Genomic DNA, 72,089 nt, shown 5'->3' with positions numbered 1-72,089 from the left:
CTTCCGTGAACTATAGCTCGGGTTCCTACACCCGGTGCAAGTCACCCTTTCATGAACTATAGCTCGGGTTCCTACACCCAGTGCAAGTCACCCTTCCATAAGCTATAGCTCGGGTTCCTACACCCGGTGCAAGTCATCCTCCGTGAACTATAGCTCGGGTTCCTACACCCGGTGCAAGTCACCTTCCGTGCACTATAGCTCGGGTTCCTACACCCGGTACAAGTCATCCTCCGTGAACTATAGCTCGGGTTCCTACACCCGGTGCAAGCCACCTTCCGTGCACTATAGCTCGGGTTCCTACACCCGGTGCAAGTCACCTTTCCGTGAACTATAGCTCACAAATCATACATGCAAATCGGTTTTCACAAATCATTTCGGTCTCTTTTGTTACATTGGGCCTGGTCCAAAATCAGCGTCTTTTATCTTTGCAGGCTTGTTGCTACAAATAACGTAGGAGAATTCCTACTTTTACTTTGAAGCGACGAAGCCTACAAAGAGGGGCAGCTGTAGACACCCCATTTTTACCCAGACCCAATATATTTATTATCATTATTATTTTATTAGTATTTTTATTATTTTATTTATTCTTATTATTATTATTATTTTTCATTAGTATTATTATTATTACTTTTATTTTTATTTTTACTTCTATTTATATTATTATTATTTTCATTATTATTACTTTATTACTATTTTTATTAATTTTCTATTATTCCAAATTATTTTCTTATATTACTTTGTTACTATTGTTATTATTATTTTTATTTTCATATATTATTATTATTACTTTTATTATTATTTTTATTATTTTATTTACATGGGTCTAGGGTTTTTGGGGGATGCCTTTATAAAGGCTTGAACACGCACAGGGAGAGAGGGGGCAGCGCAACCGAGCAAAAAGAAAAGAATTTTCTTCTTCTTCTTCTTCTTCTTCTTCTTCTTCCCGGAGACCATACTCTCTCATTCTCCACTCCGACCACACTTCCAGCTTCACCAACCCTCTCATACTAACAGCCTCACCACACCACAGCACCCCATCAACTCCGGTCGGCCACCACAGCCGAGAACCCCCTCGGCAAATCTCTCATCTGCTGCAACCATTATAGCACCCGAACTCCATACAAGTCCAAAGCCTCCACCTTTCCTCCGAAGACCATCACATCCACCACGATTCCAGCAACCCAGCCGAACGCCGGCCACCACTCCTGCTGAATCCCCTGCACCGACCATCCTCCACAGCCGCACCAACAGGAGAGGAGTTACCGCCACCACTCCCTGCTCACTGCCACCATTCAACCCAGCAGACTCGAGCACCAGTTTCAGCACCTGTTCCACCCTCCTCTGCAACGTCCCTCCGGCCACCATCCGAGTCCAGCGACCACGGCCGGCTGCAGCAAACGCCCAGCAACCCACCGTCGTTTCGCACGGACCCATCTCGGCTGCTGAAGCTTTCGGCCGTCACACCAGCAAGCAAAGTATTCAGGTTGTATCTATCATATATATATACATATATATACATATATATTTATATATATATATATATATATATACATATTTATATTGGTTTGGTTCAGTTTTTAATAATTAAAGCTAGAGTCTTTATTTTATTTTATTTGTATTTGTGTATATAGTAGGCATGTAAACCCATACACTCGGCACGCACACACACTGTTTTTTTTTTTTTCATTTTTTTTTTTTTATATTTATTTATTTTTTTAGGTTATTTCATTATTGTGGAGTCTCATCTTCCAATACTTGTTTTATATATATCTATGATTATATTTTGTGGCCGAGGTACTAATTAATTTATTTCTTTTATGGTTGCAGGTAGACCTTTGTTACATTAGATGTATATGTTGAATATTTTTATTTGTATAATTATTGTTGTAGGTTTCATATTGTTTAATATTGTATGGTTTTTATCAATGTTGAACTTATATTCACATTTGCATTTTTGTGGTATTGTTTAAGTCATTATTTGCTTCCCATTGTTGGCATGTTATAACGATCTCATGTCTATATTTACATGTATTATGTTTAGGGCATTGGGTTGGCTTACATGGTTAGGACTTAATTACTTCCATATGTATATCTTGTGAAATAGTTTTTAGGAAACCCATGCTATCGTATATTGTTTTCGATATAAGGTATGTTAAGTTTTAGGGTTGCCATAACCTCATTCTTTTGTTTCCATGTGTGTATATTATATGATTTATGTGAGGATCTAATTATTTCCATATTGGTATAGTTATATTTATAGGATATTAGGCAAGTGTATCCTCATGATTATCACTTCTTATTATTACTATTATAGTGTGTGTTAGGTATTATATATCATTATTATTATCATGTGTTGAATTTTTATGGTACTATTATTATATTATTGATATATTGATGAGTGTATTATTACTAGTATTATTTATTATTTATTACTATTATTATTATTTATCAATTATTATTATTATTATTATTATTATTATTATTATTATTATTATTATTATTGTGTTTATTGTTACTATTATTTTTATTATCATTGTATATTATCATCAGTTTTTTTTATATATTATTTTTCTGTATTCACCATTATTATTATTATTATTATTATTATTATTTTGTATTAATGTATTGTCATTTTGTTATTGTGATATTTTTGTTATTAATTATTTTCGATTTTCAATCCCTATGATTTTATTGCGAGGGTATGAGCTTTCGGGCATCACATACCCTAAGCTCTGAGGGAATATCTATATATATATATATATTATCTTTATTTATTTATTATTTTATTTATTTATTTATTTTTTACATGTACTTATAAATTCATAAAAAAGGGAGTAATTTAAAGAATTATTAGATTAACTTAGGGATAATTTTAAATTAATTAGGTACCGTTCGTAAGAACGGGCGCGTAGGGGGTGCTCTTACCTTCCCCTCGCGTAACCGAACTCCCGAACCTAACTCTGGTAATGTAGACCGATTCTACCCCTAACGGGGTAGTAATCATGTGTTCTAACCGCACTAAAGGTTAGTGGCGACTCCTACACCATATTTTTCTATGAAAATATTAAAATTGATTTCTAATTTCGCCGCCCGGGGCACACGCGCTCCCGGGACGTCGCGACACCCTTGTCGACGAAGACCTGCTGTGCCCCCTTTTATTTCCTTTTCTCCCTCTTTTATTATTATTTAATTACCATTATTCTTTGGCTCATTACACATGTTTTTGACGCAAAGCCGCAGTTATGAATATATTCAGCGTAAGGCCGTAATTATTTATGTTATTATAGAATTCAGAAATGCTATCAATCTATTTACGTTAAACAACATATTATCATGTATTATATGTTATGAGAATTCAGATGATAGTTCAGATTAGTTTTTGGAGCACAGTACCATAGCTATACAGTTTAGTTTAGTTTAGATTTGTGCTAACCACCCCTGCTAGTAGAGGGGGTGGGAGATGGATAGTCAATGTGACTTTCAGTGTATAGTTGTAGACGTCCACTTGACAGTTTAGACTAGGGTGTGGCGGACCCATTGTACTTACAGAAATTTTTGACTCTGCAGTGGTCAGCCAGCCATTGTCGGGTCTCACTTTTGGGCTGCACAACCCGTCATGGGGGGTAATACATGACATTAGCTATGTAAGAACTCGAACCATGGTGTATGGGTTAATTATGTAAAAGAGGGATAAAATGGTAAATTGAGCAGGGTTCGTTGACGAGACCAAGGTTCATCGACGAAGGTTGAAGGCTCCTCGTCGACGAAATTTAGAGACTCGTCGACGAGGGAATGTCAAGAGGTCCAAAGGAATTGAAATATCCGGCTTGGCGACGAGGCCACCAACTCGTCGACGAAGCTAATGAAGGACTCGTCGACGAGGGCGCCAATTCGTCAACGAATCCACTCGGGACAAAGGTGCTATAAAAGATATTTTTGGTTGCTTTGGGGCTAAGTTCCCCTAAACTTTTTCCCTCTCTCTCTAGAACTCGAAGCTCTCTCTCCTCTATTCCTTCACCATTTGTCGTTTGATTCGTAAATCCAACGTAACTAGGGGTGAGCAAACGGTTGGTTCGGCCAAATTCGGTTAATTAACCAAATTAACTGAAATTTTTGGTTAATGATTTCTGATAACCGAACCGACCGAACAAAGGAAGCTCACCGAACCGAACCCGACCGAATTACCTTTTCGGGTAATTCGGTTAACCGAATTTAACCGAAATAATTTGAAATTAATTATTAAAAACAGAATATAATTATAACTTTTTTACTAATTCGAGCTTAATTAAGCATCTCATCTATTAATTTTATTAATAAAAAAGATATTTTGGTATTAAACTATAAGAGTAGAATCACTAGAATCATTAATTATCAATTCGGTTAATTCGGTTAACCGAATTGATAATTCATATTAACCAAACTGATAACCGATTAACCGAAAATTGGTAAAATCGTAACCGAACCGAACCGACCCTATTTCTTGACTGAACCGAACCGAACCGACCGAAATTGGTCGGTTAATTCTGTTAATTTGGGTTTCCCCGAATTATGCTCACCCCTAAACGTTACTGCTAGGATCAGAGAAGGATTTTCTATGTTTCTAGCGGATCAGAATCTTGTTTCGTGCGATTTCGGGTTCGGGCTAAAATCGAGGTAAGACTCGGTTTTCATTTCTATGTGTAGTGGAACGAATTGTAAGCATGTATTGTACTGTGGTTTGTAGGTTTTGGAGTCTCGGTTCGTAGTTGGGATTCGGGTTAAGGTCAGGGGATTCTGTTTATATCAGTTTATTTTCGAAATCAGGATCGGTAAGCTTGTAAGCTACGATCGTATGTATGTTATGGCTACTTATTTGGGGAAATCTATCAGGTAAAAATACGGGATTTTTGGGTTACAGTTTTCAGGAAAATTGGGGCTTTCGGGTATCATCTCTACTTGGTTTGGAAAACTGTTAGTTACGTTGGAACTGTATTATTGAGGTGATCGTAATCCATATATTGCATAAACTGTATACTTGAATTTGTAAACGATATGATTTTCCGTAAACCAAATAAGTGTGGTATGTATGGTTGTATGTATTTGTTCCAGGTATTTGTAAAACAGCTATGTGGCGGCTAATTACCATACGCTGAAACGTATAGGAAAGTGAGTTCCAAAATGATTTCAGGGATTTGTAAAATAGCCATGTATCGGTTAACTACCGTGGGCGAGAGTGGTCAGCTCTATATTCAGGGTGTGAAATATCACTAGTATGTTCCGGCTGGTCACCGAAGGGTGTTCTACACCGTATGCAGCAATGTAATCACTATTGGGCTTGGGTTGTCGCATCGTAGTTGCGTATGTAGCAATGTAATCGTTGTGAGACTAGGTTGTAACGACCTGCTTAATTTTCATGTTTTTTTTTTTTTTTACTATGACATTTAACATGCTCTGATACCATACTGGGATAAACCCAACCATAAACCTAAGCAGCAAGAAATAGAAATCAAATAAGTATAACCATATGTAAATATATACAATACCAGAGTACTACATGTTTCCCAAAATACCCTCAACTATGCTGGTATATACAAAATTCTTCACAAACATACCCACTATCTACTAACAGGGCAGTACAGAAGCCCCTCTATCAGCGAGCCTGGTCTGCTTGCCTACCTGGATCACCTGAAAAATGATTCAATACTGGGATGAGCCAATGCTCAGTAAGACGAAATATGCTATTACTAGTGTGTGGCAAATGAGCTACAGTATTAAGAAAATTTATTTTCATATAATCATGTATAATTGGATACGTAAGTACAGTATAAGTAATAAAATACACCACCCTTTCCATGTTGCTTAACATAACAGTATTGTAGGTTACTATTCAAAATACTTCTAGTGTACATAAGTATGTTCCCTATTTCTATAAATATGTACATACGTAATAGTAACTAAAAACTTTCCCTCTGAATAACCGTGTGTCATGATTTAACCCCTCATGATAAGGTTGTGCGGCCCGTAGGCGGGATCTACACTAGCTGGCCAACCAGGGTAAATCACTATACTCCATCGGTCTGATCTGCCCACCTCAACCCATATCTGATGGGGAGACTATCCATGTTAAGGGCCTAGGTGATCGACCTACTACCACATATTATCTAAATAGGTGGTTGCACTCATAACATAATATAACATAATATTTGTAGCAACGGTGTCGTGCTTTGTAACTGCATAGTCCAATAGGGTCTGATATTATATAGTATATCTCTATATACCACTATCTGATTTACCATGATTTTGAAATAACTGTAATAACCATGATGCTGCATAAACTGTAACTGTAATTCATACGTCATAATACTGAGAACTGTATAATCATAACACTGATAACTGCATAATCATAGTACTATAATTTGTATAATCATCGTACTGAGATTCGTATAATCATAATACTAGAATTCGTATAATCATGGTACTGAAATTCATAAAATCGTGATAATGAAATCCATAAAACATATCTCCGTACTATATTCATATTCTCAAGTCACACCATACTTTAATACATAATTTTCATAATTTAATAAACTATATAATATTTCAAAATTTCCTAGCATAGCATATTTCCCTTACCTAACTACTCGAAAGCCCCTATGGTATACTGGCCTAACCCCCGCAGGGCCTCCTACATAACACCCCAAAAACAACATTTTCTAGAACAGAATATCAGTATTTCTTCGCCTACATCATTTCCTATAACTATCATAAGGCCAAAAATGGACTAAAAGGCCTTACCCTGAATTTGGGATGAAATCCAACTTTGTTTCACCAATGATCCGCTCCAGTAGACTTGCACAGAACTTCTCTAGGAGCATCGTGGTGGCTTCAGATCATCGATCCAGCAACGAGCGGGGTCGAAATCAAAGAGAGAATGGAGAGGGACCGTAGGAGAGAGAGTGAGCACTGAAAATGGGTTAAAAATCCAAGTTTGCACTATTTATAGGGCCAGATTCATCAATGAGACATGTCACCTCGTTGATGAGTCCTTACCCTTCGTCAATGAAATTCAGAGCAGCCCAAAACCTTTGCTCGTTATTTTCTCGTCGACAAAATGGGACTTCGTTGACGAGGTCCTTCAATAAATTGCGTATGTAGCAATGTAATCACTGTGGGTCTAAGTCGTCGCAACGTATTTGTGTGTGTAGCAATGTAATCGTTGTAAGACTAGGTGACCTTATGTAGTTGGGTATGGAGCAATGTAATCACTGTGGGCCTCGGTCGTAGCAGTGTTGTTGTGTATGTAGCAATGTAATCGCTGTGAGACGAGGTGACCTTGTGTATTTGCGAACTAGTGTGACGACACTGACCGTATGGTTTGGGTATCATATGTATTGGAATGATTTTATGAAAATACTGGAACTATATGTATCTGTATGAAACAGTATGTAAATGTTTTGAATTGTATCGTATTTTATAGTGTTATGAAGTATGTAAAATAACACTGGTATGCCACACACTGATATAACCTGCTTTCTTCCTTACTGAGAGTTGTCTCACCCCGAATGTATGTACAATATTTTTTTAGGTCCTTCAGGTAGTCATAATTAGCATCCTAGCATCTGGAAGCGGGGGTGTCGTAGCTACTGCTAGTACCTATTAGGTACGAGTTTTGGTATTCAGACTGTCGAGATGGTTTTTGTAGACACCTGGGGTATGTTTTGTATTATGGGAATGTATATCCTAGCTGGTATAAACTATGGTATGATACTGGTTATGTGTAAAAGACTGTATTTCGCTGCATATTTCGGATGAGTATGGATGTTTTGTGTGTATGTATGTGGGTATCCGTTCACCCCATGGGGTCGGACCCTCTATTTGTATTGTATCATGTATGTTTTAAATTGATACAGAAACAGGATTAGGTTACTTTATTCACACCTGGGACCCACTCACGTGTTCGGGGCATGACAAGCTAGCTATTCATATTGGGTAAATTTTAGAATTACCAGTTATATCAGATGATTTTATGAACAATGAAGTACAATATGATTTAGTAAACTATGAAATTGTATGTTTACTTAGTTATGTTATATCAATGTTTTCAAGCATGCATTATGTACTGTATATTTATTATAGCACCTAAATATTCATGTTGCCACACAGTTGTATTTAGTTTATTTTCCTTACTGAGAGGTGTCTCACCCCAGCTTAAACCATTTCAGGGAACCCAGAAAGACAGGCGGACCGAGCCCACCGTTGAGGCAGTATTACTACCCCGCTAGGAGGGTGAGTTTTTGAACTAGGGTCAGTGGGTTTTTGATGTAAGACCCTAGATATAACTTTTTATGTTTTGGGAATTGTATATTTAAATAGTATATGGTGGAATGTAGGTATAATGTGTTAAATGGTTTGGAGAATGAAATTTATATTTACTGCTGCTTAGGTTTCCATTGTATATGACAAGTGTATCCCCGTTACCCATGAGTTTCTTGTAGACTTTATTGAATTTTTAGTGGTGGTATCAGGGTTTTTAACATGATTAATTATGTAGTAAGTTAAGCAAGTTGTTACATTTTGATATTAGAGCCCAGGACGCTACGTTATGTAGACTCTAGAATGCAGCAGTAATAATACCAAAGCATAGGATAAGGGAATTTGAGGTTTGGTTTTATGGTCTAGATGCAGGGCTTTCATGATGGTTTGTGTGACTTTCCTGGGGTGACGATTTCAGGAAAGCCATGGTAAACTATTTGTCGGGTTGGGTATCTAGGTCGCACGATTGAACCTTGAATTAAGATTAGGGATGATGAATTAGTTAAGGATATGGTATACTAACTAGATGATATGTTACAATAATAGGGTCCTAAGCTAAGTTTATTGTCTTTTCAGGATGGACCCCGGAGGTAGTAGTGCCCATGCTAGTGGGAATGAGAGAGTTGGACCCTCAGGCGCTGCGGGTGGTGATTCAAATGCAGTACTGCGCAGCGTGGCATAACAAGTCATGACTGTAATTGCTAGGAACTCCAGGGAACAAGGTGACCCGTCTGCAGGCCATGGTAGTTCGATCGAGAAGTTCATTAAGATAAATCCTTCGGCTTTCTCAGGAGGAACTGATCCTAAAGTCGTTGAAAACTGGGTGTAGGAGATTAAAAAATTATTTGCAGTGCTACAGTGTACTAAGGAGTAGAGGATGCTGTTCGCTACATACAAACTGACTGGAGAAGCCGAGAGATGGTGGACGACAGTAAAACTCCTAGAACAGCAGGGGACAGTGCCTATAGAGATGACATGGGAACTATTTAAGGAGATATTTTTCTATAGATATTTTCTAGGCTCGTCCAAGGAAGTTAAGATAGTGGAGTTCCTAAATCTGAAGTAGGGACAGTAGACAGTGTAGCCATACGAGGCAAAGTTTATTGAATTGTCTCGTTTCGCTCCATACATTATTCCAGATGAAACGAAAAAGGTACGAAAATTTGAAAGAGGTCTAAGGAGAGAATTGTATAAGCAGGTGTCGATACTAAAATTGCAAGATTTTGCCGAGCCGGTAGACAGGGAAACTATGGCAGAAGTTAGAGAGCGATTGGAGGCTGAGGAGTAGAGTCATAGGAAGAGATCAATGCCTTCTGGGTCCTAACAGGGGTCCAATAGGGGTCCGTGGAAGAGACGTGGCTACTATAGGGATTGGAGGTAGGAGATAGGAAATCGTGGGTTCCAAGGTATGTAGCCTTTTCCCGCTTGCTCGACTTGTGGAAAGAGACACCCGGGGGTGTAACGACCTCAAAATTCTTATCATTTTTCATCATTTTTTTAAATATATATATACAATAAACATTCCTACACAGCGGAAATACAAATCATAAAACCATTTATACATAAACTGTACAATACCAGATTCCAGAATATACAGACCATACAAAATGCCCCTCCAGTATCATCTACTCAAAAAGATATACAACTCTGACAAAAACCCTATAACCAGGGTGATCTGAGCTACACTCTACTCGCGAGCCTGATCTGCTCGCCTCACTGGCTCACCTGAAAAATGTTAGAGTAATGGGGTGAGTCGATGCTCAGTAAGTGGAAATATGCTATTGCTAGTTTGTGGCAACCAAGTTAAGAATACTCAAAAATAGCAACTGATCTGAAATGCAATAAATAATTTGTAAAACATATATTTCTTTCTTATTTTAAAATGTACTGCATCGTCTATATTTTCTACTTTTCATACTAATAATATCATACTATACTCATCATATACTGTAAAACTGTATACATATAGATATAACTGTACTTATTCCTTAGGACTCTGTACGTCATGATTTGACCCCTCATGACAGGGTTGTGCGGCCCGTAAGCGGGACTTTATCTAGTCGGCCCTCCAGATAAGTCATCATACTCTACACTACCTTAGCCCGGTCAAACTACATCCTCTCCTAAGCTCGGGACTGGCTACTACCCGTCAAATCGACCCCCTCAAACCAGTGTACTGGGGAGCTGCATACTCTCCGAGCATGGCTGACGGTACCTACATACTATCTGAGATATGTGGCTGCACTCTATCTGTATCTAGCGACGGTATCGTGCTCTATAATCTGTATCTGTCTGTGTATCTTTCCTCAGGGATCTGATACTATATACATATATACATATATACTCTTTTACTGTTTTCATCATGTTTCCAAAATTACCATAACTTTATCTTTCTGTGTACTGTGTCTGTAGCATCTTGATGCTACCTCTGTATATCTATTTATGTATTCAATATATGTACTCTGTCTATATGTTCTGTATGTTATGGTAATAGGAAAACGTGGCATGCTATAACACTGTATATATATATATATATTTATATACTGTTCTGAGTATCTGTATACATGTATATGGATATATGTATATATCTGTTTCATGAAACCATTCATATAAAAGCCGTATAAGCATGTACATTTCTCTATGAATATAAATCTATATCTATATATTCTATGTAAACCCATATACTGGAAAAACTATGTAAATTGTATGTACTGTCAATAACTGTGTATTCAGTATAGTATGATACATCACAAAATTATATAAATTCTTTGTCTCATCAAAATCTACTAAGGCCACACAAGAATTTAACCCATATTTTGTATAAACTGTATAATAAACTGATATGAATATATGTTTATAAATTCTCTAATAACTTTATAAAAATTCCTAGCATAGCATATTTCCTTTACCTCAACTTTGAAAAGCCCTTATAAAAATCTAGCTCTATACCCACAGGATTCCTAATCCAACATCCTGAAAACGCAATACCCTAGAACAAAACATTAGTATTTCTTAGTCTACATCATTTCCTATAACTGTCAGAAAGTCAAAAACTCAATAAAAGACCTTACCCTCAATTTGGGATGAAATCCAACTTCGTTTTCTCGACGATTCACTTCGGCAAACTTGTAGAGAATTCCACCAGGAGCGTCGTGGTAGCTTCGAATCGTCGATCCGGCGACTGGTGGGGCCGAAAATGAAGAGAGAAGGGAGAGGGAGACGTAGAGAGAGAGAGAGAGAGAGAAAGAGAGAGAGAGAGAGAGAGAGAGAGAGAGAGAGAGAGAGGAGAGAGAGAGAGCTCGGTGAAAAATGATAAAAATCCCAGATTTTCACTATTTATAGGGCCAGGTTCGTCGACGAGACACATCATTTCATCGACGAGCCCTTCACAAAATTCGTCAACGAGACCCTATGTTCGTCGATGAAATTCAGAGCAGCCCGAACTGTCTCTCGGTATTTTCTCATCGACGAAGCCCTGTGTTCATCGACGAAATTCTGAAGACCTTCGTCGATGAGACCCTGTGTTCGTCAACGAAGCTAGGCAATTTTCTGAAATTATTATTATTTAATATTATCTCCAAAGTGTAATGTCGTCGACGAACGCGGAGCGTTCATCGACGAAGTCTACGGCCTCCTTCTGTTTTGTGTCTATTTTCTCTCCCTCTTATTATTAAAATGTTATTATTTTTTGGGTCACTACAGGGGGAGTGTTGTGCCGGGCGAGGTATCTGTTACCGATGTGGGGAGCCGGGACATATGATGAGAGATTGTCAGGCTCAAATTGGTGCTGCTCTCACTCCTAGACCTGTTCGGGGAGGCTATTAGGCGCCATGTGGAGGCCAACAGAGGAATATGGCTCAAGTTAGAGTTTTTGCTTTGACGTCGGGTGATGCTGAGACAACCAGCGACGTGGTGATAGGTATTGTTAGCATGCTTTCCTTTAAAGTTATTATATTATTTGATTCAGAGGCTACACACTTGTTTGTGTCTATAAGATGTATTAAATTGTGTGGGGCAGAAACACATTTATTAGACACTGAACTATTAGTGACTACACCGACCAGATCAGTAGTGAGGTGTAGTAGGGTACTTCGAGGTTGTCCAATTGATATCTAGGGGGGAATTTTGTCTTCTAATTTGATAGTACTAGACATGCACGGGTTTGATGTTATATTTGGCATGGATTAGCTAGCGGCTAATTTTTCCAGTATAGATTGCCATTTAAGAGAAGTTGTAGTGACCCAGAGAAATTAAAATATTTAAGTAATAATAAAGAGGGAGGAAAAAGGAAAATAAAAGGATGCACAACAGGTCTTATGATTTTGGGTGATTCTGAATTTCGTCGACGAGAAGAGAGTTCAGTTCGTCAATGAGTTGTCTTCATGACCTCGTCGACGAGGTGACGTGGCTCGTCGATGAAGGCCACTATATAAATAATGTTAAACACGATTTTTTAGCTTAATTTGGCCGCAGAAACTTTCTCTCTCTCCTCCTTCGGTTCCCCTCACTTCTCTTTAAGATTTTGGGCCGATTTTACCAGTTCGATGATCTGAAGCCACTACGACACTCTTGGGGAAGTTCTCTGCATATCTGCTGGAGTGGATTGTTGGTGGTGCTAGTTCGAAATCCATTCCAAATTCAGGGTAAAGCTTTCTACTCAGTATTTGGCTTTTTGACAGTTGTAGAAAGCGTAGTACGCGTAGAAATACTGAACTTTAGTTCTATGAAATGTCATTTTTAGGGTGTTGAACGGGGAACCCTGCGGATGCAGGACTGTTTTCTTAAGTGGCTCTTCAAGAATCAGGTAAAGGGATAAACTAAGCTAGTTATTTTATGAAAATGTATGTATATTATTACAGCATCTGATTTCAGAAAAATAAATATATTTATATATGCTTTATGTTTGGGAAATACTGTTGTAAAAGATGATATATTTTAATATGTATGAAACCTATTTCATGTGGCATGAGTAGAAATTATAATGAAATACTGTTTTCTGGGAATATGATAAAGATATGGATATGTTTGCCGGCGTACGGGCCGAGCTATGGATATGTTTGCCAGCGTACGGGCTGAGCTATGGATATGTTTGCCGGCGTACGGGCTGAGCTATGAATATGTTTGTCAGCGTACAAGCCGAGTTATGGATATGATTTGTCGGCATATGGACCGAGCTATGGTGAAATGTGAAATACCGGCATACGAGTCGATGATTTTCATGATATACATATATATGCAAAATGACATGATGATATTGATTTGACAATTAGTAGTATGAAATATCCATGTATCACAGTTTCATTATATGTTATTAGAAGCTAGTTGGTTTGGTTTAGGATAGCACTAGCACGATACCGATGCTATGTGTTCATGATTCATCATGATATTTGTGTGAACGCTGCTATACGGAGTAGTGTGAGGTTGGATGGTCGATGTGGTTTTAAGAAGTGTGAGCGCCCTTGGTGTACAGACCAGGTTTGGCAGACCCATCGGACTTATAGACTGTACTTTTGATTTAGCAGTGGTTGGCAAACCATTGTCAGGTCCCGCCTTCAGGCCACATAACCCAGTCATGTGGGGGTAATACATGACAACAGCCAGCTAACCTACCGGGGTTGTTTTTGTATTATATTATATGAGATGAATTATGTTTATGAAAATCTTGTATGTTTTGCCATGATATGATAATATATGTTCTCAGATATGATACAAACAATTGTATTGATATGTATATGTATGATTCTACATAGAACACGGAAATACTCATGTTGCCACACACTAGTATTAGTTTGTATCTCTTACTGAGAGGTGTCTCACCCTGAATTACATGAAATTTTCAGGAGCCCCTGATAGGAGAGCGGATAAAGCTCTACTGAGATAGTACTGTTGATCTGCCCTTTTTGAAGGGAAAGTTTTGGTGGGGACAGTTGGATTTTGTGGGAAATGTCCCTAGGACTTTCTTTTTGGGATGTGTATATAGATGTAATGGATGTAGTAACTCTAGTATTGTGATGGATGGTTTTGTGTTTATGATATTATGATTCTATGTTCCTGCTGCTTAGGCTTCCGTTATGCGTTTCTGTCTTATCCCTGGTACCCATGGGTTCAGGTTGATTATGATCTGTTGAATTGGTTATTGTGGTTTATATTATATTATGAAAAAAAATATTTATGGAAATTAAGCAGGTCGTTACAGAAGTGATATTCAGACCTCCAAGAAGATTAGAATTCAGGTTTATAGGGTTGCGAGTGCGATCCCCATCTCAATTGGTTTCAGCTATTCAGGCAAGGAGACTGCTCCAAAGTGGTTGTCAGGGATTCATGACCTTTTTGAAGGAAATGTCAGGGAATGAATTGAAGCTCACTAGTATGCCCGTAGTAAAAGAGTTTATAAATGTTTTTCCAGATGAGCCACCAGACTTGCCACCTGATCATGAGGTAGATTTTCCCATTAATCTATTTCTAAGTATAACACCGATCTCTAAAGCACCTTATCGAATGGTGCTAGCAGAGTTGACATAACTAAAAGATCAGTTGCAAGATTTGCTTGATAAGGGATTTATACGACCTAGTTTATCTCCGTGGGAGCTCTAGTATTATTTGTGAAAAAGAAAATGGGTCCATGAGGATGTGTATAGACTATAGGAAAATTAATAAGGTGACAATCAAGAACAAGTATCCTCTACCCCGTATAGATGATTTATTTGATCAGCTCCAGGGTACACTGGTGTATTCTAAGATTGACCTCAGATCAGGTTATCATCAAGTAAAGGTAAGGGCAGAAGACGTATCAATTACGACTTTCAGGAATTGATATGGGCATTATGAATTCCTCATTATGCCATTTGGTTTGATGAATGCTCCTGCAATATTCATGGATTTGATGAATAGAATCTTCCACCAATATTTAAACCAGTTTGTTGTGGTTTTTATTGATGATGTACTAGTCTATTCGAGGAGCTATGAGGAGCGTGAGAAGCATTTGAGGTAGGTTTTACAGACGCTCAGGGAAAAAAAAGTTATATGCTAAGTTCAGCAAATGTGAGTTCTAGCTCGAGAAGGTTATGTTTTTGGGGCACGTCATCTCAAGGGATGGAATTTCTGTGGATCCTAGTAAAATTGATGCGGTAGTGAATTGGGCTAGACCGAGGAATGTCCAGGAGATCAAGAGTTTCTTGGGGCTGACTGGTTATTACCGTCATTTTGTTGAGGGATTCTCAGCGTTATCAGGACCTCTGACGTGACTAACTAGGAAGAACGTCAGATTTGGATGGGACGACAATTGTGAGCATAACTTTTAGGAATTGAAGCAAAGGTTTGTTACGATAGCAGTACTGATCATCCCGTTGGGGGGTGAGGGCTACGTTATCTACAGTGATGCGTCCGTGAAAGGACTTGGTTGTGTATTGATACAGCACGGCGGGGTGGTAGCATATGCTTCTAAGCAGTTGAAAGAGTATGAATAATAATCTTTACTCTATAGTCAGTAGTGGTCTTAAACTTGAACTATAATTACTCAAGGGAAATAAAGTATTATTGTTAACACATAATAATCCAGATGTTGACATGAACTTTAACAACTTGCATTCGGTCTTGTTCTAATCTCAGTTTCATGCGCATATTTGAGAATAGACCCAATTTTCATAAAGAGTGGCTCCACTCTTATGCTCACATAAGTGAAGTCTACTAAGAATGCTCCTGTAGCTCTAACACCTTACTCATAAGAGATATAGATTATCATTAAGAGTTTTAGAAACTCAACCTTCTCTGTTGCAGAATAAATGCACTTATACCTAGCCTTGGAGTGGTGCCTAGGATCCCTAAATAAAAAATTTATTACTTGCTCAAAATTGAAACCGGGACCTCGTGGTGGTGTCTGATCATCGATTCGACTTAGTTTCAGAGTAGAAATTGAAGAGAGAGAGTGGGGGCGTGAGGAGAGAGAGGGAGAGAGAGTGTGAATGGGGGGGGGGTGGTGTGTTCTTTGTGAGTGAAATTGGAATTGAAACTTCAAGAAGATTCAATTCTTTTGTGTGTGTGTATATATATATATATAAAATATAGTATTAGATTATTATATCATTATATTATATTATTTAATTAATTAAATTATTTAATTTAATATAATTTTAATTTTTTTTACACTTTCATGCATATAATTTTTTGGGACGTTACAACTTTTTTATTCCATATTTTGAATTCCTTTGTCCATACTTTTAGTTTCTCCTTAATCTTAAAGTTAGGGACCCCTTGATTGTTTGGTTCCAAGTTTTGTACACAATTTTCTCTAGTTCATATTTGATTAGCCAACTTTGTTCAAATTTGAAAGGTCTATTTAGAGTCTAATCCTGTTTCTTAGAATTCAAAATAATGGGGTAATGGTCAGAAGCAATGGCAACGAGGATAATCACTTTTATGTCTGAAAAGAAGTTTAACCAACTTCTATTAGTAAAGGCTCTATCTAATCTCTTAAGGATCAAGTTATTACCCTATCTTCTATTGTTTCATGTGAATTTCGGATATCCCAAAACAAATCATATCTAAAGAATTAACACAATTTTGTAAAGAAAACATACCTAAAGTGTTTTGAGTTTCGAGTTGACCGAACGTCTAACCTTGGTCTAACTAAGTGGTGACTGCATCTGAACTTTACCATGAGTAGCGAGACTTGGGGGAGGCGGACACTGTTCCAAGGTTTCGTGCTGCATTGGGGGATTGAAAGAGTTCGTCGGTGGTTGGAGTACCTCGTTTAAAAAAAAAAAAAAAAAAGTGGTAGCTGAAGGCTTATTTTTCAGCTTTTTATTTATAAAATTTTTTTAAAAGATATTCTTATAATCATTTCCATTTTCGATTTTTTTTTTCGGAAAAACAACACGAGTCATGCGACAAGCCGACTACATCTACTTGACACGGTAAAAGTTTAAATATAATAATTTTTTTAAGCTAAAACAAATGAAGAGTTTGGGAGAGCGCGCACCCGCGGCCAGTATGGTTTGAATCTGCGAACAGAACCGAAGATTTCAGCGATTGTTCGTGGCAGCCGATGCGGCCATGGTGGAGCAGTTCTTCTTCTCCGGCACAGGCGACATCAATCTCCACCAATCAGATCGCATCATGCTTCTCTCCGGGCCTCGTTCCTGGTGCCCCAATTCTTCCTCTATTTCTTCTTAGTTAATCACCTGCGCTGGCTATTTAAATTACGATAAAATTTGGTGGCTATGGTCATTCATCGATCGTTCGATCAAGTTATTCAAACTATTTTAATGCGTTTGATTTGAACTTTGCAGCGGGAAGACTTCCTTACTGTTCCAGTTCGCTTTTAACTCCTCATTAGGGCTCACCTCTTCCAATCGCAGTCGTCCCGTGGTGTTCGTATGCAACCGCCGTAGGTTAGAGGCCAAACCTCCTTTCCTCTCCCAGGCAAGTTGATGTTCATCACTAATTGAATTTCACCTACCTATTAGTATCACTATATATATTGACTTTCTCCTTACTTTATCCTTCTAATGCCGTAATGCGTGCTATTTCGGTTTTTTAGGGCATTGATCCATCTTCTGATATCTTCCAGCGTATACAGATGAAGTAATTATTAAACTCTTATCTTCTACCTGTCAAAGTATATTGTATTATTGATTTTTTTCCCTTTTTATTGTTTTGTAATTCTTTATTTTCCTGCTATATAAGTTAAACTTGGTAGGTATGTGGATAATGATGAAGATCTGAAGAAGTTCTTTGCTGCATTCCACCTGCACGACCCATTTCCTGCTGCAGTTATTGTTGATGATTTTGGAGATTTCTTTCACCAAAGGTTTGTACTTGGCTTTTGAGAGCTTTTATCCCCAAGAGTAATGCTATATGTTAGGAATTTAGTAAAGATATAACAATAAAATTAAACACAAATAAAATACAAACACTATTCACAATTAGGCTGAGACATGAATATTTTGCTCTCTTTCTTTAAGGAGATATTCAAGCCCTTTGCAGTTTTCTCGACTTAACCCATGACTTAGTGCAGCACAACATCACTTGATTTCTTTCTCCTAGGATATAATAACCCGATTTGAATTGTACAACTCTCTCAAATTCTGCACATATGGAAGTCTAAAACTCTGCAAAAAAAACACCTTTCTTAGACTGTCAAACTCTCTAGATTAGGATGATATGAAGATATTAGTGTATATGTGTAGAGCTAATGCTATAAGTGTCTATTTTATAGGCCTACTAGACCTTTCATTGTCCATGCACTTCATAATAATATATCTAAAATAAATAGAGACACTTATATTCAAGGTTCACTCACATAATTAAAATTTTGAATTTATGAGACACATCAACCAACAACTTAATTAAATAGATACATGTCTAACTTCAAGGTACAAGTCCTTTCCAAGATGATATGTAAATTTTTACAGTATTAAACTATTAAAATATGCTAACAATTCCCCTCTCAATTTAATATTATGCATGTATCATGCATGCAGAAAGGTTAATAATCAAAGGGATAATTATGCATAATGAAGGTGTGCTCTGCATTGATCCTTCACTTAATGAATAATAATCTTTACTCTAGAGTCAGTAGTGGTCTCAAACTTGAACTATAATTACTCAAGGGAAATAAAGTATTATTGTTAACACATAATAATCCAGATGCTGACATGAACTTTAACAATTTGCATTCGGTCTTGTTCTAATCTCAGTTTCATGCGCATATTTGAGAATAGACCCAATTTTCACAGAGAGTGGCTCCACTCTTATGCTTGCATAGGTGAAATCTACCAAGAAATGTTCTTGTAACTCTAACACCTTACTCATAAGAGATATAGATTATCATTAAGAGTTTTAGAAACTCAACCTCCTCTGTTGCAGAATAAATGCACTTATACCCTGGAGATGAGTATAAAATAATAGTTCATTTCTTACGACCGCCATATGATTCGTTTTTCCCAATTGAATACAATTATAGGATCTTTGGTCCTTGGGTTAGGTATCCTCATTCATGGCTTATGATTTTATGGGCTTTAACCCCATACTTGTCGATGTATTCGAGATCCTTTCTCTTGCTAAGGTCTTAGTTAATGGATTTGCAAGATTCTCAATAGTTTTAAATAATTCACATTAATGATGCCACTACTTAAATATGATTTCCAGTACTAAGATTCCTTCTTATAAGTCTAGATTTAACATTGTAATAACGGTTATTCACTTTAACAATCATAGCAGTGCTATCACAATTAATTAGGATAGGTAATATTGGCTTTTTCCAAAATGTAATTTCATAGAACATATCTCTTAACCAACTTGCTTCCTCACTAGCTCATGTTGAAGCAATAAGCTCCTCTTCAATAGTTGAATTAGCAATTATTGTTTGTTTTTTAGATTTCCAAAAAATAGCACACCATCTAAAGTGAAAATATAACCAATGATAGGGAGGGAATCACTTGACAAAGTATTCCAATCAGCATCGCAAAAATTTTTAAGTATTGCAGGATACTTATTAAAAAACAAGTCATAATCTTTGGTACCAACTAAATGTTTCATTATACATTCAAGTGTATTCCAATGTTCTCTACTTGGCTTGCTAGAAAATCTACTAAGTACTCCTACCACATTTGCAATATCATATCTAATTAAATCAGTTACATACTCGAGGCTATCGATGATGCTACTATTTTCCTTTTGATTAATCACTTCATTTTCACTCTCAATTTGAAAATAAATTATTACTTGGAACAAAACGAGTATAGACTTGCTTACATTTATCATAGCCATGTTTATTTAGAATTTTCTCAATGTAATGTGAATGATCAAGAAATATACTATCACATGATCTTGTAATTCCCAATGCCTAAACTCACTTAAATCTTCCATCTCAAAATGCTTTTTAAGCTTATTTTTTGTTTTATTTATGGTATGCAAATTTGAACAAAAATTAGCAAGTTATCCACATAGTGGCTAAGTCTTCCATTATTTTCATATTTTTCTTCTTAGGCTTTAATTGAGGCTTTTTAGGAAAATGACCATTGGACAAAGTATTATGCTTAGAAGAAATTGAACTTACCTCATTTAAGTCCATCTTTTGGTGCTTGATTAGTTCACCACCATTCATGTTGTTAGTACTGTCTTTGTTCGAATGTTTCTTAGTGAGTACATGGGCAACCTTAAGGAGACTAAGGTAGAAGAACACCTTGCCTTTACATCTCTTGAAGTGGGTTCCTTTAAACTGAAAGGGCTTGTTGAGATATTTAACATTTTCATTGGGCTTTTCAACTATAGGCTCCATATTTTGAATTCTCCTTAAAAGTGTTAGGAATTTTGTACAAATATAACAATAAACTTAAAAACAAATCAAATACAAACACGATTCACAACTAGGTTGATGCATGAATATCTCGCTCTCTTTAAGGAGATTCAAGGTCACTACAGTCTTAATCCACAAACCGGTGTAACATAACTCTGCTTGACTTGCCTCTCCTAGGATACAACTGTCTGATTTGAATCTTATGACTCTCTCCAATTTTACACAAATGGAAGAGTCTAAAGCACCATACAAAAACTTTTTTAGGTTGTCAAACTCTCTAAATTAGGGTGATAGGATGGTATAATGATGTGAAGATATTGGTGTATAGAGATTGTGCGTAGAGTCAATGCTATAAGGGTTTATTATAGGTACAATGGACCTTTAATTGTCCATGCACTTCATAAATAGGATGTATGTAAAATAAATAGATATACACCTAAATTCAAGGTACACTCGCATGATTAAAATTTTGAATATTTGAAACACATCAACCAACAACTCAATTAAATAGATATGTGTCTAACTTCAAGGTACATACCCTTTCCAAGATGATATATAAATTTTGATAGTATTAAAATATTAAAATAAGCTAACACTATACATACCCAGGATGTGTTTAGTTGTAGAAAACACGAATTTAGATAAAATGACAAAGCTGACTGCTCGTGCTTTCACAGTCATCTTCAACTAGTTTAAATTAAAATAAGAAAAAAATTGATTTATGCAATTACATATATATATATATATATATATACACATTACAAGCAGTTATGTGTTGGACAGTTCATCGGGGAAAAATTGAATAAATGCACATGTAGATGTTAGTTACCAAACACTCAAATAGCTAAAATAATTCTACATTTAGATTTAGAGACAAAACTGGTTCACTGGTTCAGATTTGAATTAGTGTTCAGAACTTAACATTTAAGTTTACCACACCTTGTTCATGTTGAAGATTGCTAAATACGTAAGTGTGGGATACTTTTTTGCTATGTTATTCTCAAGAAGAGCATAGTTAGGCTCTTGCTTTTAGAGAGCGAATTGATGAGGATCACAGATAATGACATGACAATCATTAATGGTTCCACTAAAGTAGAGACTCTATCATGAAGTTTCCATATTCTATCCTAGAACTAAAATTGATGAATAATACTCCTTCACTATTCATGACTTCAAATGTGAGACAGTGAGTATACTGGGTTGATCACAAAGACGACAAACTTAGCCATCCCTTGTGGACTCGGAGCGTCTACTAGTTAATCAAGAGGCCTTGGCTAAGCAAATGGTTGGAGTCTTATTGGAAAACTTAAGTGGAGGCACTTAATGAAGCCCAGCCAAATAGAAACACAAGCACACCATCAAGGTAAGAAGAAGTAAATAGGTCAAGGAAGCAACAATGCAGGAGGAGCTAAAGCAGGGTAATTCAATAGGATTTAGAGAATTAACAATCCAAGAAGTTCAAGAGACAAAAATAGTTAGTGCAATAATTGTTGTAAAGGGCTTTACATAAGATTCCTGGTTGAGGAAAAGATCTACTGAAGGCGACCTAGTTGCATACTTGCATCCAGCTTTCATCAAGTTACATCATTGGAGATGAATGGGATTTAAAAGCATCATTTGTCACAGTTGAGCCTGTTATTGAAGAAGCTCAGCCAAATGAAGGTGAGGTAAGGCATTAAAGGAGATGGATGAAGTTGCAAACTTGCAACATGCTCTATCTTTACGGAGGTAGATGAGTCTGCTCTTGCCATAACAAATGTGGAAGCAATTAACTACAAGCCATTGTGTTCCATCTGTCTGCACTGGATGTAGTTTTAAGCATGTGCCCTAAGGATGAAATTTTTTTTGTTTGCATCATAGTTGACACTTGATGCCTGACGGCATCGGGACACCATGTGGTCTTCAGTCAAGAAGATGCAAAGGTGTGCTGAGGCTCGGAGGAGAAGAAGCTACTAGAGCTTATACACTTGAATGTGTTTGCCCGAGTGAAGCAAGTACCTATCAATGAATGTGTTATATTAATGACTTCTCGAAGTTTGTATGGGTTTATTTTCTCAAACAAAAAGCTGAAATTTTTGACAAGTTTAATAATTCTCGAAGAAGGTTGAGGAAAAAGGATTAGTAAGTGCTTGTGTGCTGAAAATGGAGGATAGTATACATGTGATAAATTCTTGTCATACTTGAGAGCATGTAAGATCTGAACTTGTCTTGACACATCACAACAGAATGGCATAGCCAAGAGAAAGAATCAACATTTGGTGGAGATATGCCAAAGCATGTTACGTGCAAAGAGTGTATCTTGTCCAGTTCTTTGTTGAGTGTGCAAAGACACCCGACCTTGTGATAAATGGGTTACAACAATTGAAACTGGGAATATGGAACCCGCAGTGAACCAATTTTAAGAGTATTTATTCACACAGGATGAAATTCATTGCATCTTTGTGGGACGTGATAATTAAAGGAAAGGATTGAGATGTTGTGCTCCAACAAGGAGACCTTGCTATGCCTCAAGAAATGTAGTTCTCGATGAAGCTTAGTGTAGAAATCTTGAGTATATTGGAGAGATTTAGGGGGTATTTATGTAGAAGATTATATATTATTGAGTGAGATTCTTTTAGGAGATTGTTTCCATATTTAGAATAGAGATTGTATTATAGGTAGTGTGTATTGGCTTGTACAAATTCATTCAAGAAATACTAAATGCCTATATTGATTTCATGGTATCAAAGTTAGGGTTTCTATAATCCTAATTAACGATGGCGGAAGGAGCTGTCAACAGCAGAGCTCCATTGTCTGATTCCTTGACGTCCGCTCTCTATCTTAACCAAAAACCGCAATCGGTGGAGGCGGTGGCGACGAGCTCGACGTAGATGACATCTTCTGAACTAGCGACGCCGGCACGGATTAGGCGCACTGCTAACGTCATCATGGGATCCCGCAGGCGGAGAAATTTGGCATCCTGGCTGCATTGCCTAACAATGATCGGGATGGGTTTCTCAGAGGCCGCCCGATCTTGTGTCTCGAAGCTTCAATTTCCTCATCGTCGTTCTCATCATCGTTCTCATCATCGTTGCTGTCGTCATCGTCATCATCATCAAGGATGATTCCTTCCACGCCCAAACCCTCTCCAAGCACAAACGAGAGAGTGAGCCTTGAGTTGTCGCAGTTGATGCCTTCTCGAAAGTTCCATTAGTCGGCTCCGATGAAGGTGCCAGTGCTGTCAAACGGAAAGCCTTTGATTGAGTAGTTGAAGCTCCATAAGCCAAAAAACCCTGGAACATCCATGACAAAACTCGGCCATTCAAACGTCAATGAGCTAGGTTTGCCTCGAGTTGTAGCCATCATTTGGCGGCAGATGTAGCCGTCACCCTCAAGTCATAATTGCAACCCCTAGAAGACCACCACTACTGCTACAACCACATTGGTCATTTGGGATGCTCAACAAGCAGGGATGCTGATCGCCTTCTTTACTCTATCGGGAGGCCGAATCTGGTGTCAAACATTGATCCTGACCTCTTTCGTGACGACGATGCCCTCTAGCTCCGAATTGCTGTGTTGGCGTAACAAGACTTACAAATCTTATTTTGATGATAACAAATCAAGGGAACTTAATATATTTTGGTTAAGTGATGATGTTTCAGGAATCAAGCATATGAGTTCAAGATCAAGTGCTCACAAGCTTTGTTGAAAGTTTATACTCGAAAGACAAGTGGTCAAATGAAAGCTTAAAGTATATTTAAAGCGTGGGCTCAAAGATAGAAAAATTTGATGAAACTTAAAGTATATTGAAGCTTGAAGACAAGATGGACTCAAAGAAAGACAAGCATGAAGACTTAGTGCTTAGAATGTTTAAGTCTTAAGAAGTCTCATGTAAGTACTTCATTTATTGTCGATATGGATGTATTGAAGCTCTTAGGTTTCATTATTGACTTAGAGACCAAATTTTGAAAATCTCGGAAAATATTTTCAAAAGTCTCAAAGCAATATGGCAAGTATAAAAGTTAACAAAAGTTTTTGGAAGCAAAATTGTAAAAGCATATCTTGTTGCATGATCAAGCAACTGACCTGTTCTGGTCAGGTGATTGTACTTTTTATGTTGAAATAAATTGGGAACACAAAATAGGCCCAGTCGACTGACCCCATGAGTCCAGGCAACTAACCCCATTCTGACTTTGAAATTTCGCTAGTTTTTAAAAGAGAGGCGACTGAACCCGATAGTCTAGTTGATTGTACTTCGTAACGGTCAAATTTAAACAGCGAAGAAAAGTTTCCAAATTTGATTACTTGGAGTCCAAACTTTATGAAAACTTGGGAAATACTCAAAGCAACTTGGGGAACACGAAATAGAAGCTTTTTCCATCTATAAATACATGGGAAACCTAAAGATTTTACACACCAACAATTACAATCAGCGATCAAGCTCTATTGTTCATACTTTTCAAAAGTCTTATTGCAAACACTTTGCTGAAGTTTTTGCTGATCAAATCACACGGTTCTTTGCTTACTTATTGAGAAATTCAAATCTAAAAGAGAACCCAATGATAAATTTCTGAGCTTCAATTCTTTCTATATTGATATTTAATTGAAGTATATTTGCTGTGCATTCTATTGTACTAATCAGCTCTTTTGAGAGTGTTATTGTGCATCAAATCTTTTTTTGTTGATTTTTGACGGTTCAAGTTGTTGAATCGTTGGACTAGCGAGAGGGGATTCTTGCTAGGGAGATTTGTTGACGGTTTAGGGGATTGGATCGTTGTACTAACGAGAGGGGATTCTTGTTAGAGAGGTTGTGACTTTGGCCTAATAAAAAAGTTGGAAAGGAAAATCCTCACAACAGTTTACTTGGGGCAAGGATGTAGGTCTTGGACCGAATCTTGTAAAAATACGGTGTCACTCTCCTTACTTTACTCTCTTTAATTTTTGCATTTATAAATTGCGTGGATGCTTAGTTAAATGCTGGAAATTAAATAAACATTGGGAATTGTGGAAACCTTGATTAAAGAAAGTACGTTGATTGCGGAAATCTTGATTAAAGGAAGTACGTTGATAAATATCAAAGACATACTTAAACTCAAGTAACTTGTTTGATATCAAAATCTGAATTTTGGAAGCTTGTTGAAATTTCTATTTTATTGTGAAATCAAGTTTATCTTATTGATTGGATTAAGTGTTGGTCATTGCATACCAATTATACTTGTGTGATTGAGTTGGTTAAAGTTCAAGGGTTTCTTAATCATTGTGTTTGTGTGTGACAGTTGAAAAGAAACATAGCTGGGATTCAAAATTAACTAAAGGGACTTATAAAAAGAATCTGCAAAGAAACTTTTAAATCCCAATTCACCCCCCTCTTGGGAATACACCTTACTTTTCATGTTGGATCGCCATTTGGGGGAAAAGCACTTCTAGGGCCCGAGGTAATTTTTCCATACGACGGACTAATCGAGGTATTGGCTTCTTCCACACGTATTCCTTCTAGTTCGTTAGCCCATCGAGAAAATTTTTTTACAGCCTTAAATACCATCTCTCAATCCAAATCACCATGGATAATTGATTCTGGTGCTTCTGATGATTTGACTGATTCTTATCATCTTTTCTCATCCTATTCACCTTGTGCTGAAAATTTGAAAGTTAAAATTGTAGATGGATCACTATCATCTGTTGCAGGCAAAGGGAATATTCGAATCTCTGACTCTATAACTCTAGAATCTATCCTACACGTCCCTAGACTGTCTAGCAATTTGTTATCCATTAGCCAATTGACAAAAGATTCCAATTGCTCTGCTAAATTTGTTTCCTCTCACTGTATTTTTCAAGACCTGTCATTGGGGAAGACGATTAGCAGTGTTACGGAGTGCGAGGGACTCTACTACTTTGAGGAGGCGAATATGAGTAAACAATGTCAAAATGTTATTTGTGATTTTGCATCTGTTTCTAGGGATAGTGAAATTTTGTTGCGACATTCTAGGATGAGTCATCCAAATTTTCAATACTTAAGATGTCTATTTCCTTCCATTTGTTCAAATATGATGTCTTCTGATTTTCATTGTGAGATTTGCGAACTTGCAAAATACCAACGTAATTCCTTTCCAAAATCCACATACAAACCATCCATACCTTTTACTATGATCCACAGTGATTTATGGGGGCCCTCATGCTCCCTTAATCGCACTCATATGAAATAGTTTGTTACTTTTATTGATGATCACACTCGTATTTGTTGGGTTTACCTGTTGAGAGATAAAACTGAAGTCCGTTATATTTTTATCAACTTTCACTCCATGATTCAAATCCAATTCCAAACTCACATTCAAATCTTGCGTATTGATAATGACATAGAATATTTCAATAATATCTTGGGAAATTATCTTCAAGAAAATGGAATCATTCATCGAAGTTCTTGTGTGGATACCACTCAACAAAATAGTGTTGCTGAATGCAAAAATAGGCATATTCTTGAAGTAGCTCGGGCATTAATGTTCACTACAAATATGAAAAAATATTTTTGGGGCAATGCCATTTTAATAGCTACATATCTCATTAATCGAATGCTTAGTCGGGTTCTTTCTTTTGCCACTCCTCTCCAAAAATTCTAAGAATGTTTTCCCAACTCTTGGCTCAACTCCAATCTCTCCCTAAAAATTTTTGGGTGTACTGCATTTGTACATGTTCATGCTCATAATAGAGATAAATTGGAACCTTGTGCCATTAAGTGCGTTTTTATTGGTTACTCTCCTACTCAGAAAGACTACAAATGTTATGATCCTGTCACAAAAAAATTGTTTGTTAGCCTTGATGTCACGTTCTTTGAAACCACTCCTTACTTCCAAAAGCCCTCCCTTCAAGGGGAGAATTGGAGTAAAGATCAGTTCTTTGATTTCTCTATTGATGAATCTGTGCCATATACTGAGTCTGCCATTGCATCATTTCTTGATACTGAGTTTACCATTGCATCATTTCCTGACCTGTCATGTACAAAAGACCACTTAAACTCAGGGGGAGATGTAGAAAAACAAAATAACATGGAAATACTTGTTTGCTCAAGAAAGCCAAAAAACAAAGAACGAAGAGAATCTTATACCTGAGGCACCAAGAGAGTTGGAACCGGTGATAGCTCCAAGCAACCATGAGTCCATGCCCAATCCCGATTAAGTAATAGATGGCCATGAGATTCCTTTTGATAAGCCTGCACTTGATGACATCAATTTACCCATTGCAGTTAGAAAACAAACTAGGTCATGTACTCTATATCCCTAGTCAAAATACATGTCTTATAAAAGCCTGTCTACAGAGTATCGTGCTTTTACTTCTAACCTTGACAGGATAAAAATTCCAAAAAATATCCAGGAAGCCTTGGAGATTCCTAAATGGAGGGAAGCTGTCATGGAGGAAATGTGGGCCCTGGAAAAGAATGGAACTTGGGACGTTATGAATTTGCCGAGAGGGAAGAAGCCAGTAGGCAGCGAATGAGTGTTCACAATGAAATATAGAGCTAATGAGGCAGTTGAACGGTATAAAGCCTGACTTGTTACAAAAGGGTTTACACAGACCTATGACATTGACTACACGAAGATGTTTGCACCAGTGGCAAAATTGAATACAGTTCGGGTCCTCCTGTCCTTGGCAGCCAACTTGGATTGGCCACTACAGCAACTCGACATTAAGAATGCATTTCTAAATGGCGTGTTAGAAGAAGAAGTCTACATGACGATACCACTAGGTTTCAGTAAAAGGTGAAGAAAATATGGTATGTAAACTCAAGAAGTCCCTGAATGGACTCAAGTAATCTCCTAGAGCATGGTTCGACATATTTGCAAAGGTGATAAAAAACGAAGGATATCGACAGGGGCAATAAGATCACACTATGTTTTTTCAACAGTCTAAAAGTGGTAAAAAAACAATTTTGATTGTATATGTTGATGATATAATCCTAGCTGAAGATGATGTAGTGGAGATGGAAAGATTGAAGAAAGTCCTAGCTGCTGAGTTTGAAGTTAAAGACCTAGGGCAAATGCGGTACTTCTTAGGAATGGAAGTTGCTAGATCAAAAAAGGGTATCAGTGTCTCTCAGCGAAAGTATATCCTTGATCTCCTAACCGAAACTGGCATGCTTGGATGCAAACCTAGTGAAACCCCCATTGAAGTAGTAAAGAGAGTTGAAGATTGCGGAATATCAGTTGAAAAGGAGAGGTATCAGAGATTGGTTGGTAAACTCATCTATCTATCACATACCAGACCCGACATTGCATTTGCAGTTAGGGTGGCAAGCCAACACATGCATTCACCAAAAAAGACTCACCTAGATGTTGTGTTCAAGATCCTTAGGTATCTCAAGGGCTCTTCGTGCAAAGGACTCTTTTTCAAGAAGTGTGAAAGTAAGGAAGTAGAAGATTTCACAGATGCAAATTGGGCAGGATCGGCGGAAGATAGAAGGTCTACCACCGGGTATTGCACCTTTGTATGGGGAAATTTGGTGACTTGAAGGAGTAAAAAATAGAATGTAGTGGCTCGAAGTAGTGCTGAGGGTGAATTTAGGGTAGCTGCACAAGGGATATGTGAAGGACTGTGGTTACGAAAACTCTTAGAAGAATTACAGATCCCAGTGAAATTCCCTATCAAATTCTACTGTGACAACAAAGAAGCCATCAATATCTCTTTCAATTCAGTTCAACATGACAGGACTAAGTATGTAGAAGTGGACCGACACTTTATCAAAGAATAGGTTGAAGAAGGAATTATTTGTATGATGTATGTACCTACCAAGGAACAAACAGCAAACATCTTGACCAAAGGAATAGCCTAAGAGAGTTTCGATGATTTCATCTGCAAGTTGGACATGATCAATATCTATGATCCAACTTGAGGGGGAGTGTAGGAATCCCGAGTATATTGGAGAGATTTAGGGGGTATTTATGTAGAGGATTGTATATTATTGAGTGAGATTCTTTCCATATTTAGAATAGAGATTGTATTATAAGTAGTGTGTATTGGCTTGTACAAATTCATTCAAGAAATACATAATACCTATTCTGATTTCACTTAGCCCACAAGAAGTGTTGTCACTTGACATTCCCACAGAATCTCATTCCGAGGAATAGGAAGGAAGCCTCATGTACTATTTATATTTGATTTACGTTATGAGATCCTTAGGACTGTACACGGTTGCCCATGTTAATGTTTGGTTCAACATGAGAATCCTAGTAGACACTTTAAAAATATATTTTTTAGCATGAAAACTCTATTGAGAATACGTACCAAATTAAATGTATGTCCACAGTATGGTTTCAAATTTTCACTTATATGGTTTCAAAATTTCAATTATAATGGTATATTACAGCCCAAGCAGAGACAAGAAGTCCAAAAAATGAAAAATGAAAAAAAAATAAAAAGGAAAGACAACAAAAGCAATGAAGTATAAACTAACAAAATTAACCAAGAAAGCCCCTCTTCTATCCCTTTCCATTGTAGTTCAGCACTTCAAATTAGCAAGCTCCCCGGACACTGCTTTACTTTTACCAGTTACCACCACAATTATGGCATATAAGTATATAACTATGACATAATAATATATATTTTTTTCTTGATTTATTTTTGTTATTATGACTATTTAGTATTTATTATTATAAATATAATAATAACATGCAATATTACCTATATTGTTGGGGGCAATTTAGTCCAAAAAATAAGATTCCCATGGGAATGGGTTTCTCATGAAACATACCCGTGCTCTCGGGAATGGGATTCTCATGTTATGTTGGAATCCTTCGTTCTCATGTTATTTGGAATCCTTAATTCCTAAGGAATGTGGAATTCCTGCTACGATAGCCATGTCAAATTCCAGCCCCAAAACAAAGTGCGAATTGAGTGCTTTGGACATACATTCCCAAGAATGTTGATAGATGCCACAAAGCAAACACCCCTAAATATTGTTGCTTGATTTGAACAAGTTAGGGGATAAGATGCAAGAAAAATTAGGGAAGAAAACTTGAATGGCAACAAAGACAAGGAGAGGTAAAGGGAAGTTCGTCTCAAGACGACAATGAAGAACCAAATTTGACAACACCAGAAAGGGCAGTAAGCCACTAAGCCCATGGCAAATAGGAATAGATCAAGATATTTGCTTAGGAGAATGATGAAGCAATGGAACTGTATTCAAAATATGCATGTGGCATTGGTAGAGGGTAGAAGCATTAAAGAGTTGGACATTTGAAGAGGTGTCCCAAAGCAAAGAATGGGGAAAGGCTTCTTAGAAAACCTACTGGACCTGATACCCATGCTGAGATGTGGACCTATATCTTACAAATGGGCATACAAGACGAAGACCTGTTCTGGTGGATTACAGAGGTACACTTCCAAGTTTGCATGTATCAGAGACAATTGGGAACAAATAACACAATGGCATTATGAAAGAGAGTTGCTGAGTTTTCCGAGTTTTTAGAGACGAAGAACAATGGCATTATGAAAGAGAGTTAGTGCCGAGTCGGAGTTTTAGTGTCATCTTCATTTCTCTCTCTCTCTCTCTGCCAACTGAATGACCAATTTTTTTGAGGAGCCCAAAAAAATTAACTTGGTTATATGGATGATATGATGTAAGAGTTCTAGTTGGTTACAAACCAACTAGTGAGCTTTAAAAAGCTTGGACTCCCTTAAGTGTAGGGTGTACAAAAAGAAGTGAGGTGCATGAAGAGTAACGAAGTGAGAGCCTTGGGTGCATGGTATTCAATTTCGTTGATTTTACCTAAATTTCAATTGAAGGGCTCAAAAGCCAAATAGATAATGAAATGCAGAAATGGGAGAATGGGATCCAAATCTTATTTGGTTTAAATGTTAAGGGCTGTTTGCCATTCACTGCCTTTCTTCATTCAAGTAATGTAATTGATTGAGAAACCTTGGTGCAGTTAGGATGTTGGAATAACCACTGTTTTAGCTGTATCCACTCTTAGCAAGATTGGGATTAATTCTTAGAATATGGCCAGAGAGAGGCAACTTGTAAGAGGTCTGAGGACTTCTTAAGGGGAGATGTCCCTAGCAGTCCTCAGGCTGGGCTCTTTTGAGGAGTGAGTGAATGTAGTGACTAAGCCAAAAAAAAAAGGTTAAGTAGATGAAAAGAACCAGCTTCATATCTTTTTTGCCAAATTTGAGATTTTATAATTAAGAACTGAAAAAAGGGGCAAAATTTGGGGCTTTTGTGTTTTGGTTCTAAATTATTCACAATCACATATTTAAATTTTTTTCCAAAGTTTACTGCAAGTTTCATCTGTTTCTTTAAATTGAAATTGAAAATCTGCAGATATTTTTGTTAATTAAGACCCTCAAAATTTCCAATGTAATTGACATTTTAGTCCTTGCATGGGTGTGAGATGGTTTAAATGGGGCATAGTTCCGTAGATTTGAATGCTTTGGCATGATTAGTTTATAAGGTGTTGGGCAACTGGTTTCTTTTATTGGGTCTACCACTTTAGTTTGGTATCATATTGTGAAGTCATTACTATGCTTCTAGCATTGCTTACTGGATTTGGTTATGAACATAGGAGTTCAGTACCCCAATCAGGGTTCTTTCAGTGTGTCTCTCAAAATACCAAAAGCCCACTTGGAATTTGTTACATTGTCTATAATTCATTTCAGTTGTCCTGCAAAAGTCTATAGGTGGGTGACAAATTCAAAGCGATGAGATGCAGCATAATGAGGTCTAATGTTATTAAAAAAATTGTATGGATTCTAGTTTGGGAAAAGGATTTGAAATGAAGTCTATTTTGGAAAAATAAATAAATAAATAAAAATTCCTACTTCTCATGCATGAGGATTTGCCTCTTCTTTTTCTTTTTCCTTCTTCTCATTACTATTATTGTTATTTTTTTATTTTTTATTTTTTTGGATTACGCACCGGGTATCCACGTGTCCGTTTTACGGTCCATGTGATTACTATTATTGTTATTGTTATTATTATTAGATGCATTATGTGACCATTGCACTAGATAAAACCCTCCCAAATTGTGATTTTTTGGTTTTGAATATATGTTTTAATAGAAATTGCCAAGAGAGATACAGTAATTCTCGTGGAAGAGACTTAGCAATGGTTCGAACTCTTGCTCTCTGTTGCAATGCCATAATTCACGCCAAGTAAGTTACTACTCTGGAAGCAGAAAGTGGAAACTGCTCAAGTTATCCCCCATTTACCATAAGTTAGTTGCTAACTAATGTCCCTTTCGGTTTAAATCTTTATTTTGCGATAGTGAAAAGCAGCCTTGCAGGCTTTTGCTCTCTGATACACACCATGGTGACTCCCCAAGGTTGTTATTCATCTATAAGAGGTGGATTCCTTCTATTTTTACAGTCAAAGGTTCGTCTGCTTGCCGGTGAAACAATTATATGCAAGTACTACTTTTGCTTCTTGTATATCAGCAGCATGAAAAAAGCACAAATTATGGCTACTACGTATTTTTCATACATATATATATATATATATATATATATATTTTATATATTGTTTTTTTTTTCCTTTTGAATCTTATCTTTTATCATTGAATTATGATTAGATTGAGTGCTTTTGTTTAATTAGGTGATTGCTCTGGGTCTTTTCTTGTGAAGAACAGCTTCTGCTCAGGGAATGACCACTCCAAGGGGATGAAAACTGCAAGGTACTCTGTAGCTGTTCAGTATTTGGTTTTGGAGGGGATAACTGAAGACACAGAGACACAGTATTGCCATTAGAACTGTTTAATATAACCTTTTTTGCCTTTTGGTACTGAATGCCCTTACATCTCTCAAATTCAATTCCAAATTTACTCTCGCTGATTGGGCTGCATGACTTCTTAAATTCTGCTTACTCTGTACATTTATTTTTCTTGCTTATGGACTGAATTCTAGATTTACAGTAGCGAGTTCAATTGAGTTTTGGCAAAACATTTATTTTGCTCCTTTCTCTACACCTCTATCACTCTGCATGTGCGCGCATGTAGATGCGTAGATCAAGATATACATAAACTGAGTCAAACATGATAGTGAGCTCAATTCAGTTACAGAAAAATCGCCCTTAAAGAGTTCCAAAACCATTTTAGGCCATCTTTGGAGTATGCAAGTATAAGATTTGGATGTGTGGAATTGAACAAAATGAAATATATATTTTTATTGCATTTTATGCAAGTCCTTAATTTTAATCTAAATTCTAAATTCTAAGCTTCAAAACATAGGATTAATAATAAAATTTGAGCGTTAACAGTTTCTAAAATTCTTGGGTACACCCCAAGAGCCACCTCCCCCAACCACTCTCCCCCTTTTGTTGCCGGCAAGATGGATTTGAGGATGGAGGTGTTGAGATGATTATGGGTTTAACTACTCATCAAGGTTGAAAAGGATAAAAGACAAGATGGATGACACAAAATATAAAGAAAGGAAAAAAAAAATTAGGCATAAAAGGAAAGAGAAAAAGAGCCATCGAACCATGACGAAGAATGGAGATAAAAAAATATAAAAAATAAAAATAAAAATTCACAGAGGCTTGATGAGACACAAATAAAAAAAATTAAATCTATTTTTTGAATCAAATAAATACACAAAATACAATCTTAAAAAATGGAAGAGCAAAAACATTCATGAAATATAAAAATTTATACATCACATGTCCTAAAAAAATTAAGGGTTTGTAATAATTTAAAGATTCACATCATCAACGGTAAGCCTGTCTTGATTTCAGTTTAATAGGAAAAACTCAATTGGATTTGTGATTTTCCTTAAATTTTGAAATAATTTTTTTTTTTTAAAAGAGGAAGAAATGAAAGAAAGAAAATTGGAAGAAGAGTGGATGAAATGCTAATTTACACATTGCATAAAAGAAAATTGGAAGAAGAGTGGATGAAATGCTAATTTACACATTGCATAAACGACGGAGGATCCGCGTGTCCTATGTAGGTCCCGTTGGAAATGGTCCCATGGGGCAGTGGCGAAGAGTACTGTAGTGCCGGCAGTCTCTCTCTCGCTCAAGTTTCTGATGTTCTGAGTCGATGGCCAGTATTCCTGTCCCACCTTCGAATCCCTCCCAAGGATTACCTCATGAAAAGATCCAAACCATAAAAACAGCGAAATTTGCTCAAATCCCTTCATGGGTATCTCTCAAAAACACTTCATCTGTCAAAACTCATCCAGATCAACGAGGTCGCCTCGAAAATCTCCACTTAGTTTCTCTCTCCAAGCAGGAGAATCTGAAGGAAGCCCACGAGTATCTCCAAGAAATGGAGGCGGCAGATGTTTTTATTAGCCCCCACTCGTATCATTGCCTCTTCGAAACATGTGGCAAGCTGAAATATTTATCATTTGGAAGATCCATTCACGGCATATTGCGGAGAGGAGTCAAAAACCCATCTGTATTTCTTGATAATTCGGTTTTACAGATGTACGTGGATTGTGAGAGTTTTGGGGACGCACACGAACTGTTTGATGAAATGCGGAGTAAGAGTTCTATGTCTTGGTTTATAATTATTTCTGCTTATGCGCAAAGGGGGCTAATAAGCAAAGCTTTTGGCATGTTCACCAGGATGCAAGTTTCAGGAATCAGACCGAACTTGTCCATCTACGTTAGTCTTTTAAGTTTGTTAGTGAAATTTTCATTATTAGAGATCGGTAAACAGATTCATTCCCATGTGATTAGAACTGGGTCAAGCACCGATGTTTTGGTTAACACGGCCATCTCCAACATGTATGTAAAATGTGGGTGGTTAGAGGGAGCTAAGCTTGTTTTTGATCAAATGGCTGACAAAAATGCTGTGACCTGGACTGGATTGATGGTGGGGTACACTCAGGCTGAGAAACAAGAGGATGCTCTTGGATTGTTTGGTAGAATGATATGTGAAGGTGTTGAATTAGATGAGTTTGTGTTTTCAATTGTTCTTAAGGCGTGCTCTGGGTTGGAGGATTTGGAGATGGGGAGGCAGATTCATGGTTATGTTGTGAAACTTGGTTTGGATTCTGAAGCTTCAGTAGGAACTCCTCTTGCGGACTTTTATGTCAAATGTCAAAGTTTTGAATCTGCTTTTCGAGCATTTGGGAGGATATCCGAACCGAATGATGTTTCATGGAGTGCTTTAATATCTGGCTATTCCCAAATTGGTGAATTTGAGGAGTGTATTAAGATTTTCAATTCTTTAAGGAATGAAGGTGTTGTTTTGAATCGGTTCATATATACTAGCATTTTTCAGGCATGCTCTGCTCTTGCAGATTTAAATACGGGTGCCCAAGCTCATGGAGATGCAATTAAAAGAAGTTTAATTTCATATCTACATGGAGAGAGCGCAATAATCACCATGTATTCAAAATGTGGTAGATTAGACTATGCCTATCGAGCCTTTGAATCATTAGAAAAACCAGACACTGTGGCCTGGACTGCTATAATTTCAGGTTGTGCTTACCATGGCAATGCTTTGGAAGCGCTAAGGCTTTTCAAGAAGATGCAGGCTAGTGGTGTAAGGCCGAACGCAGTTACATTTGTGGCAGTTTTAACTGCTTGTAGCCATTCAGGTTTAGTCATGGAAGCCAAACAATTCCTGGACTCGATGAGTTGTGAATATGGTGTGAATCCAACTATTGATCATTATGATTGTATGGTTGATATTTACTCCCGTGCTGGACATTTGCAGGAAGCATTTGAGTTAATTAATATCATGCCATTTGAAGCTGATGCCATGACTTGGAAATGTTTACTGGGTGGGTGCTGTATCCATCGGAATCTTGAGCTTGCAAAGATTGCAGCCAAAAACCTCCTTCAGCTGGATCCTAACGATGCTGCTGGATACATTCTCATGTTTAACTTGTATGCTTCCTTTGGGAAATGGGAAGAAGCAGCCAATTATAGAAGGATGATGGCTGAAAGAAATTTGAGGAAGGAGGTTAGTTGCAGCTGGATTTCAATTAAGGGCAAAGCTCACCGGTTTATTGTGGGTGATAAACACCATCCTCAAACACGGGAGATCTACTTAAAATTGAAAGAGTTGAGCAGTAACAACCAAACAACCATTTTAACAGAAGATGATGTCTCGGATTGTTTGCCTGAGAGAAAAGGACAGCTCCTTGATCATAGTGAAAGACTTGCTATCGCATTTGGGCTTATATCCACTCCAAGCAATGCTCCAATAATAATCTTTAAGAATCTCCGGGCTTGTGAAGATTGCCATGATTTTGCAAAACATGTATCTATGGTCACAGGTCGCGAAATCGTTGTTAGGGATTCCACCAGATTCCATCGCTTTGAGCGAGGGAAATGTTCTTGCAACGATTACTGGTGATTTAACTCATAGTTGAATCTTTGGCCCATGCGTTAGAGGCCCAAGGTTTGAGTCAAGTGGCAATCAAATTGTTGCCCCATATGATGGCTGCCTAAGGTGCAAGCTAAATCACAATTGCCATCATAAAGGATTTACATATCATTCTCACTATATTACCTATCAAATCATGACATTTTTATCGAGGATTTAGGCTATTGCTAAAAGGCTTCCGAACAGTGATTAACTTGATTTGCACCATTGTCGCTGGACAAGTTGACACTTGGATGGTAGTAGGAGTGCGCGACGTAGGCTCTTGTAATCAATGCCCTTGCCCCATAGCAAGGCTTTTGTAAGCTTTTGTATTTTACTTGTCATTAACTCTTAATTTATTTTTAATATTTTTTAATCACATTTATATAAATTTTAATTCTGTATTTGAGATATGGGAAAATACGATGAAAATTTTTAATTCTGTATTTGAGATATGGGAAAATACGATGAAAATTTAATTTTGTTTCTTTTTCTTTTGTTATCACAAAATCCTTGATTCAAATGCAGCCAGTGTCAAGGTAAAAAATGCTTTCTAAGAGTCTTTGACACTCGAGCCTACTCCCATGAGCCTAGCATTTTATTGTTTGGTCTTGACACATGATAATGTATATACATATTAAAAAATATGCCCACTACGGCGGATGGACCAAAAGTACTATATAGTTCTGTCTTAAGGTCCTGTACAATGAAATTATTAAATGAGGACTATCTGGTTTTTTTCCCCTTGGCGGCTGGGTGGTGGTGGTGGTGGTAGCGTAGGGGGGGGGGGGGGGGTGTTGTTGAAACACTTTTTTTTGGGTAAAACATTACCTTTGTCAAACATTGTGTGCTCGTACAGTTGTAGTTGCTGGCTAGCTAAGTAAAACCCTATAAAGATCAAGGAAAATATTTTATCATTGGCATTAAAATTATTTAAGGTTTAATTTATGACTAAATTATTCCTAATATTAATGCTTAATTTATTATTATTATTTTTAAAAAATATATAAATTTATTAAGTAAACTAGACATCAAAATATTCAATAATTTGGTTATAAAATTTAATTTGCATATTATTTCTTGCCTAGTTAATAAAGTCGATTTGTTTTAAAAGTAAAAAGAGAGATTTAAATTTTAAAAACGGTTGAAAATTAAGGATGAAGATATCATAAATTTAAATAAAAGAGCTTTACATGACATACTAATCATAATTGGCTTGAAAATTTAGGCAGGCATGACACACACACAAATCAATGAGATTTGCACTGATTGATTATAAATGCATTGGAAAAAAGAAGGGAGTGATGACTATTAAAGTGCTAGTAGATTGTGCTATGAATAATGGAGGTGAAAATGAGATTCACTTTTGACTAATACTAGTTTCCTATAATTTGGAAATCTTTATTTATACCTCTTATATCATAATAGATAATACATAAAAGAGTCCAACAAAGGCTACTTGAGTAATTCACCTTAAAATTATTCTATGATTAATGGAGTATATGATTCATCTATTCTTAGGTTAAAAATGTCGATTTACAAAATTTTACATTGCTATAAAAAGCTTGAATTTGATTATAAAAAGTTATTTCAAAGCAATATCCAACCTTTCAATGGGCACTTATGTGCATCTGGTTGGTCCAACATAGCACATGTAGAGACCTGAAAAATTGAAATAATAAGAAAAACAAAGAAAAGAGGGAAAATGGTTTGGTATAGACCAAACCGTCAACGGTTTGGTGGCGGCGCACAAAATCGTTGACGATTTTGTGTTACTATGGCCGGGTAAGGGTAAAACGGTAAAAAAGGTTTGGTTAAAAAGCCAAACTATCGACAATTTTGCTTTGGGACATAATTCCATATATAGGCTACATGTCATTATTCTTTGAAAATTTTAAAAGACTCTCTCTAGGCTGTGAAGACTCTCTCTCTCTCTCTCTCTCTCTCTCTCTCTCTCTCTCTCTCTCTCTCTCTCTCTCTCTCTCTTCATTTTCTCACTCAAAACTCACCCAAATTGATGATCGAATATCATTTTTAAGGCCTAGCAGCGATCCTCGTCGTTTTAATTTTGGCAGATTTGTGTTTTGAGGATCCCAAACACCACTCCAAAACTAGGGTAAGGGAGTTGTTTTCAAGTTTAATTAGTTATTGGGATTGTGTGGATTTAGGAATGATAGGATGATATGCATTCTGAGGTTGAGCTGATTAAACTAGGGTTTGCAGTATATAGGATTTTGTGTGAACACCACAGACACTAATTTAGGATCTCTGCGAGCATTCCCTCAGGAATCAAGTAAGGGGAATAAATTATGTCAGGAATTTCTGGAAATTAATTGATTAAATTAAAGTATGATATGAAAATATTATATGTGATATTCTGACTTATCAGGCATATATGAAATAATAGTTTTGGGACTATCCTATGTTTTACTGGATAATTATTATATTGTTAAATATTACTGAAAATCTATGTGGCATGAGCAAGGATTTTGATTACTGTAAAATGAATATGTAAATATATTATATGATGAGATGTGATTTATGTTGAGATAAAAACAGATATGTTGATATGAGATATGTACAGATATGTTTTACACAGATATGATGATATGAGTTATATACAGATATGTTTTATACAAATATGTTGATATGAGATATATACAAACAAGTTTTATCAGATATGATGATATGTGATATATATTGACGCGAATTTCATTGATATGATGAAATGAGATATACACAGACATGATGAGATATATACAGACATGATCAAATATGTATATTGAGCGGTGGAAATGAGAATCCGATTGGTTAATGTTATATATGAGAGCACAATACTATTGCTAGTGATTGAGTTAGTGCAACCACACAACTCGGGGAGCGTGTTGGTATTGGAAGTCGATTGAGCGTTCAGAGAGATGTTGACTGCCCCTAGGTCTAGACCAGGCCGCAGTGGGCCAATTGTACTACAGACGAGGTATTTTGATCTAACCCGATAGGCCAGCCATAGTTAGGTCCCGCTTTCGAGTCGCACAACTTGGTCATGTGGGGTAATTACATGACGGTGAAATGAATGGTTCCTCATTACAGACGCGATATACTCATATGACTATATTTTGATAGATATGTTATTTGTACACAGAAGCATTTACTGAGCATGATAATATTTTCGAGAAAAATATATGATTGCAAATGTAAATACATCTATATGAATATAAGTACGATTTTCATGATTTCGCTTTAAACTAGTATTTATATGGGTGTGTTGTGATAAACTAAAACTCATTTGCCACATACTGATAATGATTTATTCCCACTTACCAAGAGGTGTCTCACTCCAAATATTTTAAACATTTTAGGAAATTCAGGCAGTCAGGCGAAGTGAGCTCCAAGATAGAGGAGACGTAGTTCCTATAGTTCAGGGTATGTTTTTATTTTTGGGAGTGGGGATATTTTGTATAATCCTTGGGATATCAGTTGGATTTTTGGGAGTTATATGTTTTCTGTGGAGACTCTAAAACTCTGGTATTGTACATAAGGATTAGATTAGATGTATTATGTTTTTTTTTTTTTTTTCCTCGCTGCATGGATAGTATATATATAGGTGGACATGTGTATCCTCGGTACCCCACCTGGGGTCCAGGTTGACTTTATTATTATTATTATTATTATTATTATTATTATTATTATTATTATTATTATAAGGGGTAGAAAAATTCAGGGCGTCACAGCACATGCTATTTATTTTTTATTACTTCTCGTTTCAAGTTATATTTCTTCTGTTTTATTTAGTACACGATACTTTTCTTTTTTGAAAGAGCAAAAGATGTTAACCTCTTCTCAAATTTGACAAGACAATGACTTTCTTTAGGTTCGTGCATGGTACTTCTCTTTTTGAAAGGGTCAAAGACATGGACCTCCTCTCAAATTTGACAAGGAAACAATAACTTTCCCTCAGCTTTAAAAAATTTCAAGAACCTCTCATGAAAATCCTCTCATGAAGTTTTAATAATTATAAGAACCTCTCTAATGATTGTCAAAAAGACACAAACATGCTCTTGTATTTTTGTAAAAAGATAGGTTTTTAAAAAGAAAATTTATATATTTTTAGCAAATATAGGAAGGTTTATGATATTTTTAATATTTTAGGAAAGTTCATAACATTTTTAAAATCTCATATGCCTGGATGATTTTCAACACTCTTATGATATATCGACAAGTGCTTTTGGAAGTTGCATGCCAATGACTTATCCTATAAACATGCAACCCAAAGTTGGATGCCAAATTATTGGAGTATGTGACTCATATTGAGTGGAAAACATGTACAAAGAAAGCATGCTGAGGAAAAACAAGAAAGTCGGGCTGCAAGAAGAAACAGTTGATGGTTTGGCTTCAGGAAGAAACCGTCGACATTTTTGTTTGGCGCTTTTTTTGAATTTTAAATTGGGAACATCAGTAGGTTGGGAATTTAGAGGCAAAACCTTCAAGAATTGATATTGGGGTATTTGGAGAACTTTCTAATCCCCTTGTACATGTAGGGTTAGCATATACGATGTTGTAATCTTGGTTTTGTGATGATAGTGAGTATGTAACGTCCTGCTTAATTCATCACATAATAATAATAATAATAATAATAATAATAATAATAATAATAATAATAATAATAATAATAATAATAACAACATCAACTCGAACCCGTGGGTAATGGGGACACCTGTCAATCACAGCAGAAACCTAAGCAGCAGTAAATATACGTCACATTCTCAAAACCATAGAGTACATAATACCAAAGTTTATTACATCACCAAAATACTGGATTTATATACAACCTCCAAAATATCAAAATAACCCTAGGATCATACAACAAAAATCTCCTGATCCTAGATCAATGCTTACCCTTATAGTAGGGAAACTCAACTCACTCAACGGCGGCCTTGACCCACCGGTCTCTCTAGATTTCTTGAGAATCATTTAATGTTCAGGGGTGAGACTGTAACAACCTGAATAATAATAATATTATTTGAATAATAAAGAGGAAGATAATTTTTCAGGGGCCTCGTCGATGAACACAGGGGATTTGTCGACGAAGGCATAAGAGGATCTCGTCAACGAAGATAAGATTCATCGACGAGAAGATACCGAGAGGGGTTTTGGGCAATCTGAATTTCGTCAACAAGGAGGTCAGGTTCGTCGACAAAATTACTTAAGGACTCGTCGACGAGATGACATGTCTCATCGACGAATTTGGCCCTATAAATAATGAAAACTCGGATTTTTATCCAATTTCAGTGCTTCTTTCTCTCTCTTCTACGGTCTCTTCCACTTCTCTCTTCGATTTCGGCCCCGTCAGTCGCCGGATCAACGATTTGAAGCCACCATGACGTTCCTAACGGAGTTCTCTTCAAGTCTGCTAGAGCGGATCGTTGGTGAAACGAAGTTGGAATTCATCCCAAATCTAGGGTAAGGTCTTTTATTCAGTTTTTGGCTTTCTAGCAGTTATATGAAATGATGTAGCCAAAGAAATACTGATATTTTGTTCTGACAAATGTTGTTTTCAGGGTGTTGTGTAGGAAGCCCTACGAGTGTTAGGCCAGTATACCATAGGGGCTTTCCAGTAGTCAGGTAAGAGAAATATGCTATGCTAGGTTATTTAAGTATGATTTCAGTATAAATTATAAATGTTCTACTAGAGTAATATTCACAGCAGAGATTTATACAGTTTATTCAAGTATGATAAATATGTTTTAAGATTACTGTGTGGCTTGAGAATATAGACATAGTACAGAAATATGTTTTACGGTATTTTCCTATGCCATGTTTTACAGAATATATATATATATATATATATATATATATATATATATATATATATATATACATTGGCTATGCTTTACAGTACTTACAAAGTATTATGATTATACAATTGTACTCAGATCAGTATTTCACAACTTTATTTAGAACAGTATATACAGTGTTTATAATATGTCATGTTTTCTATTACCATAACATACAGAGTATACAGACAGAGCATATAGACAGTTATATAAAGATAACATCGAGATGCTATAGATATGGTATACATAGATTACAGTATTTACAATATCGAAAGATAGCGTTATGGTAATTTTGGAAACATGATGGAAACAGTAAAAGAGTATATAATAGTATCAGACCCTGTTGGACCATACAATTTATAGATCACGGTACCGTAGTTACATACAGTTTACAGAATGCAACCACCTATTCAGATAATACGTGGTAGTAGGTGGATTGTATAGTGCTCTGACGTGGACAGGCTCCCCATCAGATATGGGTGGAGGAGGGCAAATCAGATCGAGGGAATATAGTGATTTACCCTGGCCGGCCAGTCAGTGTAGATCCCACCTACGGGCCGCACAACCCTGTCATGAGGGGTTAAATCATGATACACAGTTATCCACAGAGGAAATTTTCAGTTATTATTATGTATATACAGATTTTCAGAGACAGAGAACATACTTATGTATGTTAGAAGTATTTTAAATAGTAACCTAAAATACTGATGTGTTAAGTAACATGAAAATTGTTGTGGTTTTTATTACTTGTACTATATTTACAGATCCAGTTATACATGATTATATAGCAATAGATTTTCATAATATTGTAACTCATTTGTCACACACTAGTAATAGCATTGTTCGTCTTACTGAGCGTTGGCTCATCCTAGTGTTGAACCATTTTTCAAGTGATCCAGGTAGGCGAGCAAACCAGACTCGCAGGTAGAGGGGTTTCAGTATTGCCCTGACAGTGAAGTGAGTATTGTGGGAGTATTTTTGTATAGCCCTAGCCAGTTGAGGGTATTTTGAGGAAACAATTATATATGTATATTTTGAGGATACATTCTAGCACTCTGGTATTGTATATAAGTATATATGGTTATGTTTATTTGATTTCCGCTTCTTGCTCCTTAGATTGATGATTCAATTTGGTATCAGAGTATTTTAAATGTTATAGTATATTTAAAAAAACTCAGTTAAATATCAGGTCGTTACAGAAACACTTCTCAGTAAGGGAAAATAAACTAAATACAGATGTGTGGCAATATGAACATTTAATGCAATTATACATATACAGTACATTTCATATATCTGTAAATATTCATCATAATATATATACTGAATCATCATATACTTTCATATTTGCTAATAAATCATATCGTTCATAAAACGTCTATTATAAGTAATAATACTGAAAACATACCCAAGATGATTAGTTAGCTGATGTCATGTATTACCCCCCATGACGGGTTGTGCAACCCGAAGGCGGGACCCGACAATGGTTGGCCGACCACTGCAGAGTCAAAAATGTTTGTAAGTACGATGGGCCCACCACACTCTGATTCGAATTGCCAGGTGGACGTCCACATTCTATTGAAAGCCACATCGACTATCCATCTCTCACCCCCTCGTGGGATGGTTAGCACTAATCTGATCATAGATATCTGATCTATAAACTGCGGTACCGTGCTCCTGAACTGAACTAAACTAACATCCGGGTTCTGATAACATATAATACATGATAATATAACATCTTTCATGATTTCATAATTACGGCCTCGCATCGAACATTTCATAAATACGGCTTCGCGCCGAAATCATTCATAAATACGGTCTCATGCCGAACATTTCATAAATACAGCCTTGCGCCGAAATCATTTCATATATATACACGGCCTCGCGCCAGAATCATTTCAGGTATATACATTCTGAAAATAAATCAATTATCATGTATTTGTCAAAATCATCTTAACATACTGTATCTTTTCGTAATACCTGAAAATATGTTTTACTCGTAAAATCTTTCATATCATAATACTTTTCATGAAAAATAACATTCATGCCACACAAAACTGGGTAAATCATACATTTCATTCTAAAATTATTATTCTCGTATAATAGCAGTATTTTCCCAAATGTGCAATTCCTTCGTAATATACAGATATAATACATACTTTTCTGAAAAATAAATTTACTCATACATAATAATAATTTGCATAGAAAATAGCGGTTTTAGTTTATTCCCTTACCTGACTACTGAGAAAGCCCCTAAAATATCCGGGTCTAACACCCGTAGGATTTCCTGATCAATACCCTGAAAACGAAAACTCCCAGTATTAAATTTCAGTATTTTCACGTGTATATCATTTCCTATAACTACAGTAAGACCAAATTTGGTATAAAAAGTCTTACTTCAACTCAGGGATGATTTTCAACGGAGTTCCACCAACGATTCGCTCCGGCAGATATGCAAAGAACTTTCCCAAGAGCGTCGTGGTAGCTTCAGATCGTCGATCCGGCTAGCGACGGAGCCGGAATCGAAGAGAGAAGGAAGAGAAACCAAATGGAGAGAGAGAGTGTGAGTTTTTGCTAATTTTTTGACATTTAAATCCAGGTTTTTGATATTTATAGGACTGGATTCATCGACGAACCACGTCATCTCGTTAACGAATCCTTTAATAATTTCGTCGACGAAACCCACTCCTTGTCGACAAAATTCACACTGCTCCAAAACCTCGCTCGGTATTTTTTCATCGACAAAACTTGACTTTGTCGACGAGACCTTCTTATGTCCTCGTCGACGAGACCTCTGATAATTTCCCTTTTTTATTTCTTATTTTAAATACCATTTTATTCAGGTTGTCGCAAAATATCAGTCATAGTTGCTCCCGTGATCATAGGCACATTGCTGAACCATTTTAATTCCCGTATCATTGTTTATTTGCTTTTTTTATTATTTCTGTGTGATTGTGTTTTCGTATTATTTATTATTGGTTGTTGCATTACACGATCTGATTGGTTTTTTTGTCCGTGCTTTAATTTGCATAATAATTTTGCCAATACCTTAAATTTGCATGGGGCTAAGGTCCCCCCCCCCCCCCCCCCCCTCTTCCTATTTGGAAAAGAAAAAAAAAAACAATTGGGTGAGTTACCCTCCAAGATACTTCATTGGCCATTTGTTTTGGTTGCTTGACTTGCTAAACACTCTTATCATGTACTTGGGAGAGGTATTGTTGAACTTATATAGATTTAGATAAAATGTATATTAAATTTTATTTAAATTCACACAAATGTAAATTTGAGACTCAAACTTTACACGTGCATGAAATTAAAACTATATTTGATTTATAGAGTATTTATTTTTAAAAATAAATTAATTTTAATACGTGTATATAAGAAATTATGTTACTATTATAGTAAATAATAATGTAAAACTTTTTATGAGTTTATAATAAGGAATAAATAAGGAATAGGTAGTCCAAATTTTATCTTGAGCATGTCTATTTTTTTTATATTATATTTAGAATAAAATAATTAGAAGTGTATAAAATTAATGATTTTCTTAATCCTTAAATTTTAAATTATGTGTGTTATTAAGAATAACTATTCTATTGAACCAAATAAGTCGTAAGCTTTTTTGTACAATACTGAATAAAATAAGGAGTTAATTGATTTACATAGGATAAAACTAATTAGCTGCTAATGTGACTAAGGGATCATTTGGAACCACTTCTACAGAAGTGTTTCTCATAAGTGTTGAATTTAATAAGTGTTGAAGTCGAAAAATGTTGAAAGTTATAAGTGATGTTTAGTTGTGTTTAAAATAAATGATATTGGATACTTATTTTTATTATAGGGCAACGTGTGATTATTTTTAAACATATTTTAAATTACAAATATTAATATTTTTAAAATTTAAAATTTCATTAATAATTGTTTTAATTATTTATAATTATAATTTAATTTTTTATTAATTAAAATAATATAATATTATTTATTAATTAACAATAATCTTATTATTAATGTATATTTATAACATATGACAATCACATTAAGTTATGTTCAAAATAGGATTAATAACTAAACTAAAATTTTTAGTTTATTTAATGTTAATTTAAATTTATAAATGGTTTTTTACTCATTCCAAAATTTAATTATATTTTATTAGTAATTAATAGGTTATAATGCATACTAAAATAATATATGGTTAATTTTAATTTAAAATTTAATGAATATCTATGTTAACTGTTATTTTTAATTAATATTTAAACATTTTAAAATAAAAATAATATAATATTATTTTTTGATTAATAATAATCTTGTTCTTAATTTATATTTATAATATATGATTGTCAAATTAATTTATGTTAAAAAAATTATTTAATTAAATTAGTATTTTAATTTTTAATATTAATTTAAATTTATAGATGGTTGTTCTTCCTTATTCTAGAATTGAATTATGTTTCATTAATAATTAATATATTATAATACACAATAAAATAGTATATAATCTCCTAGCGTACTTTTTAAATTATAAAATAGTCACAAATTTTTTTTATATTTTTAAAATTGATCTTATCTGTAAATAGTATTACTTACAAGTGATTAAAAAGTTATTTTAAATTATTTTTTAAATTTTACTTAAATAATTTTAAAAACAATAGTTCTAAAAAGTATTTTTTTGTTATAAGTGTTTGATGTAACACAACTCAAATACTAATTTATATATATATATATATATAATTACTTATTTTAAGTGATAAATTGAATAAATATTTAGCAAGGCTAAGAAATATTGGAGAGAGAGAGAGAGAGAGAGAGGTGGTACTGGTATTGGGAAGCAGGGGCTGTTGATGGGAATTGCATAGTTAATTATTATGTATTCTATTGGCGCCAAATGTTACTCACCTTATCACCAACTGCCGTTTCTGCGGCTGATGTCGCAGCTGGGTTACCAGCTAGCCTCTCTGGCTCTCCCTGGTCTCTCTCTTTCTCGCTCTCTGAGGGTCTCACTCGCTCAATAATTCTTTCCCCTGTCGCCTGTCACTCTGCAACACTCTGAAACCTCGCTCATCTCATGGGGTTTATCTTTTGTTCTCCCCCAATTTAAGCAACCGACTTCCTTCACTCTCTGCTTCAAAACCCCATAAGTCTCTGTTTTATTGATGAAGTTCTTCTCTGCTGGTGACTTTAAGGTATAATTTCTCTTCTCGCGTGCAGTTTTGATGGGATTTCTTCCTTCCTTACTCTGATTTTTAATCACTCGTGTTTCCGTGTTGATGCTCTCATGATCTCATTTGAACTAAGTTCTCTCTTTGGTTATTTTTTCATTCTTCGCTGAGGTCACGATGAACTTGCTGTCGTTAATACTCCGCTTTCATGATTTTCACCTGTTACCGTGGAAAATTCTTATTTTAAAAAATATATATTCCACTATCCAAACCCAATTGCATTTGTTTTTATTTGGAAGTTGGAACTTTACACCCGATCCTTCAAGTTGGTTTATTTTATTTCTTTTTTTTTTTAAAGTCAAGTCTCGCTTTTGCACTTATTTGAATGTTATAAACTTCCACAAAGGTTTCAGCAAATGGGTGAGAACAGAACGCACTTGGAATTAATCTCTTATTTCAACCCATCCAACTGCATATTAAGGATGTCATCTTTGCCTGAAATGTAAATTCGAGAGAAGGCATTGAACTGTCCTCGCATTCAATTTAAACCCTTCAATTTCTGTAGGACAAATTCAATCCAATGTGGGTCTGTTCATGCATTGCAAACTTTTCACAAGAATTTATTTAATTATTTTCCAACAGGCAATTGATGAACCATGAAGTTTGAATTTGGTGTTCTTCCGCCTTCCATGAAACCCCACATTGTTCTGATTGCTTTTAATTTTTTACTTAATTTTTTTTTTTCTTCTAGTCCTCATCAGAAGTCCATGGAAGTTGAAGAAACAAAATCTCCACCAGGCTACGGCAAACCTCCATGGATATTCAGAGGCAGGTAAGTCATCTGCAACTGCAACTCTTGGATTTTTGTTTTCTAGTTTCATCCATCATTCTTTCCCTCTTTGAATTCACATGGTTACTGTTCTCAGTGCCCTGTACCAACTCCACCTTGTGAAGGCAGAAACTGCAAGAGCATTAATCCCAAAAGAGTTCAGATTGGTCGAAGCTTTTGGGTACATATTTATTATGATCTTTGTTATATATATATATGGAGGAGAAAGACGGGTGTTTTGGTAATCTTATCATTCTTCATTACTTGGCACTGTGTAGATACACTCTTGGGGGCTTCTTCCTGGCCAGCTACGACCACAGCCCAACTGGGATGTTTGATGAGGTTGTATTCTGATTTTAAGCTGTTTGATCTGTAAAGTTTCTTCAAACCGTAGTATAATAATTGCCAGAAGTTTAAAGGAATGCTAATATTCTCATTAAAAAAAAACAAGAGTGCTGATTTTGTTCAAATTTGGTTAACATTCAAACTCCAACTACTTAGAAAATCTAGTTTAGCAAAAGAAAATAAAAAATCAAACATTTGTATTGAGTCATTTATTTATAGCTATCGTAGTAATTTGTAAACCCCCTCTCTTCCTCTCATTGCAGCTAGTGGTGATCGCAGGAATTGTATGGAACCAACCAACTTCTTGCGCGTACATTTCCCATCCTATATCTTCTATTTTACACTAGCGCTTGAAATTTAAGCCTTAAATTTAAATTTGCGTGAATTTGAGCTAAATATAGTATTAGTGTATTTTAATATTATTATTTTATTAATTATATTGTTAGTTTATTATAATATTATTATTTTATTTATTCTCTTCGAAAAGAGCTTGTACCTTGGATTGAGTTATGTATTTACATTGTTGAAAATTCTACTTGTAAGTTTGTCCCACATTGAAAAAATTGAGTGGATGATGGGTGCTTATGTATATTGTTGGACTAGAGACCCAATAGGCTTAAGCTTTTGGGTCAATTTGGTGTTCACGCATATATATCAAGCCTACCCATGGACTCTCCCGGTACTAACAAGTAGTATCAGAGCTGACGGTTGTTCGTAACTCTAGGTGAGCAACATCATAAAAAAAAGTCGAGGCGCTAATTCTCCTAATGTGCTAATAGTTGGAGGATCAAGTGTGTGATTGAGGCTAATAAGGATCGTCTATACCTGGAAGATGGATCCAAATAGGGTCAAGATGTGGGAAGTAGGATTGGTTCGGAGGCACACTTACTCTCATGAGGGCGATGGTTTCATTCAAGGGGGAGCAGTTGGAACTCACAAGTGAGTGAGAGTTTGTTGAGAATTTCACTTGTAAGTTTGTCTCATTTTGAAAAAATTGAGTATATGATGGATGCTTATATACATGGTTGGGCCCAAAACCCAATAGGCTTAAGCTTTTGGGTTAATTTGGTGTTCACCCATGTGTATCAAGTCTACCCATAGACTCTTTCAGTGCTAACATACATTTAAGGGGGAGCAGTTGGAACTCACAAGTGAGTGGGAAATTGTTGAGAATTCCACTTGTGAGTTTGTCCCATATTGAAAAAATTGAGTAGATGATGGATGCTTATATACATGGTTGGGCTCAAGACCCAATAAGCTTAAGCTTTTGGGTCAATTTGGTGTTCACCCATGTGTATCGAGCTTACCCATGGACTCTTCCAATGCTAACATACATTTAATTAGGTCATTCATTCATGTATTTCATAAATGCATAAGATTAATTATATGAATGTATCTTAAATCTAGGTGTATATCTATTTAATATATATTATATACACATCTTATTTATTAAGTACATAGAGAATGAAGGGTCATTTTGTGCCTATAAATTGACCCTTGAGGCATTTGGACAACACACCAATATCTTCTCTTCATTCTCATCATATCATCCTTCTTTTGAGTCTAGAGAGTTTGACAAACAAAGAAAGGTGTTTTTTTGTAGAGTTTTGGACTCCTCTATTTGTGTAGAATTTGAGAGAGTCATACTATTTAGATCGGGCTGTTGTATTCTGGAGGATATAAGTCTTCAGGAGTTCTGCTGCACTGGTTCGTGGGCTAAGCCAAAAACCGCGAGGGCTTAAATCTCCTTAAAGAGGGGGAGATATCCGTGCCTTGGCCTATTTGTGAATAGTGTTTATATTTGTATTTTTATTTGTTTTTAAGTTTTAATATTTTTATTTTATTAGATTTCCTAACAATTTTAAAGAGATTCAATATATAGAGCCTACACTTGAAAAACTGAATGAAATGTTGGAGATCTCAATAAGTCTTTTCAGTTTAAAGGAGCCCACTTCAAGAGATGGAAAGGCAAGAAAAACTGGAAACCTTTGCAGAATAAGTATGATACAGAGGAGGCAAGAGGGCAAGATACAATTTTGCAAGAAAATGGTAATACCAACAACGGTAATACCACAAAGGTAAATTTAATTGCTTCCGAACATAATACTTTGCTCAAAGGTCTTCTAAAAACCCTTTACTAAAGCCTAAGAGGAGTAGACCTCACAAATTGAATAGAGGCAACCCTAATCGAAAGAATTTGAATCGAGGACCCCCTTACAATCAAAACAAGCAAAACAACATATTGCCCGAAATGGCAAATTTCGAAAACGTGGACCTATTCCTCAATCTAATATAGTTAAGGAACCATTTGTGGCGATGCTCACTAATATAAATATGGTCCGCAGCATTTAGGGGTGATGAGCAGACTCAGGTGCTAATAGGCATGTCTGTTATGATAAAGCTTGGTTCGAGGTGTACACTTCTTTTAAAGAACTCAAAACTATTATACTTGGAGGTTCACATGTTATTATTAGCCTCTATGTGGATGACTTGCTCATTGGTTCAAATTTGCATGTCATAAATAAAACAAAACTATGCTCAAAAAACATTTTGAGATGAAAGATTTAAGTGAGGCTAATGTTATTTTAGGCATGAAAATTACAAGATGCTCGATGGTATATTTCTTGATCAATCGCATTATGTTGAAATTTTTTTGAATAAATATGACTATAATAATTGCAAACATGTTACTACTCCTTTTCATTCAAGTAATCACTTATTTCCTGTTGAGAATGAAAATGGAGTGGTTAATCAAAAGGAATATAATAACATTATTGGTAGCCTGAGATATGCAATTGATTTAACTAGACCTGACATTGCATATGCAGTAGGAACAAGCTGGGTAGAGAACATTGGAATGCTCTTGAACATGTAATGATATATTTAGTTGGTACAAAAAATTGTGGTTTGTTGTTTACTAAGTGTTGTACTTGAAGGTTTTTGTGACGCTGATTGGAATAGTTCGTCAAGTGATTCTCTCTCTACCACTGGTTATATTTTTACTTTAGGTGGTGGTGCTATTTGTTGGAAATCTAAAAAACAAACAATAATTGCTAACTCGACTATGGAAGCTGAGCTTATTGCTTTAGCATCGGCTAGTAAAGAAGCAAGTTGGTTGAGAGATATGTTGTATGAAATTTCATTTTGGGAAAGACCAATACCACCTATCCTAATTAATTGTGATAATATGCTGCGATTGGTAAAGTGAATAATTGTTATTATAATGGTATATCTAGACCCATAAGAAGAAAACACAATATTGTGAGATCATATTTGAGTAGTGGCATCATTAATGTGAGTTATGTAAAATCTTCTCAAAATCTTGTGGATCCATTAACTAAGGCTTTAGCAAGAGATAGGGCATGGAATACATCAAGGGGGATGTGATTAAAGCTCGTAAAATCATGAACCACGTATAAGGATAGCCAACCCAAGGACCAGAGATCCTGAATTGGATTCAATGGGAAGAATGAATCATATGATGGTCGTAAGAAATGCACTATTATTTTTAAGTTCATCCCTATGGTGTAAGTGCATTTATCATATAACAGAGGAGGTTGAGTTTTTAAAACTCTTAATGATAATCTGTATCTCTTATGAGTGGGGTGTCAGAGTTACAGGAGCACCCTTGACAGATTTCACCTATGCGAGCTCTTTATGAGAATTGGGCTTATTCTCAAATATGCTCATGAGATTGGGATTAGCATAAGGCCGAAATGTGCTGGTTGTTAGAGCTCATGTCAACACTTGAATGATTATGCGTGAGCAGTAATACTTTATTTCCCTTAAACAGTCATAGTTCAAGTCTGAGACCAATGCTGACTCTGGAGTAAGGTTCAATGCAAAGCACATTTTCATTATGCATAATTATTTATCTTTGATGGTTAAACTCTCTACATGCATGATACAAACATAATATTAAAATGAGGGGAGAATTGTTAGTGTATTTTAATATTATTATTTTATTAATTATATTGTTAGTGTACTATAATATTATTATTTTATTTATTATCTTAGAAAAGAGCATGTACCTTGGATTGGGTTATGTATCTACATTTAATTAAGTTCGTGGGCTAAGTCAAATATCGCAGAGGACTTGAATCTCCTTAAGGAGAGCGAGATATCCATATCTTAACCTATTTGTGAATCGTGTTTATATTTGTATTTTTATTTGTATTTAAGTTTTATTATTATTTTTTATTAGATTTCCAAATTCATAGTATTATATTGAGTTTGTTCTAAATCCATGCTTTGAAATTCATGATCTCAAACACTACCTAAAGCTTGTGTCTGAGAGGTTACACATTCTATTTCTCAGAGGAGTTCATAGCTGGGATGGGAACATATTCAGTCAATTCCATAAAGGTTTGATGCAATCTCGTAGAACTGACCTCACCTATGCCAACCAAGGTGGACAACCAGCATTCAAGGCTAGCTCAGTTGTTTTTAGGAGCTTATGATGGTTGTTCCAACTTTGCAATGTGAATGGTTCATTAGTGGCTCTTATATGCTCTGTCATGAAAGTAAAAGCATTATTTTGTAATGGTTGCGTCAGCAGCTGGCTTGCTCACTGCTGTTCAAGATCAATGTATAACTCATTTTAAATCTGTTGAAAATCTGTTCATTCAGATAAGTGACAACACATTGGATGTATTGCAAATCTATCAAACATAAGTGTTAGTTGTTTTAAGTTGGATTGTTTTACTCTGTTCGTCAACAGATGGGCTGCAAGGGTGCTGGTGAATAGCGATGAGGCATGTGTCCATGGAAGAAAGGTTGGAGACTGTACTATCTTAGCAGAATTTTTAAAAATTTTCTAATTTCATCCTATCTAGAGAAACTTCTAAATTTTTTTTTTTTTGATTGTTTGGGTAATTTTGAAAATTGTTGGCAAATAAATTGATGAAACTTTTAATAAGAAATTAATTTTTTGGCAGAAGTTGAGCATACATAATTTTTCATTAAAGTTCGGCCCATTGTCGATGTTGTTCATTGATTTTCATTTATTGAGGATAATATTTCTACATGATCATGCCTGCATTTGATTCTTGCAGGCTGTGGGACTTCCTAGTCATGTTGCCAAGTTTTCCAAGGTAGGCTGTGTTGTTGCTATGTTGATCATTTCAATTTTTTTACAGCTTGAACATTTGGCCTACTTATATCTCAAAACCTTGTCATCATTTTCAAATGATCAATGGTTATCGAACACAGTTTATCCTCTTCATGTTGGCTAGAATCACCCTATCCCTACAAGATAGGTGTGAATCCATTTGCAAATCATAAGCAAAGAAATTGGATCATCTTTCATAAGTTGATTAACATTTTCATGCTGTGTCATTTGTAAATATGCATTCTGTCCAATGCAGACGATCAAAGCAACCCCAAGGCACTCAAAAAGAAATAGCATGAATGCTTTTCTGGACATGGTTGGTTGGGGTCCTGCTTTGGAACATAGGGATGTTCAAGTGATTGAAATTAATGGTCCTGCTGCTATCGATATCTGCACTATAAACTACACAACGGCTGGTGAGTTACACTGAGTTATGTTTAGATCTCCATTGAAAAACTCATGAAAGCCTCCATAATATGCTGAAACTTAATTATCTGAGAATCTTTAAATATTTTTGTAACCAAGAGCATATTTATCACTAGATTTTAGTTTTTGGTTTCAAGGGCATGTTAGGTGGTTTTGGGTCTTCTCAACCCCAAAAGCTAGCTCATAGAGTGAGACTTTTCTTCACACTTAATAACTGACCACCAAGCCCTTCCACAACCGATGTGGGATAACCCCAACAATCTCTCCCTCACACATTGGGTTCCAAATCAGCGGCCCCACGTATCCGGCATCCCAAAGAGAATGTTGAACCATGACTTTGATGCCAGTATTAGGTGGTCTTGAGCTTTCTCAACCCCAAAAACTAACTCATAGGGCGAGGCTTTCCCTTACACTTAATAACTGAGCACCAAACCCTTCCACAACCGATGTGGGATAACCCCAACAGGGCATATTTATTTTTCTTCTGTCTTTATTAAAGAAAATTTCTTGTACATATAAATTAGCACTTCCAATTGATTTTCTTTTGTGGGGTTGCAAACTTGGCAATGGCAGCTTCTGCAGTGAAATTCAACAAAGGGACGGGGCCAGTTATCAAAATGTCACTCCCAAGCTTTAGGTAAATTATTTTGTTGTTTTTCCCCCATTTAGTGAAAATCTGCATTCTTCTATTGATTTTTTTCCCCTGTCGTTGCATTATTGCAGTGGCCACACAAAGTATAATCCCAACCTTCTCAAGTATTCTTGCAAGATGGAGTGCAGGTTTTCTTCTGTCTTGGAGTTCCATTTTTGTTCGTCCTTTTCAATCTCTTAAAGGATAATTGTTAATTTGTATTCTCATGTAGGGTGCGAGCAGTGAAGCCAGTTAAAGTATCAGGGCCATCTCCTGCACCAAAGAATGACAAAGACCGATCTTCCGATCACGGAAGTTTAAATTCGACAGGATCTACAACTGGAGATAATGTCGAAATTGCAAGAAATCTCAGCATTTCTGTAATGTTATCGAAACCAATACTAGCTTTGGAGTTCAGTTGCCTTAAAATGCAAGTCGAAGCTCCCATCATAGTTTCCCACTGCTCTAAGAACTCCTAAAGAGAGGAGGTTCTTGTCATCTTGATCACAGCTGCATCATTGATAGTTGAGCTTTTGCATATATCCTTCCGGCATTATTATTCTTTGCTAGTGATTCAATAAATTGCTTAGACGACCTCTTCTTGACAAACTTTAAGGCTGAAGTATGCATTTTGAGCTATACTTTAAAAAGTCACAAAAGTATTCAGAAATTTCTCAGAAGGGTTTACCATCTTGAATCTGCTCTGATTCACTTTAATTCTATAGCAGTTGTTTGAATATTAATTGACCATCCATGTTAATCTGTTGGAGAACATAAAATGCAGGAAACAAATGAAATAGTTTCATCTTCCTTGAGATCTTTACAAAATTCTTTGAATTCCATAGAATGCACCAAACTTGACAAAAGATATTCATTTCTCTTCTTGAGCTCTTTACAAAACTCTTGAGAAGCCAAACCAAATAAACAAACAAACAAACAAACAAATGCGTGAGGTTTTCATTCTCAGGTGATTAGCAATCCATCCCCTATCAAACTAGCTTACAATTTCAATCTGGATGAACTGATTAAGTAGGTAGATCAGAATGCTTCTGGCAAGGGTCTACCCTCCAAAAATGCCTTGAACAACACTAGGGATCTCTCTGGTTGAGAAAATGGAGCTTCATGAGATGCTCCTCTAATGGTGGCAAAGGAAAGGATATCACCGTAGACCTGAGTCCATCCACCAACCTGAAAAAATATATATACATTGATGCAAAAATCTATTTAATGTAAATTCTACTCGATCCTTTCTAGTTTTCCTGCATTCTATCTACTAATGGCTGGAATCGTATATGAAGAAACTCTAGTGATTAGAAAGGATTTAATAGAGAGAACAATCCAAGGCTTTACCTGCTTCTCCTCAAACCAAACTCTGTAGGGCACGGTTGTGTTCAGTCCTAGTTCCTCTGCCAGTCCATGAACCAATCTTCGACTTCCCGTCAAAGGTATAACAGAATCTTGATCGCCACTGCAATGAAAATTTGTTATGTAGTTTACTAGATGATCAACTACATGGTTAAAGACTTATGCCCTTAAGGGAAACTTTTGAGCTCAGGAGCAAGTACCTATACACCAAGACAGGAATTCCTGCCTTGATAAGTTCTCCGACTACAGAAATTGTTGGTATCTCCAAGTTAAGCAGCTCATAGTCCAAGACACTGATAAGTATTGGAAGAGCTATGATTAAACAACTTAACACAGAAATTTGCAACAATAAAAAACCAAAAACTAAATACATAACATGAAAGAAGATGCAAGAGTTAAAAACTTGTTTCTCCTTCTTCTTGTAAATCATATAGTTGGGTTAATTTATTTCCTAATTTTCTTGGAAAAACTTATTTTAATGATGAAGCATGTTCCAGTGAAATTTCAGCAGTCCTGAAACTTGAAAGTAAATTTAGTGTTAAAACATGACTCATTAGTTTCCAACTTCATAGCGAACAATTATAAATTACATCAACAGAATGAGTTCGAGGACAGGACCATCAAATTAGAATACAGCTCTTCTTAGGTTCAAATTCTAGGTTACTTTACTGGAAAATTAACACAAGAACTATTTTTTTAATTAAAGAAAATCACCTGCTGCAGACAGACCATTGGCGGATTCCTACGAGACGAGCATGGAGAGCCTTTTGCACATCTCGTCTATTCAAATAATTCACCGTTTCATCTTCCACACACACGTCTACGGTCTCACTAACTTGCTGTGAGATTATTAAAATGAGAAAGAGTGAGCCAAAATACATCAATTCAATGCCAAAAGTAAAAGCTAACAATGGAACAAAATCAGCAGTTGAGGTTGGGCTGACCTGGGGGCTAAGGACTTTGGATTGAGAGAGTACAGATGATATGCAGACATCAAGGGTGACATCATACTTGTCTACAAATCTACTAGTTTCTGTGCTCACTTGGCTCATCACCCTTGAACACATAGATGAAACAGAGCCTCTGTAGTATTCCCCCACATAGCGTGAATAGTTGCAAACAGAAGTGAACATTTTGTATGTGGTATCCGATATCAATCCATGAGACCAGAAAAACTCAGCCCTCGAATTGAAGTCGGTCGCGAATTCTAAAACTGGATTACCCAGCTGCAATAAGAGGAAAGAAAATAAAAAAATTTAAATCAAAATGAAAAGGGGGGGGGGGGGGGAAGATTGAACATATCAATAATGAAACAAAAATATGGGACGTGTTTTGAGAGCTATTTGGGTTTTGTGTGGATTTGAACAAAATCATATACAAATTGTATACATTTAAGTCAAATTTGAGGCCTATAATCCGTGCTTCCAGATACGGTGTTTGTTATTTTCAAAACTCCAGATTGAGTTGGATGTCAAGAATGAATGTATAATCCTACTCACCGCAATTCCTTTCAAATTGAACGACTTCTCCTTCTTGTTGAATTGAATCATGAGTTGTGCGAGTTGTGGAACGTAATGGCCTGGTTATAAACAAAGACAGAGAAGATCAGTCACATTCTGTTTGAATCTGCTTTGATAAGAGTAACATCATGCAATTGTTTTGAGCAGCTAAGTTACCAGCATAGCTTTCGCCTGAGATGAACAGACTTCTGTTCTTGTATTGTGGGAACTTAACAAACCATTTTCTCAAGAACTCGAGATTGTCCCTAGCTGTAGATAACAAAAGACAAAGGTGCGGTTTAAGAATTCCGGACTATTCTGTAAAGTTGAGCTTTTGTCAACTCAAAAGGATGAAAAAAGGAACCAAAAACTGTAAGCATTGGACGGAATATAACTCAAAAAGTTGAAAATCACATAGTGCTGCGCCATCAGGAAAGATTCGAAGGAACCGTTGAATTAAAAGAATTGAGTTTTTTTCAAAAGGGAAAAAGAGAAAGGGTGAAAGAGGAATGAACAGAGAAGTTGACTTGGATATTCAGCAACGAAAATGAAATGATGTTTCTTTCGCTGCTACAAATTTAGAAATATTTGCAGAAAATGGATCAAATTTCCCCCTTTAAAGAAGCAAGTTGGTGAAACTCGCCTGTGATCTTGTCATTCACACCCTCATAAGCTGTAGAATCGGCTGAATAAGAGAACCCAACTCCAATTGGCGTCTCCAAATACAACATGTTTGCCTCTGCAAATCAGCCGAACACATGAAAAGTTTGTTCCTAGGAATGCCAATATTGAAGTGACCCAGTAATTGCAATTGATAATAATAACAAAGAGCAGGGCAATCACCTTTGTTCCAGCTATAATCGTTCCTCACCAGCACTGCCCCACTAGGCCTGAATGGCCCATTCTCCGAAAATGCTCCTACCCCAAGTGAAGAACACCCTGGCCCTGCAAAAACCCAGTTCACAGACATTCATAATCTGTCAAATCTCAAGCTCTCTCTCTCTCTCTCTCTCAAACATCAAATCTAGCTGAGGTGAAAGGAGTTGCAGACCTCCATTGAGCCAGAGGACAAGGGGCTTGGCGGCTGGATCTGTCTCTGCCTCAGCGAAGTAGTAGAAAAGAGCTCTCTGTTTCCCCTGATCAACGGTCACATAACCTGAGTACTGCTGAAAACTCACCTGGGGTTGACCCGGTAACCCGGTGATTCTGTCAAATCCAGAAAGATATGAGTCTGCTTGTACAGAAAGACCCATGAGCTGAAGCAGAGCCACAGCCAATGCAATGGTCTTCCAATGCAGAGACCCCATGACTGATTCAGAAACTAAAGGAGAGAGGTTGAAGAAGAAGAAGGTGTGGAGAAAGAAAGAGTGGAAAGGACAAGAAAAAGAAAGGGGCAGTGCGAAGTATATAAAGGGGGAGTTTTGTTTTTTGTTATTATTATATGTGGATTTTTGTATTGTATTTTCAGACTTTGTTGTCCTCTGGAAGATGGAGCTGAGAGAGAGAGAGAGCTGGGGATGGTAGTCAGATAAGATGGGCAGAGTGAGTTGCGAATTGGGGTTGGGTCCATTTATGTGCATCTCTTTTCCTGCTAATGGTCAGCAGATGGGGTCTTTCTACTGTTGCTCATCTCTGTTACTCATTCTGATTTTTTTTTTTTTTTTTTTTTAAAGATAATGGAAATCTACACCTACTTTTGAGCTTTTGGTCATTGCATAAGTTTCAGCTAAATGTTCTCTTCAAAATTTACAATGCATCAAAATTTTATAATACAATGCCTTTGTAAGATTGTTTGGGCTATTTAGAACATCAAAAGTACGAAGGAAAGAACGCGCGCGCGCGCACACACACACACACACATATATATATATATATATATATATATATATATATATCTTCTATTAATAAAAATAAAAAGAATTATAAAATATATACTAAATTAATGAATAAAATTTTCATTTCATGCATGATTAAAATTTGATTTTTCTTGACTTTTAATGATATAAGTAAATTTTTATTTTTAATATTATTTGATGTAGAGAAAAAATATAATGAAATTTTTTTTTTTTTTTTCCTTTTCCTTATCTCAAATAAAAATTTTGATTCAAATAGGGCGTTAGAGTTTTTCTTATAAACAAAATTTACTGAGTTTTGCATTTCGCTAAAAATGAAATTCACATTCTTTGACTAATAGACCTAAATTTTCATATTTTAGAATGTAAGTGTAATGCAAAGAAAAATGCGCTTTTGATGAATAAGAATCTAGTTGAGAAAAATAATTATATTTTTTATTTTTAAAATATTAGAAAATTATAAAAATATTACCAATATTTTAGAAGACAAAAAATGTTTTCTAAGTTTGCCATACAAATACCTAGCTTCCCAATTTTATTTTTAAAAAAAAAATTAAATTATTAATACAAAAAATTTTATGTGTTTTTTGTTTCTTGGGTCAATAGGGATGCCATTGTGGGCAAGTGTTTTTCTCAGTGGTCCTGTTTGAAGCCTGTAATAAGGCCAAAAAATACCGAGGGTAGGATGCATTGCTCCTGTAAAGGGCCTTTCCACGGTTTGCTTTCTCTGGTTTTCTTTCTTCTTTCTCTGTATTTTCTTTCACTTTCCTGAGAAAATTGCTGCATAGGACAAATTGAGGAGCACTGTAAGTGTAATTATATCTACCAAGAAAGGTAAGCATTTTTATTTTCAGAGAAAGTGTGGGTGAATCATGATGAATGAAGGCTGAGAGGACCACTCTCATGAGTCATCACCATTCACCACCTCCAAATCCAACTCTTCTGTTGATTTTTTTTTTTTTTGGGGGTGTGTGGGCGTGGGGGTGGGGAGGGGAGGGGGAGCAGAGCAGTATTAATGGCTCTGGTAATTAAGCCTGGACTATAAATAGATTGCAGCAATAATTTTTTTTGAATCCCAATTTCATTGTTTTCTAAATATAATTTTTTTAAAATATATATTTTTAGAAAAATATTTAAAAAAACAAAAATGATCAGATAACCTTTTGTATTTTTAAAAATAAAAATTGTAATTATTTTTTACAACTACTATTAATTACTCAACCACTTATATGAATATGAATATAGTGTGTTTTACTTGCTGAAAAAAAAAAAATCACAGCTCTTTCTTATCTTTTGAAAAATTCAAGGAAGTTAAATGTCAAAAGCTAGAATGTCGGGGATTGAAATACAATTTATGAAACTTCAGATGCTGAACTCGTAAATTATCCTTAACTTTATATGAAAAGCTTATGATTCCTTATTCACATGACAAATAGAGGTGATAAAACGGTTCAGAATCCAATGAGTGACTCATGACCCGTCCATTTAAATTGGTTCAAATTTAGTATAAGGTGACCTGTTTATAAATAGGTCAACCCAAATACGACCCGTTTAAGAAACGAGTTAGGCGAGTTTGGATTGGATACCCATCGAGTGACCTGTTTAATTATATATATATATATATATATATGTATATATATTATGTTAAAAAAATATTAATTAAAGATACATACTTTTTTCTACATTTTATGTTTTTTTATTAAAATATTAATAAATAAAATAAAAGACTATTGTTTTTTTTTTTTTATAAAAAAAAATATCACTTTATATGAAATATTTTAAAAAATTTATAATAAATAAATTATATTTTTAAATGAGATCATAAAGGGTACCCGTTTATTAAACGAATGAGTTTGGGTTTATATGTTAGTCATCCGTCAGTATACAAGTCAATTCGAACCCGAACCCGAACACAAACCCGTTTAACCCTTACCCGTTTACAATCTGTCTAAACCCAACCCATTAACGTGTTTTATCACCCATAATTACAATAGTAGAGAGTAATCAAGGTCTACAATAGGATAAGAGGGAATTATCTTACAAACACCTCAGCTTATTATGGGAAAAGGAAAGATCTATCCAATAGAAATGAAATGAAATAGGGATATGAATAGAAAGAATGAAAATTTTCACTTGTAGGGATAATTTGAGCAGAAGCCTTTTAGGTTACAATTCATATGAATTTAGAACAAATTTTATACGAAACCAACACATCAAGACTTGAATTCCATGCTCCCATGCAATTCGTTTGGATCAAAGATTTTACGTGAGAAAATTAAAGAAAAGGAAAATAAGAGGAAAACTTTTTTTTTTTTTATATATTTTTCTTCCCTATTAAATATTATAAAAAATTAAATATTATTTTAATATAATTAAAAATTAGGAAAAACTAAATATAAATTATGTGTAAAATCAAAATTTTGTTTATAAATTTGATGCACTTTTTTTTAAAAAATTTTTTTATCATTTTTCTCAATAATCAAATATGAAAATGAAGATTTTTTGATATTTTTCTTTCATTTTCCTAATGTTTTACGAGTTTCAAATGGATCCACAAGGAAAGTGAGAGTTGAAAATTTTTAAAAAATAATAAAAGGTTACTTTCTAACTTTTAAATATAAATTTAGAAAATCAAGAAATAAGGTGGGATTTTTACAATAAGCTAAAAATTGAAAATAAAAAGTAAAATCATTTTTACAAAAAACCATGCCAAAACTATGTATAATTCGATTATTTTATACGAATATTATAAAAATAAAAAATACCGTTCTCCAAAACAAAAAAGATCATTAAATTTTTCGACCATAAAAAAATGAATACATAGGAACGCATGATAAAAAGGGGGTTCATTGGAATTTGAAGCAATTGCTTGTTTGATACTCTAAGCTTTTCTTTTCTTTATGATGCATATATGTACACGGTAATTGAGCTGCGTAATCATAGGCTTTTTTATACTCATTACTCACTGTCCAACATGCCCCTCTCTCTCTCTCTCTCTCTCTGGGTGTGACCGTGTGGACGGGCGTGGGAAGGGCCAAGAAAGGATGAGAGTGTCTTTGGAAAGCGAGGATTATGTTCACCCCAGGAGCGGCTTTCCTTTTTTACTTTCACTCTTACTCAAGATGTTGTGGTTATTCACAGCTTGTGTCATGCACGTGACCTTATTATAAAAAGTTTTCAGAAAAATAAAAATAAAAATAAAAAAGATGTTGCCATTGCTAATTGTCACGTGATCCACCACCTTTATCTCAATCGGGTCAAATCGATTTCACTCGGGTCAAACCGAATTAAACTGGTCTGACCCATCCAAACCACCGATTTAATTTAAAATTTTAAAAAAATATAAAAAAATTGTGAAAAATAATTAAAAATCAAGAAAAAATTATTTGAGTTATTTTGACTCAGATAACAAAAAAAATATCAAAAATGAAGGAAAAAGTCTTTAAAACTCCCATAAAATAGCAAAAAAATGTTGAAACATTTTCAGAAAATTTTATAAAATTTTAGAAAATTCTGCGAATGTTTTAAAAACTCTTTTTGATTAATTTTTTTTTAATTTGTTTGATTATTATCTATATATATTATATTCTTGTGTGTGCATTCTTGTAGAGACCCGAAAATTAATAATAAGAATAATAAAGGAAAAAGGTAAAATAGGTTTGGTACAGACCAAATCGTCGATAGTTTGGATGAGCTCAAAAAAACCGTCGACGATTTTGAGTTAATGCGGCTAGGTAAGGGTAGTTTTGCTCTAGGACAAAAACCTAAAAATTGGCTACAAGGTTATTTTTTTAGAAAAATCACTCTCTCTCTCTAGGGCTGCGGCTCCTTCTCTCTCTCTCTCTCTCTCTCTCTCCTCTCTCTCTCTCTCTCTCTCTCTCTCTCTCTCTCTCTCTCTCCTCTCTCTCTCTCTCTCTCTCAATTTCTCACCCGAATCCAGTCTAAATCGAAAGAGAAACACCATTTTGGGATCCCGACGTTGATTCTCCATAGTTTAACCGGAGCAGATTCGTTGTTTGGGAATTTTAGGCACCACTCCAAGACTGAGGTAAAAAAAATAAATTATGTTAGTTGTTTTTAAAATGTAACCGATTAACAAGAGTGTGTGAGCTTAGGGATGTTAAAATAGCTATCATTTCGGGGTTGAGCCGATTAAACTAAAGTATTTGAATACAGGGTGTTGTGCAAACGATGTAGGCATCGTTTTAGGATCCCTACAGGCATATTTTTGGTAGACAGGTAAGGAAATAGATTATGTCAGGTATTTTTAGAGAATTTACAGATTAAATTGTCGTATTTGATTACAGAAATTATAAATATGATTTTTTGGATATTCAAGCATATGGAAATGATATTTATGAATTAAGGTATATTTTGGGAAACTAGACATTTGAGTTGAGTTAACCCTAGAAGGTGATTTAATGTTATTTCTTAACAAAATATATTTTTCTTAAGCAGTTAGTATATTATAGAAGAATACTCAAATCGTGTGGCATGAGTATTAACATTTTTGCTATATATATATATAAGCATGTCAAATTATTTTATGATGGCACAACACAAGTACGGTTTGATAATGATTTTTAAAAAAATTATAAATATTACAAAAATTATGATATTGTTCAATATATTATGACAGTTTAGCCAGCTTAATGTCGTGATGGTTCAATCGGTCTGGTGTCGTGACAGTTCATCCAACCTAGTGTCGTGACAGTTCAACCGACTTTATGTCGTGATCAGTTTTGATATGACAATTTATATAGAAATTATGATATAACAGATTTTATGCAAAAATATTAAAAAAAAAATTGAGATTATGATACAATTATATTATATGAAATGTATTATATGGTAGCAAAACTCTGATGGATTAATTTAGATTCAGAACACGGTACCGTAGTTGTAACGCCCCAAACCCTTAAACCCGGGTCCGGCGCGTTATACCTGATAAAATCCCTGATAATCCATAATTCATAATATATGTAACGAAAAACATAACCATAATCTCCATATAACATAATACCAGAGTTTACTAATTCTAACTACCAATCATAATAAATTAATCATCCACTAGTATTCAAATATATACATGTCTCCAAACATTATCCACTAATACCAGTATGCTTCACAACCATCTATATCTTATAAAACTTAAAACATAAATCATAAAACATAAAATATACATATCAAAATTAACATAAAAATATACCCTTTTTCTTATATCTTCCAAAAATGTTATAAAATCTCGAACTCTCAAAGCTCGATCCTGAGAAATCCTGGAAAAAAAATGAATTCATATTCAGGTGAGACACATCTCAGTAAGGGAAGAAACAATATATTAAACTCAGCGTGTGGCCATCATGAGATTATACATATCATTTTATAATATTTGCAAATCATTAACATAATTTCCTAAAACCATTTTCTGATCCTAATCAAACACATACAAATGTTTAATCCACGACATTACCTAAGAATAGGGGTGATAACCCGCCCATACAAGTAGCACCCCTCTGCTCTGATACTTAGGTAATCCTGAGGTCACAATTAAAACATACCAGAGCACTCACCTTACTCAATAAACCCTCAAGTGTTAAATTAATCTCGTACTCACGCATTCAACAATAGTTTACCAGCAAAGGCCCTAAGGATAGGGAATTCTACCCGCCCATACAAGTAGGTTCCCTCTACCCTAGTACGTTATGCGGCTACTGCCACATCTGTAGCTACTAGTGCACTCGCCTTACTCAGCAAGCCCTCAGGCGAAAAGTGTGCCTTGCCCAAACGTAACATGTTCTATATACATAAATACTTCTAATATCATAATACACCATTCTTTCTATCATTATACATTCATACACACTCATTCATGTTCATAACTTAACTTTGCATTTTGTTTCACTTTAAGTGGCTCTTTCCCATTTACATCATTTACCTTTGTCATTTTATTTCATTGTCATTTCATCGTCATTTCATTGCATAACATTTCATTTCATTATTTCGTACTACAGCTGGTCTTTAATCATCATCAGTTAATCTACGTAGAAACGTGCTAGATCTGCTAACACAGTTCCTTTTAACTATCATCAATTAGTCTACATAGAAGTGTGTTAGATCTGCTAACACGGTTGTCTTTCAGTTGTCTTACATTTACATGGTTACATTTAACATACACAGGCAATATTGTCCATATCATATTTTATTTTCATTGTTTTACTTACTTAACTTGCATCTCATACATTTAACATATATTTGCACACAATATTCTATTTACTCATGCCACACAATATAGTAATAAAATTTATACACTGCCTGTAAAATAAGTCAACCAACATTTAATGTTTATATACTAAAAATATCTTTCATAAATATTCTGAAAATATTTTTTCACTTTCATCAGTTCATTTTCACACATACATATCTAATAAACAGTCCTAAACTCAAAGGAAATATAATTTAAATGGCTGGCATTTTACCCATACTGAAACATATACACGTACATATAACACAATTTATTTTTTCATTAAATTCATAAAAATTCTAATTTAATGTATATTTTTCCCTTTACCTGGTTTCTTGAACTACGCCAACAGGGACTCCAAAAAATACCTGCGGTGCTCACCCGGATCTTGAAATTAAATTCCTAGTTCCAATAAATTATTCTTGAATAAAATATTATTTAAATATTTCCTAAAACCATAATTCCTAAATAAATAATAATATCCTTAAATTTAACCAAATTGTCAAATTTCTCGAATCCCACTCTCACTTTGGAGTAGGGTTTAGAAAATCTCAATTAAAAATTTATCTACGTCAAAATGACGGTAACAACGACTAGGACCCCGTGGTGGTGTCTAATCGTCGATTCAGCAGCAGATTTAAATCAAAATTGAGAAATTAGGGAAAATATACCTTTCCCCAGGAATAGGATCTAAGTTGTTCCCACGACAAATCTGCTCCAATAGAAATGTTGGTGGCGGAGTTAGGAATCCAATGACACCTTCCGTTTCCCAATTAGTCAAATATCCGTCAAGAAATAAGGGAAGAAAGAGAGGAGATGCAGACGGAGACGGAGACAGTAAGAGAGAGATGAAACCTAAAAGATGAATGCAGAATCTGCACAGGAAGATTTAGGCTTCCTTAAGGTTTTTTTTTTCTTTTTTTTTTTTTTCAAACTTACTTTTACTTTAACTTAACTTACATATATATATAATCATCATTTTAATTTCATTAATTATTTCAAGTTAATAATGTTTAACTAATTAATTACTAATAAATAATTTTAATTAAATATAATTTTTTTTAATTTTCTTTATTTTTTTATTTAATTCATTAATTTAATAATATTTAACTGATTAGCTAATTAATAATTACTTTTAATTTTAATTTTTTAAATTAATTAATTAAAATTTTTTTTCGAGTTATTACAGTAGTTATTATGTTAAATCAGTGTCACTTCACTTCTCAGATAGAGTGTTGGTGATTGGATAATCGATTGTGCCTAGAGAAGAGTAGAGTACCCCTTGGTAGTCCGGATCAGGTTAGGTAGGTCAATCATACTTACAGACGCGTTATGTTTGGCTTAACGTGGTAGGTCAGTCATTGTTAAGTCTCACCTACGGGTTGCATAACCCAATCATGTGGGGGTAATACATGATATCAACTAACTATCAATTCAGGGGTAAACTCTCAGTATTATACAGTTATAGCATATGATTTACATGTATATAGAAATTTTATTATGACAAAGTAAGCTTATGTTGAAAAGTATGTATTTACTAGACTTATACCAGTATGAGTACATATTTACATGATTTATCAGTTATAGTTAATTATTTACAGGATATGTTTATGATACACTAGAACTCATATTGTCACACACTGATGATAATTTATCCCTTTTTACTGAGAAGTGTCTCACCCGAGAATCTTAACATTTTAGGAAATACGAGGAATCAAGGATAGAGTGCTCTGGGGTAGGATCTAGATAATTTTGTTGAAAGTAAGTGTCTGTGAATCTTGATTTGTATATAGTGATGTTTGGTACATTATGAGTTGTATTTATGTTTATGGGGGGATAATATGTGATGATTGATGATTTTAGAATTCTGGTATTGTATCTGAGATTTTATGTATATATTTCCGCTGTTAGGTTCATAGACTGAATTTTGGACAGGTATACCCATTATCCCACTTCAGGTTTGAGTAAGTATGTATGGTATCAGAGCATATTCATTTATAGCAGTATAATTTTCGAGTCGTTATAGTTTGATATCAGAGCATATTCATTTATAGTAGTATAATTTTCGAATCGTTACTATTCTAATGATTAAATAAATAGTAAAGATGTAACACTACAAAAATAATTATTATAGGAAGATATAGTAATTTCTAAAAAAAAATAATAATAATAAATAATTAAATAATTAAAATTATGTTTTTAATTAACATAAAAAAATAGATAGTGTTTTTATTATTATTATTTAAAAAAAAAAAAAAACTCAACTACCCAGTGTGTCCCTCTAATTAAGGTACAAAATGTCTCTTTTGCCCCTTTAGGCAGCCCTTTAAGGGAATAGGGTACCCCACAATTCAAAGGGCATTTATTATTTTTGGCCAATGGAAGGTGGGGGGAGGGGAGGAAGTTTGTGTAAGCTTTCTTGTGATTCTTAATTTGGGAGTAAAAGACCTTTCTTTTTCTTCCCCTATATATAAATATATTCTTTTGAGTATTATTAATTATATAAGCACAGGGCAAAAAGTCTGTTAACTTTTTTTTTTTTTTTCTTAAAAAGGGATTAATAACATTCTAAGAGATGTACCTTATATTAAATGACCGGCTCAAATTGCATACCAAGAATATCAAATTTTAAACTTCATTCATTCATATTTTCTTCTCATTCAACATTTTAAAAATGGTATTATTGGCCTTTGAATCTTTGACATTTTGCTGTGAAATTTTGACTTCTTGGTTTAGGAAACATTTTTAAAAGTTTCAATTCAAATCTATTAAAAAAAATCAGTTTTTTTTAAAAGAAAAAGTGAAATTGAAGTGTATATATATAGTTTCTTATATATTCATTTTAATATTTGCATACACATGACCCCGATAAGGGTAGGCTTGTAACTTAATACCCAAATTTCGAAAACTAATAATCAATGTCTAAAGATACACCCACATCATAAATATCAACAAATGTCCTAAACCTTTTAGATACGTCCTGATAGAAGCTTGTATCCCCTAAGTTTTTTATATTGATAAATGAGTTAATAGACCCGAAAACTAGTAGAGTTTAATATATCTAACCCTATTTAGTATACTGAAAAAATAATAATAATAATTAGGGAAATTTTCTTTTGAGCTAATGGGAAAAATATGATAAGAACTTTGATATGTTCTGATGCAGAAACAATTTTAACCTTGGGTAAGGATAAGATTTTTGTAATTATCATCTAGTTCAGTAGTATGTCGATTTATCAAAAATAAAATAAAATCGAAATACCCATTTCATTTTATCCCGTTTCATTCTATTTTATTATATTCATAACAAATAAAAATCAAGCTATATTGAGCACAATAAAAATTATAGAACCAAAGTTAATTAATCAGCCTTCAATTGATTGAACAACAATTGATTTCAACCTGGATGGACATCCATTCATCAATAATCTCAGCCCAAAGAAAGAAAAAAAAAATTGAGAGAGAGAGAGAGAGAGGCATCAATTGTAAATCCATTTTGGAAGTATGAACTCTTTGAAGGGAAAAGGGAAATCTAAAAAACAAACAAAAAAACAAAAAATGCGTTTTGGTATGCCACTCTCTCTCTCTCTCTCTCTCTGAGATCGACGTGAGGGGTACGTGGAAATGATATGTACACTTGAGGATGTTGGAGGAAACAGTTTGATGTGTACGCGTGGCATGGTCGGTGGTTGCGTGGCACTTTGTTGCTCACGTGGACCAACCATTCGAGGGGACAAAAAGGATTGACCCCTCACACCCCACCCCCAAAACTTAAAAAAGAAAAGAGCCAACCAAACACGGCTTTTTCTTTTTTCTTTCATTTTATTCTCTGTTTCTTTCTCTTCACTTTCGGGTATTGGGGGGCCCCCCTTCTCAACCATCATCAACTATATATTATAAATATGAACTAACTCTCATGCTCCATCCACTCTATGTTTCTTTCTTTCTTCCTTCCTTCCTTTTCTATTTATTTTATTTTATTTTATTTATAAAAAGGTTCTATTGAGCATAAGTGATGCATCAAACTTTTAAGATCTTTATTAAAGAGATTAGTTAAGGCTTATTATTTTGTGGCACTCATGGGGAGGGGATGGATGGGCTTTAAAAGCAACTTTGATCCGCATAGTAAAGTAAGAAGGGTTTGATGTTACTTTAAAATTGTGTTTAGATGGTTAATTGTTAATTTTAAATTTTATTTTAATGAATTTATAGAAAAATTTTAATATAATTTTATGTGTCATACTAATTGAAATTTAATTTTTAAACTTGAGATTTTTAAATATTAAATATTTTCTTGAGATGTTTTTTTTTTATAATTCAGGGACTCCGGTCACCATCACGCCACTTTAGACACTATGGTGCCACACCAAACTTGGAGGGTGAAATTCGCCTACCCATTGACACATCCCTGATAATTCACCGGGGTAAACTCTTAAGGAGGAATTGAACTCGTGACCTTGGGGCCACCAAAGTCACAAGTCGCCCTTACCACTTAAGTTAACCCGACTGAGATGTTGCCTTAAAATGTAGTAAATGATGTCAAAAAATTTACGTATTAATTTAACAGTGTAAAACTTAAAATTAAATTACTTTTATTATTAATATTCGCCTCATCTATATTTGGGACGTAATAGGTGATGTAGGTTTTTATGGTTCTTGGAGGAGCACTCACACTATTTTTTTTGTTAAAAAATTCTTAAATAGTTACTTTGACTTAATATATTACCATAACTCGGCTTTAAGACTAGAAGGAAAAAAAAATTTTAAAATGTTTTATGAAAATTTTGCATATAAATATTATAATAATAGACTTTGATCTCATCCAAAAACTAGACGACTGTACAAATAATAATCAACATTCGTAATTTTGCTTTCTAATAATAATTTATTTGTATTATGTGTATTAATATGGCCCACCATTGATTTTTGCAAGGTGGAAAAAAGAAGAGATCCCAAAGTCTAGATTTCAGAAGAAGAGTGGCACTTGAAAAACACAAATCAAATCATTACAATGCAATAATTAGAGGGAATAATAAATTACAAATTTAGAAGTAAACATTACTACAATAAATAAATAAACAAACAAAATTCTATTTATTTTACTTTAATCATTTGCATTTTGCACCCCTTTTCTTTAATTAACTAATCTTTTGACAAAAGGCACTATCCTTTCAGTTTGACAAAAAGGTGGTGACCTCCTATGGAATTTTTAAAATTACAGTGGTCTTTTTTGAATTTTATTAAAACGACAAATTTGATTTTATTTTATAAAAAGACAAACTTTTGAGAGGAGATTTGTGTCTTTTTAATAAAATCTAGGGCTCTTTATCATTTTTAAAATCTTGAGAGGTCAATGAAAATTTTAAAATCTCAAGAAATTTTTATTTTTTTTAATTACCTTTTATAGGAAATTGAATGTATATTTTGACATTTCTAGGAGTAAACATTTTTATATTTTTAAGAAGTTCGGGTGTGAATTGTAGTTTGGGTCGAGCTGTGGGCCCATTTCCATCCAACAGAAAGTTGGAAACTGTAGGGGAGGCAATGTCCAAAATCCAAATTTCCAATGGTTAGGTCAAAACTGCCTTTTGATTTTTCCACCTCCTTTCCCTTCTTCCCCCCACTGCCCATCTGCTCTCTCACACGCCCACACACCACCACCGCCCCCACTTTTTCCTTCATTGTTATTTTTCATTCTTATTTCTTTCTCACCTTTTTTTAATAAAAATTTCCTGTGCACCATTGAGGCACGTGACCGGCAGACTCACGCCAACCTCACTCTCACTCTCTCTCTCTCTCATTTTTTTTTCATTTATAATTTTTAGTTAATCAAGGTTATGGGTTATGAGTTTTATCAATATATTGAATAAGATGAAGACGAGCTGACCCGCGTGCTTAGACTATGCGAGTCGCGTGAAGAGACCTCTACCCCA

At 35.1% G+C, this 72,089-nt stretch overlaps 4 protein-coding genes across 7 annotated transcripts; 3 read left to right on the top strand and 1 right to left on the bottom strand.

Moving 5' to 3' along the window:
- The first annotated feature begins 17,218 nt into the window (after window positions 1–17,218).
- LOC131144356 (uncharacterized) lies at window positions 17,219–33,513 on the top strand. Of its 2 annotated transcripts, none has more exons than XM_058092946.1 (7): window positions 17,219–17,432; window positions 17,580–17,712; window positions 17,831–17,874; window positions 17,990–18,100; window positions 32,615–32,707; window positions 32,821–32,927; window positions 33,147–33,513. In XM_058092946.1, the coding sequence occupies exons 1-7, from the start codon at window positions 17,344–17,346 to the stop codon at window positions 33,296–33,298; spliced, it is 729 nt and encodes a 242-aa protein (XP_057948929.1). In that variant the 5' UTR covers window positions 17,219–17,343; the 3' UTR covers window positions 33,299–33,513. The 2 variants fall into 2 exon arrangements, with proteins under 2 accessions (XP_057948929.1, XP_057948930.1); XM_058092947.1 differs by having other exon boundaries at window positions 17,253–17,432; window positions 32,839–32,927.
- A 953-nt stretch (window positions 33,514–34,466) lies between these two features.
- Window positions 34,467–37,261, top strand: LOC131144459 (pentatricopeptide repeat-containing protein At5g13270, chloroplastic). The gene has a single exon (XM_058093127.1). The coding sequence runs from the start codon at window positions 34,588–34,590 to the stop codon at window positions 36,859–36,861; it is 2,274 nt and encodes a 757-aa protein (XP_057949110.1). The 5' UTR covers window positions 34,467–34,587; the 3' UTR covers window positions 36,862–37,261.
- Window positions 37,262–47,597: 10,336 nt separating this feature from the next.
- On the top strand, window positions 47,598–55,868 carry LOC131144461 (protein NEOXANTHIN-DEFICIENT 1). 2 transcript variants are annotated; one of them, XM_058093130.1, is made up of 11 exons: window positions 47,598–47,881; window positions 48,609–48,689; window positions 48,784–48,867; window positions 48,965–49,028; window positions 49,295–49,341; window positions 53,752–53,806; window positions 54,086–54,124; window positions 54,398–54,557; window positions 55,141–55,204; window positions 55,291–55,347; window positions 55,431–55,868. In XM_058093130.1, the coding sequence occupies exons 2-11, from the start codon at window positions 48,625–48,627 to the stop codon at window positions 55,675–55,677; spliced, it is 882 nt and encodes a 293-aa protein (XP_057949113.1). In that variant the 5' UTR covers window positions 47,598–47,881; window positions 48,609–48,624; the 3' UTR covers window positions 55,678–55,868. The 2 variants fall into 2 exon arrangements, with proteins under 2 accessions (XP_057949113.1, XP_057949114.1); XM_058093131.1 differs by having other exon boundaries at window positions 47,694–47,881; window positions 48,609–48,685.
- Window positions 55,869–55,977: 109 nt separating this feature from the next.
- On the bottom strand, window positions 55,978–59,600 carry LOC131144460 (serine carboxypeptidase-like 45). Of its 2 annotated transcripts, none has more exons than XM_058093129.1 (10): window positions 59,114–59,600; window positions 58,906–59,007; window positions 58,706–58,801; window positions 58,240–58,332; window positions 58,063–58,142; window positions 57,508–57,789; window positions 57,278–57,402; window positions 56,764–56,856; window positions 56,549–56,666; window positions 55,978–56,386 (listed from the first exon to the last, which is right to left on the bottom strand). In XM_058093129.1, exons 1-10 carry the CDS (start codon window positions 59,367–59,369, stop codon window positions 56,237–56,239), a joined length of 1,395 nt encoding a protein of 464 aa, XP_057949112.1. In that variant the 5' UTR covers window positions 59,370–59,600; the 3' UTR covers window positions 55,978–56,236. The 2 variants fall into 2 exon arrangements, with proteins under 2 accessions (XP_057949112.1, XP_057949111.1); XM_058093128.1 differs by having other exon boundaries at window positions 58,240–58,328; window positions 58,702–58,801; window positions 59,114–59,530.
- Window positions 59,601–72,089: the final 12,489 nt, after the last annotated feature.

Source organism: Malania oleifera, chromosome 12, assembly GCF_029873635.1.
Source record: "Malania oleifera isolate guangnan ecotype guangnan chromosome 12, ASM2987363v1, whole genome shotgun sequence".
Taxonomy (NCBI): Eukaryota; Viridiplantae; Streptophyta; class Magnoliopsida; order Santalales; family Ximeniaceae; genus Malania; species Malania oleifera.
Note: the sequence above shows the minus strand (reverse complement) of the source record. Positions and strands in the feature narration are given on the sequence as shown.

Bases quoted from the DNA above. Each gene is read 5' to 3' on its own strand.
- LOC131144356 (XM_058092946.1), top strand. From the start codon at position 17,344: ATGGTGGAGCAGTTCTTCTTCTCCGGCACAGGCGACATCAATCTCCAC. The intron at 17,875-17,989 runs GTAATTATTAAA...TAAACTTGGTAG, and splicing joins TTCCAGCGTATACAGATGAA to GTATGTGGATAATGATGAAG. The intron at 18,101-32,614 runs GTTTGTACTTGG...ATGTTTTAATAG, and splicing joins GGAGATTTCTTTCACCAAAG to AAATTGCCAAGAGAGATACA.
- LOC131144459 (XM_058093127.1), top strand. From the start codon at position 34,588: ATGGCCAGTATTCCTGTCCCACCTTCGAATCCCTCCCAAGGATTACCT.
- LOC131144461 (XM_058093130.1), top strand. From the start codon at position 48,625: ATGGAAGTTGAAGAAACAAAATCTCCACCAGGCTACGGCAAACCTCCA. The intron at 49,342-53,751 runs GTACATTTCCCA...GTTCGTCAACAG, and splicing joins AACCAACCAACTTCTTGCGC to ATGGGCTGCAAGGGTGCTGG. The intron at 54,558-55,140 runs GTGAGTTACACT...TGGCAATGGCAG, and splicing joins TATAAACTACACAACGGCTG to CTTCTGCAGTGAAATTCAAC.
- LOC131144460 (XM_058093129.1), bottom strand. From the start codon at position 59,369: ATGGGGTCTCTGCATTGGAAGACCATTGCATTGGCTGTGGCTCTGCTT. The intron at 58,802-58,905 runs GTGATTGCCCTG...GCTGATTTGCAG, and splicing joins CGATTATAGCTGGAACAAAG to AGGCAAACATGTTGTATTTG. The intron at 56,387-56,548 runs GTAAAGCCTTGG...ATATTTTTTCAG, and splicing joins TTTGGTTTGAGGAGAAGCAG to GTTGGTGGATGGACTCAGGT.